The following is a 72,089-nucleotide window of genomic DNA, read 5'->3' on the forward strand; positions in this document are numbered from 1 at the left end:
AAGGGACTCATGAACAGTCTCAAAGTTTGGTGATAGGGCCAAAAGGACCCACCCATTCCTAAGAGCTGGTGATGGCTCTCGGTGTTCAATGACTACAGCAACTCTGCTAGTTTGGGTTTTATTTCTAACAGCATTGTATTTCTTGATCTAGAAATGCTGCCTGTCTATTTTTGGATCTATATTTGCAAGTTTGACAGTTGTCTAAATAAAGCACAAACCCACATAGAGAAGTACTTTTTTGAGAGAAGAAAAAAACAACTAATAATGGAAAAGACAGAACCAATTTAGACAATTCTCAGTGTTGGCTCCACTACGGTATTAAAGGCCACAATTCTTTTCATAATAATCATGGGTTGGGGTAGAAGAAATCCTGTTACCCTTTCTTAAACTTTTATGGTTGGTACCTTATAACAGAAAGGCTGTCACCAATTTTAACTCACAAAGTTAGTGGGTAATAAACTTTTTTCAAACAAACTAGAATTTTTGCTTATTGTCTTATATTCATGAGTGAAAGGATATATTTAAAGCAGAATTAAGAAGGTATTAAAATTGTGAATTTTCCATTTCTTATAAAATATATGCTGTGCATTGACAATCCTATCTAGGTTCTGTTAAGGAAATGGACTTTATGCTTCCATCTCTTCCAACAAGAGTAGATCTCTTCGCTCACAGGAGCCATCTCTGCCTTCTGGCTGGGCAAATCCAGGTTTCCAGTGCTGGCTCAGCCTGAGACATATCCCTGCTGATTTATGAAGCTCTGCAGGAGACCTACATTGTGTCAGACTGGTCAAACATTTCATGACATAATTTTCTTTGTCAGTTTCTCTGCTTTATCTGGTTACAATCATTTTACATAATAATCAGGCAGGAGATTTGATCATTCATCACTCGCTCCCTCTACAATAATTTTTATTCCAAGGTGTGTGAAACAGGCAATTCATCGCAAACAATCCTGCTCCATTTCATATGCAAGCTAAACATCCTGGGGATGGTTGGGTTGCTGCCTGATGAATTTTCCTGAAGAACATTCCTGGAAAAGAACAGGAAGTGAGACTGGACTGGGAGAGACACTTTAATGTAGATGACCCTCATCTTTTCTTCAGCAAATAAGCAGATTCTATGGTTTGATGAGGTCCCCCCCAAAGTTTACGTGTTAGAAACTTAACTCACCAATTCCTGAGTTGATGATATTGAGAGGAGGGGTTTTTGGTGGAGGGGTAGTTAGGACTAGATGAGGTTATAGGAGTCGAGCTCCATGATGACATGGATGGCTTTGTAAGAACAGGTGCCTCCTACTGTGGCCTTTAGCAGTCACCAGCACCAGTTTTGTGTGCTTCCCAACATCCAGAACCCTAGTCCAATAAATCTCTAGTCTTTAGAAAATTACCTGGTATCTGATATTTTGTTATAGCAACAGAAAACATACTAAGACAGCAGAGTTAAACATCCTCAGGTCAGTTACATCAGCTTTTCACACACTGGAGACAGAATCAGGAGCCTTCAGAAGAGACTCCAAGAAGTGAATCCACATTGAGTTTGGTTCTGGTGCTATGTCTTTTTTTCCCATTAAGTTTATTGGTATATTTTAGGTATAAAACACAGTTACGTTCATAATTGGAATGTTGTACCATTACATGAGTATCTTGGTGTTTATTTTTTTCCCCTTCCCTTGCCCTCTCTTCACCCCCTCCACCCTTCCCTATTTGCAAAGAATTTGTTTCCATTTTTTTCCTTTTCTCATATTTTTTCTTTTCCCCTTTTCCATTCCCCTACCCCTCCAACTTCCCCTGCTCCTTTAGACCTTTTCTTCCTGTTACACAATATCAATTATACATTTTTTAAATTACAATATCAAGATCTAGGAGACATTACCACAGATTTTACAGAATTTAAAAGGATATAGAAAGCATATTACAGAAATCTTTTTTAAAATACATTTGACAACTTCTAAGAAGTACCTTGGAAGACAAATTAATGAAACTAACACTGGAGGAAATATAAAATTTGAATAGCACTTATTAAATAAAGTATATTCCTAGCTTGAAAACCTACCTATATGACAACAGCAGGCTCATATACATTTTAACTGATAAATTATATCAAGCATTTAAAGCAGAAAAAAGAAGGAATACTTCTACCCTCATTTTAGGCAATCAACATTGTGCTGATACTAAAACTGGATAAAGATAATAGAAGAAAAAAGTATGAACATAGATAGAAATTTGTTTAACAAAATAAACTATTGGAAGTCAGATCCGGCAGTTTTAGAAAGTGGTTTTGTTATAGGGATGGCAGTGTTGGTTCGGCATTGGAAGATTCACCCCCAAAAGTCATCATTTTAACAGAGGAAAGGAAAGAGCGACATGATCCTGTCAGGAGTTGGAGAAAAAGTATTGGACTAAATTCTACAGCTGTTCGTGGTAAAAGCTATTAGAAGACTAGAAGTAGAACAGAGCCTTCTCAACAGATTAAAGACATGTACTCCATACTTCCAGTGAGAATGCCTTATATGAATGGAGAAGATACAATGCTTTCTCCTTAAGGTGGGGAACAAGGACAGATATGCCTACTCTTTACCTGTCTATTAAACTTTGAAACCTAGGCCCCACCAAAATAGTCTGGCAATAAATGACACAATCAGGATAGGATTGGATAGGTAGAATCAAAATCTTTATATGTAGATGAAATGATCATCTACAGAGAAAATACTAAGAAATCTCTAGGAACCCCTAGAACTTGTATTTGAATTTAGCAGGATTGGAAAACACAAGGTTTACATAAAAATTCAGGTCTGTGTATATTTGCTATAAATGAAGAATTGGATATTGAAATTTAAAAGTTATGTAGGAGTATAAAGGACCTAGAAAAGTTAAAAAACAAACAAACAAACACTGTTGGAAGACACTTAGTACCTAATTTTAAGACTTCTTCTAAAGCTACAGTAATCAAAGCAGTGGTGGTGTAAGGAAAGACATAGATCATTGGAATAAAACAGAGAATCTAGAAATAGAACCACACATATATGGTCCACTGAGTTTTGAAAGATTATTTAACAGCATTTTATAGAATATAAACTCAATTCAAGAGCCGAGGAAGAGGTAGTGTTTTCAGCAAATGGCACTAGAACACCTGATATCCATATATAAAAAATTAACCTCAACCCTTTATTTCCATAAATGAAAATAACTTGAAGGGATCTATGAACCTAAATATGAAAGCCTTAAAGTATAATACTTTAAGAAGAAATTATAAGGGAAAATGTTTATGAATTCAGGGTAGGCAAGAACTAACTAGGATACAAAAAAACATGATGTGTAAAAGAAAAAAATTGATAAATGAGATTCCATCAAAATTTAGAACTTTAAATGACATCATTAAAATGAAGATAGTCCTTAAACAGACCATATTTCCAATGCATATAACCTATGACCAGAATATATAAAGAATTCTTACAGTTCATTAAGAGACAACCCAATTAAAAAGTAGACATAAGAAGATTCTAAATAGCCAGTATAGCACAAGGAAAGGTGTGCAACTCTAGAATCAGAAAAATACTAATCAGTGCAATAACAAGATTGAATTATACACTCATTAGGGAGATGAAGTTCAAAGTTTTAAAAGCCTTGTCATGACTATTTCTTTTTGTTGGATTCTCCCCCTTTGCATTTAATTTGTCACGCCCAATGGATTCATTCTGCTGGGTTTTCTGGGGTTGTGATCCTCATTGTCTTTTCCAAGGGTATTGTCTAAAATTTTCCGGAGTGCTGGTTTGGTATTCATGAAGTTCCTGAGTTGTTCTTTATCATGAAAGTATATTATTTCTCCATCAATTTTGAAAGATAGTTTTGCAGGGTCCATCAGTCTGGGTTGGAGGCTGTTTTCCTTTAGGGCTTGAAATATATCACTCCAAGCTCTTGTTGCCTTGAGTGTCTGCACTGAGAAGTCTGCTGTGATTCTGACGGGCTTTCCTTTGTATGTGATTTGTTTCTTTTCTCTCACTGCTTGTAGAATTTTGTTCTTCTGTTGGATTTCTGGAATCCTAACTATTATATGCCTATGTGTAGATTATTTTTTGATCAAGGCTAGATGGAGTCCTAAATGGCTCACTTATCTGTATGTCAAGTTCTTTTCCCCTCCTTGGGAAGTTTTCTGCCATCACTTCTGTGAACAGTTTATTATGTCATCTGCATTCTCTCCTGTTTCTTCATTGACTCCAATGAGTCTTATGTTATTCTTCTTTGCATCGCCTAGTAGCTGCTGGATTGATTTCTCGTGTTCCCTTACAATTTTAAAGCAATTTTTCTTTTCCTGGTCACTAATTGCAATCTTACCTTCCATATGTGAAATTCTATCCTCACATTGGTTCATTCCACTGTGGAGACTTTGATGGAGTTTTTAATCTCCTGGAAATCTGTTTGCATCTGTTTTATGGATTCCATTTGTTTCCTGTGTTGGGATTCCATCATGTTCGTCAGATCCTCTGTTTTTTCTATCTGTCCTCTCTAGCTTTGTTAATCACATCTTGCACTATGAGCACAATCTTTGCTGTTATCTGAGTAATTATTTCTGATTTCATTTTCCTCTGATCCTCTTTTGTTGCCAGTTCAGGGAGTCCAGGTTGTTGAGTATCAGATTGTTCCATCTCGTTTCCCTTTGGGGTTGCTGTAGGTGATCCAGAAGTCTGTTTTTGAGACTTGTTTACATGTCTTCTCATTTCCAGGGTGGGGGGTGCTGCTGGCAACCCCGCGGCTCACTTTCTCTGTCCTAGGAGAGTGGGATGGCGGTGGGGAACTTCCTTCCAGGTGCTGGGACCGGCTCAGCTTCTCTGCCCTAGGAACATGGGATGGCAGTGGGGGAGCTTCCTTCTGGGTCTGGTGCTTTCTTATCTAACAATTCTTAACCATCAACGAATAATTTGCTGATAAGGCAGTGCACACCTTTGTCAGTTTCTCCTCTTTCTCAGCATCCCAATAATATCCATCAAAAGACAAGCAATAGGGCCAGGGATTTAGCTCAGTGGTTCTGCTGCCTGCCTTGCAAGTGTAAGGACCTGAGTTTGATCCCCAGTACCAAAAAAAAAAAAAAAAAAAAGGGTAACAATAGGTCCTTGCTTTCCTTGAGGATTCTTTAGCATGTGGTCAGAATCTTGGGATCACACTCCATATTAGTTATATTTTCATCACTGGGGTGAAATACCTGGCATAAATATCTTAAAAGAGAAAGAGTTTACTTTTGCTCACAGTTTCAGAGATTGCAGTCCATGGCTGGCTGGCTTCAAAGCAAAGACATCATGGTAGAAGGGTGTGGCAGAGGAAAGCTGCTCATCTCATGGCAGCCTTCTGCAAGTCTCACCTCTGAGCACATGAGAATGGGAGGAAATTTTGAATCTAAATCATAACACACTGGAAGCAAAGTCTCAGGGTTTTCTAGGAGAGGACATATACCAGACATGGGCACAAAGATACATAACTGTGGCTCTTGATTAAACAACAAAATAGCCCAGAAGAGTGTCAGATGCTCCCTTTCCTGACTTTATGAATCATACTTGGCTTCTATCACTACTGCAGAATTCATTGACATGCCATGGGGAAGGACACCCTTGAGCTGGGGTGAGCCTGTTGGGACAGCAAAGTGACCCACTGGGAAGGGGCTTCTTGTGTCTCCTCTCAGCTCCTGCCCATCCAGAGCTGTGCAGTCTGGTCTGTGTCAGAAAAAGAAGGAAAGCTGTGCTCTTGGGGTAAGGAGGCCATAGCTGGAGGCCTACTGAGCTCTAATCACTCTTCTCAGATTCTTCATCCCCTGGGGTCTCATATTAAAGCCAGGCATACAGAGGAGTGGGGCCCAAGGCACCACCAAAGATCCACAGCACAACCCCTCCTCAGAGTAGGTCACAAAATAGGAAGGAAGCAGAGAATAAGGCCTAGGAAGCAGGCCAAGCCTGTGATGGTTTTCTAGGGTGGCCTTAACAAAGTACCATAAATACAGTGACTAAAACTTACTGCCTCACTGTTCTAGAAGGTAGAAGTCAAAGATCAAGGTGTCAGCAGGGGTGTGCACTCCTGAAGGTGCTAGGAAATATTTGTTCCAGTAATTTCTTGTCTTATGGCAGCAAAACTCAGTCTTTATATAGTTTCCCCCCTGCATGCATGTCTATTTCTTCATGTGGCGTTCTTTCTATAAGGCTCCCAGTCATACTGAATCAGGGACCCATCTTCTCCAGTATGATATCATCTTGACCAATTCCATCTGCAACAACCCTCCTTCCAAACACAGTCCCATTCTGAGGTTGTAGTTAGGATTGCAACACAGTTCAGCCCATAACAAAGTCCATCTCCAGGGAGAACAATCTGTGAGTCAAAAAGTGGGAGCTGCAACAGCAAGTCAAAGGTCATCACGTGACACGGCTTGGGATATGTGGTCCAGGAATAAGAGGTATTGGCTAACCCGCTTCTCTGTGACCTGGCTGCAGGCATGGTGAGTCTTTGAGTGTGTGGTGCATGCTGGTGATCTTGAAGTGGTTCCTCCACCCAGTGTCACCCAGTAGGCACCTCCTGAGCCCCCGTTACATGCCAGGAGCTGGACACCTGGTGGTGAATAGGGACGTCCCACTGCTGCCTCGAGGAGCTGGTATTTTTATGATTAAATGACACCATTATTATAGAGATCAAAAGGAGTGCCATTATTATTTGTTAACCACACATTTGTCTTGAGCTAAACAGGACATTCAAAAGCTGAATGCTAAAATTACAGAAGGGAGCTTGTGAGGCATCAGCTTTTTGCTGGTTTGGAAACCAACAGTAATGGCTAGTGGGGGAAGTCAAGGTTTGGGGGCCTCAGAGACAGGCAGGCTGACCTTTGTCTCACTCAGTGAATCACTTTACAGTCAAAGAAATGTCTCTGTTGTTAGGCTTCCCCATGATGCCAGGTGGCAGCAAGGTTTATGTTGTGCTTGAGATTCATGGCACGGCTTCTCTGTGCAAGGCCACCCAGTTTACAATCACTTGTATCATATTTGCTCTTAATAATACAGTTAGATTCAATACTGGGCAGTGTGTTGTCAAGAGCTTGGGACTTCTAGCCAGACACATCCATCTCCTATCTACTGTCACTCTGTGACTGGTGGCCTTGTTCAGGAGGTCACACTTCCTGTATCTTGTGGGAAAAATGGGAATACTTATAATAAAAAATTTTTTAGAATTAGGAGGACTAAACAAGGAAACAGACTGGAGAACCTAGCCCAGTCCTGGAACACAGCAGTGTTTTTTTAATTGTTCCTTGGACTTGTACAAAGAAATCCATCTGTCCTAGGCGGGAGGGCTGAGGGACCAAATTGATTGGACAAAGAAGGAGACAGGCTGGGACACTAGGGGTGCCAGAACTTTCAAGTGAGCAGCTCAGCATCAGGAACATCAGATTCACAGTGAGTCGCGATGGCCAGGTGCACCTAATTCCCAGATACTGATTGCACCCATTTCTCTCAGTCTCACTCTTGCTGAGAGATGGACACATGGGCTCCTTCAAGAGCCACTTAGCCCGTCTCCCTGTTTCCTACCCTTCCAACCATCTGCTCTTCATTCTGCAGTAAGAAAGATCCAATTGCATCCACTTGGGCTCAAGGCCCTTCACAGGGCCTTGTTAGCTGCCACTTGTGTAAAGTCACATGTCCACGGTTCACAAAACCAACAGATTCGAGTCCTTTTTTCCTTTCTAGAGGACCACCTTGATGCAACCTGCTGAATAAACTGGGTTCCTCCACTGTCCCCTGGTCCCTGTGACCTCTGGCCCTTTGCATGGTCTATTCCCTATGCCTAGAACACTCATAGGTTTTGCCTTCCTGTCTGGTGTCTTTATTCATTTTCCAGGATTCTTGATTACTTATGTTTCTTCTTCCAGGAAGCCTTCCTTGACTATCTGCCCAGTCCAAGACCAAGTTTATAATCCCTCTAGTCTCTGAGTTGCTGAAGGTACCTCTCATAGCAGGTGGCTCATTGTGGCATTCAGTAAATGTTTGCAGAGTAAATAAGAGAGGGAGCTGCAGGCTATTAACTGGCAGATGATCATTTACTTGGGCAGCTCTTGTCACTTTTCCACCTGTATCAGTCAGTTCCATCAGGAAACAGATGACTCAACCAACAAGGGTAGTCTAGGAGGAGAGTGTAATGAAGGGAAGGTTTTTTCTTTTCTTTTTTGGTGGTACTAGGGATTGAACCCAGGGCCTTTCCACTGAGCTATATCTCTAGGCTTTTTTTTTTTTTTTTTAAATTTTGAGACAGAGTCTTGTTAAGTGACAAATTTTCCCAGACTAAGCTTAAACCTGTGATCTTCCTCCTGGCTCCACGTCCGGAATAGCTGGGATTCCAGGCCTGCACAACTGTGCCCAGCATCAAGAGATGTTTAACAAAGGTATAGATAGAGTCAAGGCAACCCAGCAAAGCGAGAGCAAAACATCCACCTGAGACTAAGGACAATAAGAAGCCACCAGTTTCCAGGCCCTGAGAGGACGAGAAGTAAGTTTCAGAGCACAGAGCAGTGCTTGTAGGGCAGGGAGCAGGGCTTAGGTAGAGGAAAGCAGCCCCTACCCTCAGGATCTTTCTCTCCCACCCACCCACCCTGAAGCCCTAGCACCTGCATCAGTCATGTTCAATGGTAGCAGAGGACAAGGAGCCCAGTAGAAGCAGTAGGAGCCCATGGGCTGGAGCAGAGGGAAGATGGGGGAGTGCAGATCCATAGGAACAAACAGACTGTACAGCACACCTGCCCTAAATGCCCATAGGTTCTGGATGCCACCTGCTGGTGTGAGCATCTCTGTCCCTTGGTGTTGAGCATGATGATCTACTAATTGAATAGAGACTAGATAGAAATGATTTTTTAAAAAAATATTTGCATGGAGTTAAAAAGAATTGAAACTATTTTTAACTTAGTTTTATTTGGATTCAGTGTTTCTTTTGTAATTTAATAAAAGTACCTGTTAAATAATAATTTATCCTTTAAAAGCTTTGAGATTTGTCCTGAACTTGGACAGAACTCAGATTTCAGTCTGCAGATGCATTTGTTCACCGCCAAGTAGGCCAAGGTCAGAGCAAAGCTGAATTCCGGGACCGACAGGTATCCTGACTGAGGCACAGGAACCAAGGTGGCAGGTTCCTCTGTCAGTCAGTCCTGGAAATGAGACATGGGGCCCAGAGGCTGCTTGCAACTTGAGGGTGACTCTGCTGCCATTTGCAAGGTGTCAACAGAGAGTCGGGACTGTTCATCCTGTAATAGACTTGTGCTTTTTAGCTTGAGAATCCAGAAATAGCCTCCTGTCTGCTGAACCATGTGCGCTGTGATGATTCAAAAGCCAGTCAGCGTGCAAAGGCCCCTTGTGTGTACCCAGTGCTTGCAACACATCTGCTGTTGTGTGCACTTAGGAGGTGAGTGTGTTAGCTCGAGGTGCTAACGAGTTAAGGTTGCATGGGCCTCACTGAATCAAAGGGAACCCTGACAGCGAAACCAAATCAAGCAGCCTTAACTGAAGACATCTGCATCTCCCACCTGCTTCATCCTCCACCCAAATTCAAGGTTCTCTCCTCCGGGGAACCTGGCTACATGTGTGTAACTAGAGGTCTACCTTTGTGCACAGCTGCTTTCAGATGCCTTAGCTGGGGAGCACAGGTAATGCTGGGTGCTGAGACTTCGTATACTGAAGTCCCAGTCTCCAGTGTGATGGTATCATGAGGTGCAGCCTTTGAGAGGTGATTAGTTCCCTTATAAGAAGAGATACATAAGAGATAATCTGTCTGTTTTGTGAGGACACAGCAAGAACTCAGCCATCTGCAAACTAAGAAGCAGGTCCTCAGCACTGCAGCCCCAGGCTTGCATCCACCAGATATGTGAAAAATAAATGTTTGTTGTTTAAGCCTCTGATTCTATGGCATGTTATTAGAGCCACGCAACTGGACTGAGAGTGGGTGAGGGGTTTATGTAGTGAGGATTAACAGATTCACACCATGTTAAAATGTATTTTCTAAGATTTCTCGAGTGAATCTGTTTCTGCCTCTAGTTTGTTCCCCTAGGACTCCAAGAAGCTTGGTTCTCCAGAGGAATTGGCCCAGACATATACAAACACTGGGTTTCCTCTCCCCATTTTGGCTTTTTATTCAAAATTCAGATTGTGGAACCGCAGCTACCCATAAGAAGTTTGGGGAGCAAAACTGAGGAAGAAAATAGAGAAAATGAGTTTTCTCTCAGAAGCTCTGAGATGGGAGATAAAGCATGGCTTAGATTGGCTGGGAAGAGCTGCAGGGGGCATCAGGATCTACGCACCACTGCCTCTCAGGACCCTGCCTGTAGAACTTCTCACAGATTCTTACCAGATGTGGACAACATAGAAAGACACAGACGCCAGAAGGAGCCTGCTATTGAGATGCTTCATGGTAGCCCACCCTGAGTCTCCCAGACCCAGGGTGTACTTTTAATTTGCTTTTCTCTTTTCCTCTTGTTTGGCCCAAGTTTGCTCTGCAGAGCCAGTTTTCCCCTCATTCCTACTTTTCAAATAAACTTTTGAGGGCCAGGGATTTAGCTCAGTGGTCAAGTTTGATGCCCAGTACAAAAAAAAAATTTTTTTGGCACCATTTTTGTCTTGTCTCATTCAATTCTTTGTTCAAGGCAAGAAGAACCCAGAATATGTTTAACTGGCAAGCTATTTCTAAAAGGAACAACACAATAACATAGCTAGCAGAAGTAATGGTTCCCCTCTCTCCTGTACTGAGGACTGAACTAGGTTGTGTGTTGAGTTTCAATTTCAGTCCTTTTTAAATCTCTTTAAATTTTGAGGCAGGGTCTCAGAAGGCTGGCCTTCAACTTGCAATCCTCCTGTCTCAGCCTCGAGAGGAGTTGGGATTACAGGCATCTGCCACTGCTCAAGGCTTCCTTTGAGTTGGTATGGAGTGAAGAATGGAGAGCCCTGAAGTGAAGGCCAAGGTTACCAGCCATCAACTCTGGAGCAGGATGAGGTGCCACAGCCTCAGAACAACCCAATGCATGTGCTCAGTTTTCCAGATTGATGAGGGGGCCACCAACCCAGGTGGCAGCAGTTACTGGCACTGCAGAGTCAGGGTTTGTCCTCAGAACCTGCAGGCATGCTGTGACCACAGAGAGAGGATCATCTGGCAGAATCTGGCTGTGAAAGCCAGGACCAGACAACTGGAAGGGGCAGGGGTGGAGGTGTTGGAGAAGTTGACTTTGGAGTCCCGTGGACTGGACTCCAACTGTAGGCCCATTGCTTAGCAGTGGTGACCAGGGCAAGTTCATCATCCTCCTGGAGTCTCCATGTCTTGTTCTGTGAAACAGGGGAGAATGACACTTCCTTGCAAGATTTTGATGAGGACTGAAGATAACAAACACATGCAAGTACTTGTGTACAGTAGGTTCTCAGCAAATGGAGGTGCTATGGTTTGAGTGTGTCCCCCCCACCCCAAATTTCACATGTTGGTACTTACTTCTTTATTTGGGAGGTAGAGCCTAATGGGAAGTGTTTGCATCATTAATCCTCATGAACGGATTTATCACATTTTTCTTGCAGGACTAGGTTAGCTACAGAGGGGGTTGGCCCCCTTTCCCCCTATGCAGGCACTATCTTGCTCCTCTCTTTTTCTGCCATGGATAGAACAGCATGAGGCCCTCATCAAAGCCAGATAGATGCAGCTGCTGGATCTTGGGCTTCCAGTCTCTGGACCTGTGAGCTAAGTAAACCTTTTTTATTTATAAATTACAAGGTCTTGGGTGTTCTGCTATAGCAATGAAAAGTGGATCAAGACAAGTAGCCCTGACATTGTTAATTGCTAGAGTCAGTGAGGTGGAGAGGCTAGATTTTCTAGAATGCATAAGTCTTTTTGAATAGAAAAGTGAAGGTGTAAATGTTCTCAGTCACACACTCCATGACACTTACCATGAACATCACTGTCTGGGGCTGTGAGTATCAACATGAGATGCTCAGGCTCTTCACTGAGTAGGTAACACATGATGCCTAGGAGAGATGGGAGGAGGAAGGTCATAAATAACTAAGCAAAGAAATAAACAAGCCACCCAATTAAGGATGGCGTTAATAACACAAGCCTACCTGCCCAGCAGATACCAAGATCTAAGTTAATGCAATTTCCTTCCCTAGGGTCAAAAGTGTTTGTGGATAATCCCCAAGCCCCTCCCACTCCCACCTAAAATATCTCAGACACCACAGGACTCCCATTTCCAACCTAAGACATTTGGAGCCGGTCTTCACAGGACTGTCATTCCAGCCTAAGACGTTTTGGGCCAGGCTTCTCCCTGTCTGACAAAGCTCTGATGTAAAGGCAGTAGGCTCTCTGAGAGCCTCCCGGAGACAACACTGTATTGAAGCTGGTCAGGCAGGGCCAGAGCATGCCTACCTGCCTACCACAGCAGCGAGGAGACTTAGGTTAGACTCTTGCAAGGATATAATGATTTTCCGGACATGAGAACCTCCCTGTCTAGCCCTCCAGAGAAAGAGTAAATTCATCCCAGGTTTCCGTGGAATAGGCCAATATAAAACTACTCTTAAGTCTGGGCAAGAGAGACCCTGCCATGGATGTGTACTTCAGAAACCCCTGCATGTCATAGACAGACAAAACAAAAATGAATAAACTCAGTCAGGTGTGGGCGAACACACCTGTAATGCCAGCACGCCTGGAGGCTGAAGCAGGAAGACTGTGACTTCAAGCTCACCCTGGGCAATTTAGTGACTTAGCAAAACCCTGTCTCAAAATAAGAAATTTGAAAATTGAAAAATGTGCAAGCCCTGGGTTCAATCTCCAGTACCTCTCTCCCCAAATAAACAAATGCAGTAAAGAACACACACGGCTCTGTCCCTCAGGATCCAGCACTCCCTTGATCCCTAAGCTTTTGCTTCCAAGACATTTGTCCACTCTCTTGACCCATACCTAGAGATAAAGCTGGGTGAGTGCCACTATTGTGAAGGTTGGCAGCATCAGAGGAAGCTGCTTTTACAGAGTACTGGCAGGATCTGACCTATGGACTCTCCTAGATAAAACATGAATTAATTAGTTCATCCAATTCTCCCTTTTGGCAGAAGTGCAGAGGGTTCTTGCACAGCAAATCTCTTCTCTCAGGGGAACTGACACTGCTCTTACTTTCTAGTCCCTTCTCTGGCACCCCGCTGACTGCCAGGTGCTCACTAGGAGGATGGGCAGCCTCTGTGCTGCTGGTCTTGCTCTGTACTCACAAATGTGTACATGTGTAGGCTGGAACTTAGCAGGTGCAATCAATCAAACACTTCCAAGCCTACCTTCAGCAATTGAGTGAATGTTGAATGCTGGAACTGTAACTGGTTTTGTTTCTATAAAACTATTTAATGAGATGTACTCACTCTTTCAAAAATGTAGATGAAATATGCAACTTTAAATAATTTTGACTTACTTTTGATATTCATGAATTGTAACCTATTTGCTTTTTAAATTTTTATAGATGATCTCATATATTTTAGGAGAAAAATATTTGAAAATACATTTATTTTAATGAGTGTATTTAATATTTCAGATGAAAATCTACTCAAAGGTTGTAAACTGAATACACTTTTATATGTGTTTTTCAGCCTTTGAATATTGAGTGAAGTTGATGTTGTGATAGGTACAGGATGAACAAATACAGAGCTCAAAAATGAGAAAAAAAGGAAAAAAAATCTTTTTTTTGTATTAAATTCTTTTATTGGTACATTGTAGGTATACAACACAATTACATTTCTCATTGGGAACTGTACCTTTACATGATGCATCTTGGTTCTTATTTTTTCCCCATTCCTAGCCCTCCCTTCACCCCCTCCACCCTTCCCTATTTACAAAGACTTCATTTCCATTTTTTCCATTTCTCATCATTTTTTCCTTTCCCTTCTTTCCTTTCCCCTGCCCTTCCCACTACCTCTGCCCCTTTGGACCTTTTCTTCCTATTTTGCATTATCGATTGTTCATTCTAATCATTGGTACATTTTAGGTATACAATATAATGACATTCATCATTGGAAATTTGCACCTTTACAACGTCTCTCTTGGTTCTTATTTTTCACCCTTGCCCAGCCCTCCCTTCAACCCCTCCAGTCCTCCCTGTTTACAAAGATTTTGTTCCTAGTTTTCCATTTTCTCATATGAATCCCATTCCCTTCTATCCTTTCCCTTAGCCCTCCCACTTCCTTCCCCTTTGCCCCTTTTCTTCCTATTTCACATTACCTATTATACATTTAGTCCTTATTTACACTTTCAGGTTCTCACACCAGAGAAACTATTTGGTATTTACACATGTGTGTCCTATTGATTTCACTTAAGAGTATTCCCTCAATGTGCATCCACTTAGCTATAAATGTCTCTAATTTCTCAGTTTTGATGGCTGAGTAGTACTCCATTTTATTAAAAAACCACATTTTCTTTATCCAGTCTCCAGTTGATGGGCATTTGGGCTGTTTCCAAGTTTTAGCTATTACAAACTGCACTGCTATGAACATGGATGCACATACATCACTGTGGTATGATTCTTTTAATTCTTTGAGGAAGATCATCAGCAGTGGATTAGTGGGGTCAAATGGGACTTCCAGTCCTAGTTCTTTGAGGTATCTCCATACTGATTTCCACAGTGCTTGCACCAGTCTACACTCCCACCAGCAGTGGAACAGGGTTCCTCTTTCCCCACAGCCCCACCAGCATTTGTTATTGGTTGATTTCATGATAGCAGCCATTCTTTCTGGAGTGAGGTGGAATCTCAGGGTTGTTTTCATTTGCATCTCTCGAATGACCAGTGATGTTGAACATTTTTTCATGTATTTATTTGCTATTTCTACTTCTTTGTCTGAGAAATGTCTGTTCATTTCAGATGTCCATTTTTGGATTGGGTCTTTAAATTTGGGAGGTCTGATCTTTTTAAGTTCTATATAGATTCGAGATAGCAGACCTTTGTCTGAGGAACAGCAGGTGAAGATTTTTTCCCACATTGTGGGTTATCTCTTCACACTGCTGGTGGTTTCTCTTGCTGTGCAGAAGCTTTTGAATAAGAAGAGATCCCATTTGTTGATTGTTTGTGCTAGTTCGTAGGCAACTGAGGTTTCGTTCATAAAATCTTTTCCTACACTGATGTCTTCAAGGGTTCTACCTAACCTCTGTTCCAACTGGTTCAGAGTTTCTATTTTAATAATTAGATCTTTAATCCATTCTGATTTTAGTTTAGTGCATGGTGAGAGACATAGGTCTAGTTTAAATCTTTGGCAAGTTGAAGCCCAATTTTTCCAGCACCATTTATTAAAGAGGCTATCTTTCCTCCAGTGAGGGTGTTTGGCTCCTTTGTCAAAGATGAGATGGCTGAGTGTGTCTGGCGTTGTTTCTGCATCTTCTAATCTGTTCCACTGGTCCTCAAGTCTGTTTCTTTGCCAGTACCATGCTGTTTTTATCACAGTAGCTTTGTAGTAGAGTTGCAGGTTGGGGATTGTGATACCCCCTGCCATGTCTCTGTTACCTAGAATTGCTTTTGCTATTCTGGGTCTCTTCTTGCTCCAAATGAATTTTTGGATTGTTTTCTCAAGGTCTACGAAGTATGCTGCCGGGATCTCAATTGGAATTGCATTAAATCTATATAGCAGTTTTGGAAGTATGGCCATTTTCACTCTATTAATCCTTCCATCCCAGGAGCAGGGGATGTCTGTCCATTTTCTGATATCATCTTCAATCTCTCTTTTCAGAGTGCCATAGTTTTCAGACAAGAGGTCTTTGATTTCTTTCATTAGGTTAATTCCTAGGTATTTCAGTTTTTTGAATGCTATTGTGAAAGGAATTATTTGCCCTATTTCTCTCTCAGTGAGTCTGTCGTTTGTGTAGAGGAAAGCTATTGATTTTTGTGTGTTGACCTTGTAACCAACTACTTGACTGAATTTGATTATTAAGTCTAGAAGACTTTTGGTGGAGTTCTTGAGGTCTTCTATATAGAGTATCATGTCACCTGCAAATAATGACAATTTGACTTCTTCATTTCCTATCTTTATTCCATTTATTTCTTTCTCTTGTCTAATTGCCATGGCTAATGTTTCCAGAACTATATTGAACAAGAGTGGTGACAGTGGACATCCTTGTCTTGTTCCTGATTTTAGTGTGAAGGATTTCAGTTTTTGACCATTTAGTATGATATTGGCTGTTGGTTTTTCATAGATGGCTTCTATCAGTTTGAGGTAGAGACCATCTATTCCAATTTTTTGTAGGGTTTTTATCATAAATGCATGTTGGATTTTGTCAAATGCTTTTTCTGCATCTATGGAGATAATCATATGGTTTTTGTCCTTGGCTCTATTGATATAGAGCATTACATTGATTGATTTTCGTATATTGAACCATCCCTGCATCCCTGGGATGAATCCCACTTGATCAGGGTGTATGATCTTCTTGATGATCTTCTGCATTCTGTTTGCCATTATCTTATTCAGGATTTTTGCATCCATGTTCATTAGTGAGATTGGCCTATAGTTCTCTTTTTCAGTTGGGTGTTTCTCTGCTTTGGGGATCAAGGTGATGCTTGCTTCTAGGAATGAATTAGGGAGTATTGCTTCCCTTTCAATTTCATTGAAGAGTTTAAACAGTAGTGGCAGCAGTTCCTCTCTAAATGTCTTGTAGAATTCAGCAGTGAAGCCATCAGGACCCGGGCTTTTCTTAGTTGATAAGTTTTTAATTACATTTTCAATTTCATTGGTTGATATTGGGTTGTTCAGAATTTTTAGGTCTTCTTCATTCAACTTTGGTAATTCATATGTATCTAGGAATCTGTCCATTTCTTCTGGGTTGTCCATGTTATTGGCATATAGGTTCTGAAAGTAGGTACTGGCTTTCTGCTGGATCTGTTGTAATTTCACCCTTTTCATTCCTAATTGCATGGATTTGGGCCTTTTCTTAACTTTTTCTGACAAGGTTGGCTAAAGGTTTGTCAATTTTGTTGATTCTTTTGAAGAACCAACTCTTGGCTTCATTGTCTTTTTGTATCCTTCTCTTAGTCTCCATTGCATTGATTTCTCCTCTGATCTTTATAATTTCCTCCCTTGTATGAGCTCTGGGGTTGTCCTGCTCTTCTTTTTCTAGAAGCTTGAGGTTCGGCATCAGGTTGTTTAATTGGGCTCATTCTGTTTTCCTAATATGCATATTCACTGCTATGAATTTCCCTCATAAGACTGCTTTCATTGTGTCCCATAGATTCTGATATGTTGTATTGTCATTGTCATTTAATTGAAGGAACTGTCTGATTTCTTCTTTAATTTCCTCTGTGACCCATTGGTTATTCAGAAGTGTGTTGTTCAATTTCCATGTGTTTATGAAATTTTTTGAGTTTCTTTTGCTATGGATCTCCCAATTTCATCACACTATGGTCTGATAATATACAGGGGATAACTTCAATTCCTTTGCACTTACTTAAATATGTTCTATGTGTGAGTATGTGGTCTATTTTGGAGAATGACCCATGTGCAGCTGAGAAGAATGTGTATTCTGATTTTGTGGGGTGGAAGACTCTGTAAACATCTGGTAAGTTCATTTGTTCAAGAGTTCAATTGAGTTCTAGTATTTCAGTACTTATTTTTAGTCTAGTTGATCTATCTATTTGTGACAGTGGGGTGTTGAGTTCCCCCACTACAATTGTATTAGTGCATATATGACTTTTCATGTCTGTTAGTATTCGTTTTATATAGTTGGGTGCACTAGTGTTTGATGCACAGATATTTATGTTTGTCATCTCTTCCTCTTGGATTCTTCCCTTTACAAGGATGTAGTGTCCTTCTTTGTCTCTCTTAATCAGTGTTGGTTTGAAATCTACTTGATCTGCCAAGAGGATAGCTACTCCTGCTTTTTTTCGGGTTCCTGTTGCATGGAGTATTGTTTTCCACCCTTTAACTTTCAGTCTATGAGTTTCCTTTTGAATTCAGTGTGTTTCTTGTATGCAGCATATTGTTGGATTTTGCTTCTTGACCCATTCTGCCAGTCTATTTCTCTTGATTGGTGAATTGAGACCATTAACAGTGATGGTTATAACTGAAACGTATTGACTTGTCATTGCCATGACTTTTTCTTTTTGTTGGGTTCTCCCCCTTTACATTTAATTTCTTGTCATTCCAGATGGGTTCATTCTGCTTTGCTTCCTGGGGTTGTGATCCTCATTGTCTGTTCCTAGGATATTTTGTAAAATTCTTTGGGGTGCTGGTTTGGTATTCTCGAAGTTCCTAAGGTGCTGTTTGCCATGAAAGTATCTTATTTCTCCATCAGTTTTGAAAGATAGTTTTGCAGGGTACATCAATCTGGGTTGCAGGCTGTTTTCTTTTAGGGCTTGGAATATGTCACTCTAAGCTCTCCTTGCCTTGATGGTTTGTGTTGAGAAGTCTGCTGTGATTCTGATGGGCTTTCCTTTGTATGTGATTTGTTTCTTTTCTCTGACTGCTTGGAGAACTTTGTTCTTCTGTTGTGTTTCTGGAATCTTAACAATTATATGCCTGTGTGTAGATTTTTTTTGATCAAGGCTATTTGGAGTCCTATATGCCTCACTTATCTGTATGTCAAGCTCTTTTCCCCTGCTTGGGAAGTTTTCTGCCGTTATTGCTGTGAAGAGATTTTTTTATGTCATCTCCACTCTCTCCTGTTTCTTTATTGAGCCCAATCAGTCTTATGTTATTCTTTTTTGCATCATCTAGCAGCTGCTGGATTGATTTCTCATGTTCCCTTATAATTTTGAAGCAATTTTTCTTTACCTGGTCACTAATTGTAATCTTATCTTCTATATCTGAAATTCTGTCCTCACATTGGCTCATTCTGCTGTGTAGACTTTCAATGGAGTTTTTCATGACCTCGAAATCTATTTGCATCTGTTTTATGGATTCCATGTGTTTCTTATGTTGGGATTCCATCATGTTCCTGAGCTCCTCTCTAGATTTATTAATCATGTCTTGCACTAGGGGCACCATTTCTCCTGTTATCTGAGAAATTATTTCTGATTTCATTTTTTCCAGATCCCCTTTTGTTGCCAGTTCAGTGGGTCCAGGTGGTTGAGTATCATAGTGTTCCATCTCATTTCCCTTTGGGGTTGCTGTAGGTGATCTGGAAGTCTGGTTTTGAGACTTATTTACATGTTTTCTCATTTTGACTGGGGCGAGGGGCTGTTAGCACCTGCATGGATTACCTCCTCTGAGCTGGGTGAGGTGGGACAGGGGCCGGGAGCAGCGGTAGGGATGGTGACCGGAAAGCCCTTTCCTGTGAGCTGGGAGCAGCTGGAGGGGTGGTGGCCGGGAAACCCCTTCCTCTGGACCAGGAGCAGTGGGCTTGTGGCTCAGAAGCAGCCCCTCCCCCTGGGCCGGGATCAGCGGGACAGAAGGTGGCCCAAAAGCCCTTTCCTCTGGACTGGGAGCAGCGGGAAGGATGGTGACCGGGAAGCCCCTTTCTCTGGACCAGGAGCAGTGGGACAACGGCTCAGAAGCCCCTACCTCTGGGCCGGGAACAGTGGGACTCAGTACCTTGGTCTGGTGGTCTGGTGTCCTCTGTGTCTTTGTAGTGTGGAATCAGGGGGCTGCCTGTCTGCAGCGGTGTGATTCAGTGTCTTCCTCGCGACTCAGGACCTCGGTAGGGCGTGCACAGACCTGCCTGTCTGCAGCGGGCTGATTCAGCATCTTCCGCGCAACTCAGAACCTCGGTAGGACGTCAAAAGAGAAAATCTTTAAGGAGGCAGTCTACTTAAGTTTTGAAAAAATTGAAATAATGGAATTTAACACATTTCTGGCAAGCCTGGCTCATTTAAAATTTACAGACAGGATATAACTAATTCTTTAATGAAAATTTAACTACTAATAAGCAAGACAACTATCATAATGAAATCAATAATTTAAACACGTCAAATAAGATCCCTAAAACCAAACAGTTTTCACTGCAGGAAGATTTAATTGCTAATCAAAACATGATTATGCCAGTAGGCTTTTATTCCCGCTCTCCTTAGGGTCCCGTAAATTCAGGGTTAGTCCGAGGCCCTCCAGATGCCTGTCAGAAAACCTGCTTTGTGGAAGACAAGTGAGCATAGACTCCCAAGGTGTGGACTCTGCCACCAGTCACCAGGGCCACAGCTCATTGGCTCAGATCCTCACTCTTGGAAAATTTCAATTAAAGACATAGAGACAGAGTCAGTGAGCTAATAGAGTAACCTTGCAAAGAATAGGGAACCATACACAATCTCAAAGCTCCCGTCACAGTGTCCCAAACAAAGCTGGCTTTAATATGCTTTTAAAATTGAATTGACAGTGGTCAACAAGTTTTCAGTCCTGTGGGTGAAGGAGTCCCTGCTATTTTAAAGTATATTGAGCGTCAGTGTGAACCCAGCACTGACAGGCACTGGAAATGAAGACAGGAACCCCCTGGAGTTTTAAGTCCAGTGAAGACATCAGATGTCACTCAGAGATGCATGTAGGAAACCTGCAAATAATGTCCCTGCTTGTCACAGGATTCATTTCACAGTGAGAGCTGCTGGAAGGAAAGATGAGGCTCCAAGTCCTCCTGCCACCCTGGCCACCTGTAACCCAGAGAGTCTTCTCCCTGCCTGCTCCTAAGGGCCATTTCCCTACCTACCTGCATTCCTCTCTTGCTCTCCCCTCCCATTCCTTGTAATGCCTGTAGTTTGCTGTGGGATAAAATGTGAGAGTCTTATTAGGAAGAAGCAATATTCAGATAAGTGGAAATTCAGAGAAGGGAGGCTGCATAACTGAAACTTAGTATTGTATTTGTAATCATGATCAATGGCCTCATCTTCAGAAAAACAAGATTGTGCTGGAGAAATGAGAAATGGCTGCTTGAGGGATCTGGGGGAGTAAATGTGGTTTACTGAAATTTTAGTTGATGTTGATAAAAAAAGAGGGCTATGAGAAGCCAAGAATTAGAGAAAAATGAAGATGGAGCTGCAGATGGGTGGAAGTTTCATTGATTCCTATAGAAATAGATCATTTAAAATTAACTTGGCATAAAAACTGATAAGGGATAAGGGGTTGATTTACTAACTATATTCCCCACTACTAGGCTCAATTTCTGTTTTGAGAAATCTATCATGTATTCAGGCTTCTTCAAAGCCTCAATTATAGCTCTCTGCCTCAGTAACTATGGCTATAGTGCCTTTTTGGTGATCACATAACCTTCAGGCCCAGCCACCAAACTTCACCTTCTCTGCCAGGGGGTGCTCTGACCTCTCAGCTCATGTGGTATATGCACCTGTCCAAGAAAACCTGTTAGTTTCCTCCTCCAGGTTTTCTTGTCACATTCTTATACAAGTCCAGAATCACTTGGGCCTTTTTATTTTATTGCTCCTTTTCCCCCTTGAGACTCACTGATAAAGCAACACAAGGAAATGCAGACCAAGGTCTTGATAATTAAGAAATAAGACTAGGGGAAAGGATAGAAGGGAATGGGATTAATATGAGAAAATGGAAAAATAGGAACAAAATCTTTGTAAATAGGGAGGTATGGAGGGGTTGAAGGGAGGGCCGGGCAAGGGTGAAAAATAAGAACCAAGAGAGACTATGTAAAGGTGCAAATTTCCAATGATGAATGTCATTATATTGTATACCTAAAATGTACCAATGATTAGAATGAATAATTGATAATGCAAAATAGGAAGAAAAGGTCCAAAGGGGTAGGGGTAGTGGGAGGGGTGGGGGAGAGGAAAGAAGGGAAAGAAAAATGATGAGAAATGGAAAAACTGGAAATAAAGTCTTTGTAGATAGGGAAGAGTGGAGGGCATGAAGGGAGGGCTAGGAATGGGGAAAAAATAAGAACCAAGATGCATCATGTAAAGGTACAATTCCCAATGAGAAATGTAATTGTGTTGTGTACCTACAATGTACCAATAAAAGAATTTAATAAAAAAAAAGAAAGAAATAAGTATTTAATACAGTTAAAAGTATGACCTAAACCAGAAGGTCTCCACCAAGAAGGCGGATGACTTTTAGATAATCATGATATCTTGTTTATACAGTGTATCACAGACATCAGTTTGCTTCAACACATCTGAGATGCAGGAAATGTTACATTTCTTCATTTTTCTCAGCCATTTCAAACTTGGCCCAGCCCCAGGACCACTGAGGAGGTGGCAAATTAATACTCCATCACTTTGAGAGTGACGCTCACTTTGGAAACAGGATACTTTAGAGGTCTCTCTGTTTTTTATTCTTTTTTAAATTTTATTTTATTAGTACACTTTAGGTATACAATATAATGACATTCATCATTGGAAATTTGCACCTTTACATAATCTCTCTTGGTTCTTATTTTTCCCTTCCCCTGCCCTTCCTTCAACCTCTCCATCTCTCCCTATTTACAAAGACTTTGTTTCCATTGTTTCATTTTCACATATTAATTCCATTCCCTTCTTTCCTTTCCCCTACCCCTCCAATTGCCCTTCCCCTTTGCCCCTTTTCTTCCTATTTCACATTACCTATTATACATTTTAGTCCTTATTACACTTTCAGTTTCTCACACCACAGAAACTATTCGGTATTTACACATGTGTGTCCTATTTATTTCACTTAAGAGTATGGCCTCAATGTGCATCCATTTAGCTATAAATGTCTCTAATTTCTCATTTTTAATGGCTGAGTAGTACTCCATTTTATAAAAAAAAAAAAAACATTTTCTTTATCCAGTCTCTAGTTGATGGGCATTTGTGTTGTTTCCAAGTTTTAGCTATTACAAATTGTGCTGCTATGCATATGGGTGCACATATATCACTGTGGTATGATTCTTTTAATTCTTTGGGGAAGATACCCAGCAGGGGAATAGCTGGGTCAAATGGGACTTCCAGTCCTAGTTCTATGAGGTATCTCCACACTGATTTCCAGAGTGGTTGCACCAGTCTACGCTCCCACCAGCAGTGGAGCAGTGTTCATCTTTCCGCACACCCCTGCCAGCATTTGTTATTGGTTGATTTCATGATAGCAGCCATTCTTTCTGGAGTGAGGTGGAATCTCAGTGTTGTCTTCATTTGCATCTCTACAATGACCACTGATGTTGAACATTTTTTCATGTGTTTATTTGTTATTTCTATTTCTTTTTTTGAGAAATGTCTGTGCACTTCAGATGCCCATGTTTTGATTGGGTCTTTAAATTTGAGAGGTCTGATTTTTTAAAGTTCTTTATAGATTCGAGATAGTAGACCTTTGTCTGAGGAACAACAGGTGAAAATTCTTTCCCAAATCGTGGGTTGTCTTTTCACACTGCTAGTGGTTTCTCTTGCTGTGCAGAAGCTTTTTAATAAGAAGAGATCCCACTTGTTGATTGTTTGTGCTAGTTCATGGGCAACTGAGGTTTTGTTCATAAAATCTTTTGCTGCACCAATATCTTCAAGAGTTCTACCTAACCTCTCTTCCAGCTGGTTCAGCATTTCTGTTTTAATATTTAGATCTTTGATCCATTTCCATTTTAATTGAGTGCATGGTGAGAGATATAGGTCTAGTTTTAATCTTTGGCAAGTTGCAACCCAGTTTTTCCAGCACCATTTGTTAAAGAGGCTATCCTTCCTCCACTGAGGGGTTTGGCTCCTTTGTTGAAGATGAGGTAGCTGAGTGTGTCTGGAGCTTTTTCTGCAGCTTCTAATCTGTTCCACTGGTCATCATGTCTGTTTTGTTGCCAGTACCATGCTGTTTTTATAACAGTAGCTTTGTAGTATCATTTCAAGTTGGGGATTGTGATACCCCCTGCCATGTCTCTGTTACCTAGAATTGCTTTTGTTATTCTGGGTCTCTTCTTATACCAAATGAATCTTTGGATTGTTTTCTCAAGGTCTGTGATGTATGCTGCTGGGATGTCAATTGGGATTGCATTGAATCTATATAGCAATTTTGGAAGTATGGCCATTTTCACTATATTGACCCTTCCTACCCAGGAGCAGGGGATGTCTTTCCATTTTCGGATATCATCTTCGATCTCTCTTTTCGGAGTGCTATAGTTTTCAGAGAAAAGATCTTTGATTTCTATTGTTAGGTTGATTCCTAGGTATTTCAGTTTTATGGATGCTATTGTGAAAGGAAGTGTTTGCCCTATTTCTGTCTCAGTCAGTCTGTTGTTTGTGTAGAGGAAAGCTATTGATTTCCTGGGGTCTTCTATATAGAGTATCATGTCATCTGCAAATAATGACAATTTGACTTCTTCATTTCCTATCTTTATTCCTTTTATTTCTTTCGCTTGTCTAATTGCCATGGCTAAAGTCTCCAAAACTATATTGAACAGGAGTGGTGATAGTGTACATCCTTGTCTTGTTCCTGATTTTAGTGTGAAGGATTTCATTTTTTCACCATTTGGTATGATATTGGCTGTTTGTTTTTCATAGATAACACTTATTAGATTGAGGTAGAGAGCATCTATTCCAATATTTTTAGGGTTTTTATCATAAATATGTGTTGGATTTTGTCAAATGCTTTTTCTGCATCTATTGAGATGATCATATGGTTTTTGTCCTTGGCTCTATTGATATAGTGTATTACATTGATTGATTTGCATATGTTAAACCATCCCTGCATCCCTGGGATGAATCCCATTTGGTCAGGCTATGTGATCTTTTTGATGATTGTCTGCATTCTATTTGCCAGTACCTTATTAAGGATTTTTGCATCTAGGTTCATTAGTGAGATTGGCCTATAATTCTCTTTTTCAGTTGGGTCTTTCTCTGCTTTGGGGATCAAGATGATGCTTGCTTCCAGGAATGAATTCAGGAGTATTGCTTCCCTTTCACTTTCATTAAAGAGTTTAAGCAGTAGTGGCAATAGTTCCTCTCTAAATGTCTTGTAGAATTCAGCATTGAAACCATCAGGACCTGGGCTTTTCTCAATTGGTAAGTTTTTAATTACATTTTGTATTTCATCAATTAATATTGAGTTGTTTAGAATTTTTAGGTCTTCTTCGTTCAACTTTGGTAATTCATACATATCTAGGAATCTGTCATTTTCTTCTGTGTTTTCCATCTTATTGTCGTATAGGTTCTGGAATTAGGTATTGATGATCCTCTGGATTTCTGCTGGGTCCATTATAATTTCATCCTTTCCATTCCTAATTGCATGGATTTGGTCTTTTTCTTTCCTTTATCTGATGAGTTTGGCTAAGGGTTTGTCAATTTTTATTCTTTCAAAGAACCAACTCTTGGCCTCATTGATTTTTTGTATCATTCTCTTAGTTTCCATTGCATTGATTTCTGCTCTGATCTTTATAATTTCCTCCCTTGTATGCGCTTTGGGTTTTTCTTGCTCTTCTTTTTCTAGAAGCTTGAGGTTCAGCATCAGGTTGTTTAATTGGGCTCACTCTGTTTTCCTAATATGAGTATGCATTGCTATGAATTTCCCTTGTAAGACTACTTTCACTGGGTCCCATAAATTCTGATATGTTGTATTGTCATTGTCATTTAATTGAAGGAAATGTCTGATTTCTTCTTTAATTTCCTCTGTGACCCATTGGTTATTCAGAAGTGTGTTGTTCAATTTCCATGTGTTTATGAAATTTTTGTGGTTTCTTTTGCTGTTGATCTCCAATATCATCACACTATGGTCTGTTAATATACAGGGAATAACTTCAATGCCTTTGCACTTACTTTAACATGTTCTATGAGCAAGTATGTGACCTATTTTGGTGAACAACCAGTGTGCAGCTGAAAAAAATTAGTATTCTGATTTTGTGTGTTGGAACACTCTGTAAACATCTGTTAAGTTCGTTTCTTCACAAGTTTGATTGAGTTCTAGTATTTCATTACTTATTTTTTGTCTAGTTGATCTATTTGTGACAGTGGGCTTTTGAGGTCTCCTACTACTATGATCTATGAGCTTCTTCTTGAATTAAGTGTGTTGTGTATGCAGTATATTGTTGGATCTTGCTTCTTGGCCCATTCTGCCAGTCTATTTCTTTTGATTAGTGAATTGACACTATTAACATTGGTGGTTTAACTCATACATATTGACTTATCATTGTCATGTCTTTTTCTTTTTGTTGGATTCTCCCCCTTTGCATTTCATTTCTTGTTGTACCCGATGGATTCATTCTGGTGGGCTTCCTGTGGTTGTGATCCTCATTGTCTTTTCCTATGATATTGTCTAAAATTTTTTGGAGTTCTGGTTTGGTATTCATGAAGTTTCTAAGGTGCTCTTTGTCATGAAAGTATCTTATTTCTCCATCAATTTTGAAAGATAGTTTTGCAGGGTACATCAATCTGCGTTGGAGGCTGTTTTCTTTTAATGCTTGGAATATGTCACTCCAAGCTCTTCTTGCCCTGAGGGTTTGCATTGGGAAGTCTGCTGTGATCCTGATGGGCTTTCCTTTGTATGTGATTTGTTTCTTTTCTCTAACTGCTTGTAGAACTTTGTTCTTCTGTTGGATTTCTGGAATCTTAAGAATTATATGCCTATGTGTGGACTTCTTTTGATCAAGGCTATTTGATGTCCTATATGCCTCACTTGTCTGTATGTCAAGTTCTTTTCCCCTGCTTGGGAAGTTTTCTGCCATCACTTCTGTGAACAGGTTTTTTAATGTCCTCTGCACACTCCTGCTTCTTCATTGACTCCAGTCAGTCTTACATTATTCTTCTTTGCATCATCTAGCAGCTGCTGGATTGATTTCTCATGGTCCCTTACAATTTTGTAGCAATTTTTCTTTTCCTAGTCACTAATTGCAATCTTATCTTCTATATCTGAAATTCTATCCTCACATTGACTCATTCTGCTGTGTAGACTTTCAGTGGAGTTTTTAATCCCCTGGAAATCTGTTTGTATCTGTTTTATGGATTCCATTTGTTTCCTATGTTGGGATTCCGTCATGTTCCTCAGCTCCTCTCTAGGTTTATTAATCATGTCTTGCACTATGAGCACAATCTCTGCTGTTATTTGAGAAATTATTTCTGATTTCATTTTTTCCTGATCCTCTTTTGGTACCAGTTCAGGGAGGTTGAGTATCAGAGTGTTCCGTCTCATTTCTTTTTGGGGTTGCTGTAGGTGACTTGGAAGTCTGATTTTGAGACTTGTTTACATGTCTTCTCATTTTGACTGGGGGCAAGGGGGAGGATGCTACTGGCACTGGTGCAGCTCACCTCCTCTCCTCTGGGAGTGGTTTTAAGGTGGCCTCTTCTCATGGCATCTAGTACACCATTCTCCACCTGGTACTGCCCGAGCTCCTGGTCACCCTCACATTGTACTAACAGGACCTGACCTAGGGGTCATGCTTCCTTCTCCCCAACACTACCCACAGCAGGTAGTAATTACTGCCCTCTTAACCAAGGGACTCCTGTTGTCCCACATTCTGCTTCACGCAGAACATAAGCAGGAATACAGGGAGCTTCCAAATTTGATCAGAGGCCTGAACTCAGCCCCTGCAGGAGGACTGCTGCCCACCACTTGCCATAAAAGTTGGTATCCTACTTAGTTGTACTCTTATATCATGCTGTCAAGTTGTCCTGAGCTACTAAGAACCCATCAATCCCCAATAAGGAGGCATTGCTTTTTTGCAGTACGCTGTGTATAGTACTTTTTAATTTGCTTTTGGTTTATTTTTATGCATTTCAATTTTTCTCCATTATAGTGAGGGCAGAAACTTTTCTTTCATACTTGCATCATTCACAAGCCTCAATATGTGCTTTTCCCCAGGATACACTTCAGACTTATATATGCAAAAACTCCTTTCCCAAACAGTTTCAAAAGGGTTTTAAAAGCCTCAGGGCTCAACCCAAAATTACATGCTGCAACTTTGAGTTGTTTATGCTGCTCCAAAAACAAATGGGCACAAGAGGGCTGACATGCCATAGAGTTGGGAGAGGGAGCTGTGAGCAGAGGTTCCCATGCCCCTCATCCTGATCTTTAGTATATCATGACCAGGCTGACCATAAAGCTCATATCCCAAGCCAGGATGTGCTGAGAGTGAATCAGGCATGAGAATAGTTAGCCAGGCCCTCAGACATTTACTTGAATGGTCAATAAGACCATGCCCCACTTTTAGCCTTTGGTATCCTCCATACACTTCATCAAGCAACCCTACTACTGCTGTCTACTAAAAATCAGGATACTGAAGCCAGAAGGGTCATACAAATTTCTAATTCCCTCTACAGATGAGGAAATCCAAGCTGAATTTGGCCAAAACTATTTTCTAAAACTCAAGACAGATTATTTTAAATGCTATTATCAAAATGCCTTTCCACCAAAAGATTCCTCTTCAGTTTATCTCACTGCTCTGATAAGCCATTTCTCCATTAGTTTGTTCACTTGTTCATCAGGCTTCAAAACATGAACTACCACAGGACAGTTCTCTGGGTGGCAGTCACCCAACCTAGTTTCCCTCTGTTTATGCTTGTATTTCTCAAGAATAACTACAATGTCCTGGTGTTGGGAATCTTGAGATAAGGGAGGGCTGGTTGTGAATGTCCAGGTTGTGCTCAGGTGTCTCCTAGAAGTAGGATGTTCTTCTGTAGGTTAGTCCGGTGTCCCCTGATGCCCCTAAGGTATATAACCCAGGGCAGGCTGTCTTTTGGATCCCTCAGCTGAAGTGCAAGTGAGGCATACTGGTTTAGTACATTTTATGTTGCTGTAATAAACTGCCCAAAGCTGAGCTATTTGTAAGGAAAGAGGTTTATTTGGCTCACAGTTTTGGAGGATAAATGTCCAAACTGCATGGCACCAGCTCTGATGAGAGTCCCCTTGGCTGTATCCCATCATGGCAGATGGGAGAACAGATCTAGAGTATTGGGAGGGATAAAATTTATTCTTTTCTAACAACCCACTCTCTTTTTTTTGGTACCAGGGATCAAACTCGGGACCTGTTGCTTATGAGTCAAGCGGCAGAGCCACTGAGCTAAATCCCCAGCTCAACAACCCCCTTTTACAGGAACTAACTAGGATCCTACAAGATCAACATCAATTCCTTCAAGGCAGAATCTCCCATGACCTAATTACTTCTCACTGGGCCCTACCTCTTAAAGTTCCACCACCTGCCAACATCACAACACTAAGGACCAATCTCCCAACACATGAACCCTAGAGAACACACTCAAACCATAGCACTCACATAGTCAAGGTTAGTTCTGTCCCAGGAAGCTTTCCTGTGCCCTCAAAGACCCACTGGCAATGACTCATAGGCTTCTGTTGTCCTTCGTTGTGTTTCTATAAGTGATAACTCCATTTCATGTAGCTTGATGTGTTTTCTTTATCATTAGACTGAAGACATGTTGGTTGCCAAGGCACAGTGAGCTTGCTTCACAGCTACAGTGTGCCTGTGCAAGCTCTGAGCAACATGCTGAATAAGAGGAGCAGTAGCTGCTGCCCAAGGGGTTACAGTGTGATGGGACAGAGACATATGGAAACTGATATATGGGAGAGGCATCAAGCAGATTCTGTCAGAAGGTAGACCATGGAGGCAGGAAGGGTTGGGCTGCTCTACCCAGGTTGAGAGAGGCAAACAGGGAACAGAGGGTCAAGAGTTTTCTGAGAAAAGCAGTGATAGTTGAACGGAATTTTTAAAAATGAGCAGGTGTTCAGTTTGCTTTAGTTGTAGCTTCTAGATTGGATCTCAGAGCCACTCATTCTAAAATCAAGAAAAAGTGTGGGGGAGAGCCAAAAGCCAGGATTTTTTAAAGTGAGGGATTATTATTACTCCAATTTAAAAAAGATAAAAAGAACATGCTTTAAAACTGTAATCAATTGATTGAATACCGAATTTTATTTTAAAATCTGTAAAAAATTAAAGAGCTAACTGGGAATAAATACACAGTCAGATGGATTCAGACATTTGTGAATCTTTTTGGTTCTATGTCCATGAACAATTTACTGAAGTTTTATTGTTTGTAGACTAGGGAAGAAATAAGTATCTCAAGGGATCAATGTGAAAAGTACTTCACATAGTGCCTAGCACAGGGTAAACAATCCACTAATGTGCTACTCTTAGTTATAACAGAGTTTTTATTTATAATAAAGTTTGGTGAGTAATTAGTGATATGGTTTAGATTTAGAATACCCCCCACCCCAACCAAAGCCTCATGTGTCCCCCCCCAAGCCTTTTGGAGAGTGATTGGATCATGTGGGCACTAACTCATTAGTGGATTAATTCACTTGTGAATGCAAAGCTGAATGTGCTGTTAAGAGGTGGGGTCTGGTCACTGCGGGTATGACCTGGTGGTACTAGCTCCCTCCCTGGTTCCTCCCTTCATTCTTAGGTTCCTGGCCACCATTACATAAGCAACTTTTCTCTACCAGGCTGGAGGAGACTGAGATTAAGGCCAATGGACTAATTTATCTGATGAAAGAAATTTCAAGGAAGCTCAATATTCAGGCTGTAGTATGAATACTACTTGCTGCTTTTTGCAAGATCTATAGTGAGAACTAGGAGCAAAATGTCAGAGTTAAATAATTTTTAAAGTTTGGGATTTTGTCAGAAAGGAAGCACCTGCAAATTTGGAGCAAAGAAGAACATGGTTGCTGAAAAGATTAGCATTTTGAAAGAAGCCAAGTATTTTCATCACAAAGGTATCTCAGAAATCTACAAGACTTCACCCATCCTAGGCTCGAGTGTATGTTAGGCTTACTTGAGAAGAGTCCCTGGTCTCCCTGCTTGAGAAGGGCCATCTAGGGAATTGGTTCCCTGTGATTTTGTTCACAGTGCTCAGCAATCCAGGCACTTAAAATCATCTACAACCATGATCCAAGGAAGCATGGCTACTGGTTGAGCTGCTGACCAAACTTTGCATCATCCATGGTTTTTCATGCATTCAGAATGCAAGAGTTGTGGGATCAGGGATGCTTCCACCCAGATTTTAAAGGAAGGTAGGCAACTTTTTCCTGAGAGGGCAGGACGTGAAGCTATGAGAGGGAAGGTGAAAGTACAGTGGAAACTCCAGGAATTTGGAGATGCTAGGAATGTGAAATGGCTGCTGTGGAAAGCCATGGGCAGTGAGTGGAGCTACCCCAAGCAAGGGGCCATGAGGCCTGCATTGGCAATGCTGTAAGGGCAGAGCAAACCAAGCTTTTTGGAGCTCACATCTTGCTACAATTTGCCCCAGATGCTGGACATAGAACTATAGGACTTAATGTTTACCCTGCTAGGTTTTGATCTTGCTTTGGCACAATTCCTTTCTATCCTCTATTTCTCTCTTTTAGAATGGAAATGTAGTGTCAGATATTGTGTCTCAGTGACAGGAAACTGACTAAGGCAATCAGGAACCAATCTGGTTCACTTAGAAAGTTATCCTAATTTAATCTACTTTTTAAAATGTTGGTGGTATTAAATCTATAGCCATTGTGTATCAGGATGTTAACAGATTTTTCACATAATCACCAGTATTTTTGTGCTTGTGGTGGGAATTCTGAGTAGTGATTAATTGTCTCAGGGGAGTAAGGGAATGGAACAAATCAGGAAAAGTACCCAGGGGACCTTGTCTATATCTACAATGTGTTATAAATTAAATAATTCTGAGAAAGTAGGGGAAAATTCTCCAATGGGGAATGCTTCGTTCTGACCAGAGGCTTCTTTTTCTTTCAACAATGCTTTTCCCTTGGAAATTCTTTAACAGCCTTCAGCCCAACAAAATTGCTCTTAGTTGAAACTGCTCCCTGAATGACCCTGAATCTTTGTGAAGGACCATTAAATTTTGAACAGTGTTTTAAAATTGGAAATGAGAGTGATTCAGAACATCACATCAGAGACCAGCGGTAGGACTGGGATTGGAGGCTGAAAGGGGCATGAAGCTTAACATTTTACAGCACATCCTCTTGATTCCTCTCAGGAAAATGCAGTTTCCAAGACTCACACCAAGATCCAAGTACACCATAATGTACCATACAGGTTAAATAAATCTAAATTACATGAAATACAACAGTGGCTGTCAAAACATTCAAGTATTTTTTTACTATGCAGTGAAAACATAAGTCAGAAATCTAGTTTATGTGTGTTTGACTAGATATTGCTGAGACAATACATTTTTTTTCAATAGTTTGGATCATGAATGTTCTCTGAGTGTCCGTATGTTAAAGGCTTGGTCTCCAGCATGGTGTTATTGAGAGTTGATGGAACCTTCAAGAGCTGGGGCCTAGTGGGAGGTCTTTCGGTCACTGGGGGTATGCCCTTGAACGGGATTGTGAGATCCTGATCCCCTCCTTTTTCTTTTGGTTCCCAGACATGGGGTAAGTGGTTTTGCTCCAGCATGTGTTCCCATCAGCATGTGCTGCCTCACCACAGCCCCAAAGCAAAAGGGTCAACCAATCATGGGAAGAAACTTCCAAAACTGTGAGCCAAACTAATAAATCGTTCCTTTTAAATCTCTGAGATATCGCAGGGATTTATTTGGTGTTGGGAAGCTGACTAATAAAAGGATGATATTAGAAGAAATGAGCTTTAAATAATGTCTGTAGAGTAGAGAAATGTTGGTGGTGGTATAGATAACTGTACTAGTTAGCTATTGCTGCATAACAAACCATGCCAAAACTCAGTGGCTTATTTTTGCTCCTGAATCTGCAAGTCAGTTGGACAGTTCTGCTAACATGAGCCAAGCTTTGCTGAATGTGGCTGGGTCCTCTCCTGTTCCTCTAGTTAGCTGGAAGCTGGGATGGGACAAGCCAGTTAGTCTGGGATGAGCTCATTCACATGACTGGGCCTGGCTCTTGGCTGGGGTATTGGGATATAACTGGGTTGTGAGTTTCAACCAGCAGGTTAGCCTTGGCTTGCTCTCTTCCTTACAGCTAGACAAGGGTCTAAGAGAAAGACAGGGTGTGAGCAGAGCCTCTTGAGGGGTGAAGCTTGCAATTAGTACACCCATTCTCCCTCTTTCCAGTGACCATAAGAGGTACACAAAGGGCATAGATATACGGAGGGTAACAATACAGAAGGGTCCATTTGTTTTGCAAACTATTGCGTCACAGGAGCAACGATTTGATGGAAGATGTTTTGACCTATTTTGTTTTATCTTGAGAAAGTCTTTTCTAAATGGCATTCTAATTTCTTTGTTGGTTATATATCACTTGATGAAAAGTGTTTGTTAGGGCCCCACGAGTGACAGGATGCTGACCTCCCTCACACATGGTCTTTGATAGAACTGAATTTATAAACAATAAATGTGACAAGAATCTGGCAATCTTGTGGTCTCCTTCAAGCAAACACAAATGTTCTATTGCTTAGCCTCTGACACTAAAACCATTTAGGGTTTGATTGCTTCTCAGAATCAGAGAGCATGAGGAACAGTAACCACTGAAGTACTTTCATTTATTAAAACTTCAGGCTGAATGAAATTAGTTAACACATTTTTCATGAAGATATTTAAAAACAGAAGTGGAGAAAACAAAGATATTTAGGCATGAATACATTTGACAGTTGGAGGAGGGAAATGGAGGACATATATATCTCAGAGGAGAAGGGATTAGAGTGTGTGCATGTGTACAGGTGTGTGTTAGAGATTGATGAGAAATAGGAGTCACCTCCAGACTCAAGAGAAATCCCACCCAAGATTGTGGGGTGCTGCTAAAGATGTGATTTGCTCTGCCTTTTTATTCATTATCTTGGTCCTATCTTCAGAGGTAAAAGTTTATAATTTGAAGTTACACAGGCAAGTGTTAAAAACTAGATTTGGGGCAAGATACTAAACTCTCTAAATATTAGTTTTCTCATCTCTAAAATTGGATCAGTAATGCCTATCTCACTGAGTGAGATTAAGTAACATAATGTGTCTAAATCTCACTACAGTCTAGGTCAAAAAGGATGTGTTCCGTGAGTGGAAGTGATCATTACATTTTTAATGGTTTTAGGATTTAAGTGCACCTGTAATCTAGATGAGGGAAAGTGTCAAAAGCAATAAAGAGCAATGTGAAAGCCTGAAAAATGCCTCCCTCCCACCACTCCTACCCTGACCAGTCCTTCCTCCTCATGTAGATACGATATCTTGGTGTGGTCATGAATGAGATGGGACCCACTTTCAGTTTAGGATATGATTCGAAAAGGGAAAGGAGAAGGTCTTGTTAAAGAGCTATTTGGAAGCTACCTCCTTCTCCTCCCATTATTGGACCCCAGACTGAACCTACAAGAAGTGTTAGAGAGAAAGAACTAGATGTCACTGCTTGAGGACATTCCAGCCTTAACTCCCTGGTACCACTGGGAGACTCATAAGAGCTACAGGTGGATTTATCCCTACTGTTGTGTACAAGCTCTGTCTAGTTGACCAAAGCAGGCACCTCTGCCTGGCACATAGGCATGTGGGACATTTGTCCTAAGGTAATGTTTCCCAGGAGCTAGCCCCCTTCTTATTGTCTTACAGGAAGTCCCCCATCCCTCTACATCAGAATGAGATTTCTGGTGACATGTGACCATCCCTGGTAGATGCTATATTTGAAGCAACAGACATCCATTAGCACAATCCATTAGCATAAATTGGCATAATGAAAAACTGAAGGCCTGCCCCCAAATCATCCTAGCTCAGAAGTTATTGGAAAAGCTCATCTCGGGAATTTGTGTGCAAAAACATATGATCCTGTCTGTCACCATTGCTGGAGCAGCTCCAGGAGGTAACTATCTCCGTGCTTACTTAGGTATCTGTCCAGAGTTTGGCCAGTGCTACACCCTGGCATTCCCACCAGTTTGTCCCTGAGAATTTTAGTTCCAACAGTGCACTTCTGAGTTGGTACTGGAGACAGCTCACATCATTTGGAAACTCATAGTACAGCTGGCCTAGCAGAGGGTCACATTCATGCCCTATATTGGGCATCATCAGGGTGGACCCTTGAGCCAGATGCCAGCATTGTTGTGAGAACTGTCTTCTTCATCCTTGATAACCTAAACATACACACACACACACTCACACACACAGCTCAGAACCTTCCATGTGGGTATATTGGGTGACACTAAGTTTGCCATTGAACTGGCACAATGAGATCTGTGAGCACATGGCAGATTGGGGGTTATTTTTAAACCCCCTTGCTAGGAGGCAGCAGTGACCTTAAAGTAGGTTGTCTCTCTTTTTCTGGCATTACAGTTTTATTATAAAAAGCATTTGTAGAAACAGAAAATTCTAAGCTGCAAAGCACACATGTTATGCAAATGACAGATGTTGGATGTTTTCCATCTCAGCAAAGGGAAGCAAGACCAGCTGTAACATACATTCAGGGTACAGGGGAGCAAGTGACCACCCATCTTGAGGGCTGTCTCATGAAACATGCCCCCCTTGATCCCAGAGTAGGAACCCCAGGAGATTCCTTAATGTGGGAAGAGTCCTTCCCAGTATCTGCCAGGCAGAGACAGTGAGTTCTGTGGATTGGTACCATCCACTATCCCCCAGGGTTTCCCTGGTTACTGTAGTTGTCAGAGAAAGTTAGGGTATTCCCCTCTTCCCTGGCTGAAATAAATGTGTTTTGCTCTGTCCCATCATAGAGAGAAGAAATAACTATCAAAAGAGTCAACTTCTACCCAGAGAGCCAAGAAGCATGATGAATGCCTGAAGGTTTATAAAGGTTCTCAGGAGTTGGAACCCTGAAAAATCATAATGATCATAATATATTAGTGTGTATTATAGTAATATACTAATTATATAACTTGTTCACTGAAATAGACATAATAATGGTGTGCTAAAAAAATATACTGTTTGTCTTAGGTACTTTTCTCATTGCTGAGTCAAAATACCCAACACCCACAAGTTAAAGGAGGAAAGGTTTATTTCAGCTCACTGTTGTAGAGGTTTCAGTCCACAGTCAGCTGACTCCAAGGCAGGGCTGCACAGCAGAGTGGCATGGCAGAGGAGAAACAGTCGATGGCAGGGCAGGCAGGGCAGGCAGGAAGCAGCAATCAATGAAGTTTGCCTTCCATCTTTCCCTTTATATTCCATCCAGGCTACAGGCCCATTGATTGGTTCCATTCACATTCAGAGTGGGGCTTCCTTTATCTACATACAAGAACTATGTTAAACCAATTTAGTTATTACACACCCTTAATCTCAGTATCAAACACCCTAGATCCAGCCACCTCTGAAAAGTCCCATCTGTGAGTGCATGAGGCTTTGGGAAAACATCTAGATATAAGCCATAATACTAGTATTAAGATCATTTCAATGAGCAGTTCCACAAAAATATGTTAAATGACTTCTGTATATAAATACAGTGTTAAACACTAGGGGTTTAAAGACTTCCTACAGTTTAGAAGGAGAGAAAGATGCAAAAACAATCACTCAAGAGCAGAGCAGTGATGGAGTTGGTGGGACAGAAGAGGGCTGCTTGGCCCAGATGGGGATGGTGGCATGGGGCAGAACTCAGTTTCATATCTCCAGCATTGGTAGGAAGTCCCAAGCTATTGAAATAATGGAGATCATATAAAGAAAATTCCTATCACATGGTCAATCTTTTGAAATAATAGCCCCCAAGACAGGCTTGATGCTGTGTACTCTGGCATGGAAAACCCAGTGTGAAGGCCTTCCCTTGAAGATCTAGCTGGATTCTCAAGATTTGTGGCACATTGCAGTTTAGTTAACCATTTATTCATCTTCATTTCCCCCACCAGACTCAAAACAGTATCCTGGTCACCTCTGTGCCCCCAGTGCAGAGTGCCTATCACATAGCTGATGATCAAGATATATTTCTCAAATAAATGATTGAATGACTCAGTGAAAGACATTAGAGAAGGCTGGACCACCTTTAACTCCATTTACTAAGGAACTTGATGTTCTTTTAGGTTAAATAGGATGAGCACCCAGATCACTGCCCCCTGTGTTTCAGATCGATAGCCAAGCTGTTATATGCTTCCAGGGGACAAAATAAGGAACATGGGGAGTTGGGTAACTTATAATATGGTGCAACATGACAGGAACAGTTCTCTCCTAAATGCCAATGCTCAGCAGTAAGACTAAGAACAGATTAAACCCATCCATCCCTGATCTTCATTTCTGCAGCTTTGCTTTTCTTCAGCTTCACTAAAAAAGGGATGACTCTATCATGATGGTGTTTATAATTCATGAAATCAGAGCCCCATCCTAATCCTTCACCATTTGAGCTGGAGTAAAAAATCTACATAGGTGACTTGCTATCTGTCAGTTTCATGTTATTATAGCAGAATATCATACACTGGGTAATTTATAAATAGAAGGTTTTTTGCCCCATGGCTCTGGACACTGGGTAATCTAAGAACAAGAGATTATATCTGGTGAGGGCCTTCTGCCATGCCATCGTGTGGACAAGAGAGCGTACAAGAGACCAGCAGGGGGCTGAACTCAAGCTTTTATTAGAAATTCCCTCTACCATGATAAATAACTCAGTCTCACAATAATGGTATTAATCAACTCATGAATGCCCTCATGACCTAATTGTCCCTTAAAAGTCCCATCTCTCAACATTATAGCCTTGAGGATTATGGTCACAGCACACAAACTTTGGGGGACGCATTCAAATCTTACCACTCACCAGGGAAAACTGGTGCTAATGATACTGGATGGTGAAATCCCTCAGCAAGCCTCCTTCCTGCCTCTTTCCTATGATCACCTTTGGTTCAGATTCTGATATCCTAGACTGGGATATCAGAAGCCACAAATAATAAAGAAGTAATCAAAACTGAAATGAAAAGCTGACATTTACAAATAAAAAGGCAGCATCTCCCTTTTATTTGGCTGGAATCGTAATGAGCCAGGTACCTGTGCTCAGATTGCCAATCTCTAAATCAAACATGAGCCAAAAGGTCCTGGAAAGGATCTTTTTATTCCCTTACAGAGATTTGTTACGTGAGATATGCTTCTAATAATTTCATTCATTCAACTCTAATTGCTTGAAGATTTCCTGAGCATTGCACTAGGCACAGCAAAGCCAGAACATGAATATAGACACCAGAGATGAAATGTCATATCATTTCTTCTCCATAAAGAAAATAGCAAATAAGCCTGTTAATGAATTATTCATATGTCTGTGTGTATGGCAGCATGATTCTTTTGAAGAGTAGAATTGAGTGATTCTCTGGAGATGTCAGTTAAACTTGTGAAGCCCATGATGAGCCTGTTTATACTTCTGGTAGGGCGTGGGGTACAGAGAAAGCCCCTTACAACATCTATTTCCTCTTGCCAGTTTGCTTCTCATGATGAAGGGCAAAGAAGGGTGTAAACACTAATTATCATAATTTTGCACTTAATTATCTAGGATTTGCTATGATGTAAAAAAACTGTCCACAAATATTTTACCTCTGCTTTTCTAATATTTGTCCTGTACCTGGTAATTCTATTTCATGTTATATAATGCTTTGCACTGCTAAAATTGAGTCCTGGAAGTGTTTTCAATAGAACATGGTAGACATAGCATTTGTTTGTTTGTTTGTTTGTTTGTTTGCAGGACTAGGGATTGAACTCAGGGTCGTCATCCTGAGCTACATCCAAGCCTTTTAAATTTTTTTTCTTTTGAGATGTCTTGCTAAACCACTAAGTTGTCCATACTGGGATAAAACTTGTGATCCTCCTGCCTAAGTCTCCCAAAGTGCTGGGATTATAAACCCACACCACCATGTCCAGCTCTAGCATGGTATTTTCAGTTCCAGAAGCTGGGTTCAAGTCCCAGCTCCGAGTCTTCCTAAGTCATGTAACCACCGAAAGCTTGTTTCCTTCTTGCAAAGGCAAAGAGGGAGCCATCACTATTACCTCCCGGTGCTCTTTAACAACTCCAAGGCTTCTCCTCCAAGAATGATGTTACTATTGTGGATATACTGTGAGATGAATCATTCTTCCTCCTTCTTGCCTCCAGATTTTAAACTAATTGAGAACAAGACACTATCCCAGATGATTAGCATACAGTAGTCACTTAATTGGTGTTACATCCTATTGAAGAATGCAGTTTGCATCTGCTGCTAAAATGGATTTTCTTTCTACCTGTCCTTCCCCTTGCTGTCTAGACCTGGGGTCTCACATGTTGAAGGATGGAGTTGGCAGGTATCCACTCAGCCATGAAAGACTTCAGCCTCCCTCCCATTTCAAGCAACCCAAATAATTAATATTAGAATGCCAAGACCAGGGGCCAAGAAAGAGAAGTTATATTCAACCCATTGCAACCAAATGACTAGAGAATCAGAGTCCAAAGAATGTCAAATTCTCACAATTCTCTCAGTGGGGAGAGAGAATGGAGGAAGGGAAAGGAAACAAACACAAAAATGCTTTTCCCACAATTCTTCCCCCCAGACTAGGAGTGTTGGGTACATTCTCATGTTATATAGTAGGGCATGGATATGAGGGGAAGAAAATGGTCCTCTACTGGCTATTGGCTTCAAGTATCCTCTATTAATTTTATGATGTGGTTTCAAAAGCAATGAATTCATAAAATTCAATTCAAAATATCTGTATTGAGCACTTACTAGGTGTAAGCACCACAGCAGAGTTCATTGTATTGAATATTTATTGTATATAAAACATTGAGGCAAAGCTTCATTTAAATTTGGAGAAGAGGGGCTGGGGATATAGCTCAGTGGTAGCTGCAGCACTGCATAGATGGGTACTTAGGTGGTACATAGATAGATTTGCAAAAGGTGATATTATGTCAAGATGATCATCACAAGACTTCTCAGAGCCATCAAAATTCTAAAATGCTGAAATGGGGTTCCCATTTCACTAATGTGACCTAAGTCAAGTACAGCCCATCCTGCTTTCTGATTATAATCAAAAAACATAGAGGAAAAAATATGAAAATGTAATACTAGAGGACTCTGACTTTAAAAAGTAAATTAAAGCAAGTGAATCATGGAGGGAAGTCAAAACTTGGAGAAGTGACCATCTAAGATGGATTTCTCCCTTTCTCACTTCTATCTATCTCATAGTTTTGCCCTGAGAGTGTCCTCTAGTCACTGAATAGTTGAGGAGGGAAAATACAGGAAGCACTAGTATAGATAGATAAAACTCCAATAGAAATCATATCATTCTGATCAGAAGGAATCAGGGAAAGATATTTCCTGAGGGCAGAAGGGGGAGTGGAGGTCACAGTATAGAGACCCAGAAATCCCTAATTCTGTGCATAAACCTTCACAAGTCTCCTCATGACCTCTAATGATACTTATAGAGAGTTAGACAGAACTTGTGGTCCAAATCTGAGTTGACTGCCTACTAAACCAAAAGCATCAACATCTATAGTATTATAATAGGACTCAGAGACTACACAACATAACACATTCACAATGTTGTGGCCACATCAAATTACTCAATGTACATAAGAAAATGTGACCAATTCTCAAGGGCTAGGACAATCAGCAGATGCGAACTCTAAGATGTACTAGATGTTGAAATTACAAGACAAAGACTTTAAAGCAGCTATTAATACTATGCACCAGAAAATATACTAAGCAAAGGAAAATATACCTGAATGGAAATACAGGAGTTCTCATCAAATAAATAGGCAGAGAAACAAGGGCAAATTTTAGAATTGAAAAATGCTTATATAAAATAAAGTGCTGAATGTGCTCAATGGATGATTAGAGATGATGGAGGAGGTCAAGAAAAGACTAAAAGTAAGTGAACAGAGACCCAGAGTTCTGTTGGATAATACCAAAGTACTGACAAACACTTCATTGAAGGCCAAGAGAGGAAAGAATGGTTGGAATAGAAAAATATTTGAAGAAATTATGGGCAACAATTCCCCAAATTTTGTAAAGATATAGATTTTAAGAAATTTGGTGAGACCTAAACAGATAAATTATTCAAAAACGGATACTTGATAACAGAATGCTAAAACCAAGGATGAAAGAAAAATTTTGAAAACAGAGAAAAATGACAAATTTTATATGAGGATCAATAATTCAAACAATTGCTGATGCTCAAAGACTGTAAGGCCAGTAAAGTAATATATTTAACTTGGTTAAAGCAAAGAACTTTAACTCAGAATTCTAAATCCAGCAAAAATTCCCTTCAGGAGTGAAGAAATACAAAGATATTCTCAGATTAAGAAAAACTAAGAATATTGATCATCAACTCTCCCACTATTGAAGAAATGCTAAAGGAAGTTCTTTCAGGCCAAAGAGAAATAATGCCAGAGGGAAATGTAGGTCTTCAGGAATGAAAGAAGAGCAACAAAATGGTAAACATTTAAGCAAATTTAAAAGACTGTGTTTCTCTCTTGACTTAAAATCTGCTTGATTGTTGAAAGCAAAAATTATAATGCTATCTTTATAGTTTTGAATATATGCAGATGTAATATATTTAAGAACATAATATAGCATAAAGGTCAGCATGGGAAAATTAAGTCATGAAGCATGTCAATCATCTCCTGTCAATGTAATAAAATATCTGAGAAAAATCAATTTAAGGAGAAAATGCTTATTTTGGCTCATGGTTTCAGTCCATAGTCACTTGGCCAGGAAGTAGAAGGTAAGAAGAAGGTCTGTGGTCCCACTCTCCCCTTCATGGACATGCCCCCCAAAGACCTAACTTCCTCCCATTAGGCCCCTCCCTCCTAAAGTTTCCAGCACTTCTCCATAGCACCACACGATGGCAACTAAGCCTTTAGCATATGGGCCTTTGGGGGACATTTAAGATCTAAACCACAGCACAAATTTCTAAGTTAAATATTAACGCTAAGTAGATTTTGACAGATTAGACATATGCATATATATTTTTTCAATTATGATGGTAGTAAAATACACATAATAAATTTGTCATCTTAAACATTTTTAAATGTACAGTTTAGTAGTATTAAATACATTCATATTGTTGTGCATCCATCTTTAGAATTCTTTTTCTTTTGAAATACTGAAGCTCTACTTTCACTGGATAGTATCTCCTCATTCCTTCCTTCAGTTTCTCTCCACCTAACACCATTCTACTCTCTGCCTCTGGATTTTTACTAGTTTAGGTACTTCATATAAGTGGAACCATATAGCACTTACCTTTTTGTGACTGGTTTACTTAGCATCATGTCCTTTGTCTCTTATAACCTTTTAAAATGTTACTAATTAAAGTTCTTTTTTTCCTCATACAGTATTAGATAATCTCTCTTCTCTCTTTTAGTTACTATTTGCATGGGATATTTTTTCTATTCTTTCACTTTCAACCTATTTGTATTTTCAGATGTAAGGTGAGTCTCTTCTAAGTATCATTTAGTTGGATCATGTTTTTATATTCATTGTGTCAATATCTGTCTTCAGTTGTAGAATTTAATCCATTTACATTTAAAGAAATTACCAATGAGGAAAAACTGACTTTTGCCATTTTGCGCTTTTTTTCCTATATGCCTCCTCTTTTTTCCTGTATGTCTTATGGTTTGTCCCTCATCTTTTGCATTACTGCCTTCTTTTTTTTATTAATTTATATATATATATATATTTATTGGTACATTTTAGGTATAAAATACATTTACATTTGTCACTGGATGTTTGTACCAGAACATAATGTATCTTAGTTCTTATTTTTTCTCCCATTACCTGTGCACCCTTCACCCCCTCCACCCTTCCCTATTTACACAGAGTTTGATTCCATTTTTTTTTTCTCATAATTTTTCCTTTCCCTTCTTCCCTTTCCCCTCCCCCTCCCACCATTCCCAAACCCTTGGACCTTTTCTTATTTCAAATTATCAATTATTCATTTTAATCATTTTCATCCTTATTTACACTTTCAATTTCTCACACTAGAGAAACTATTCAGTATTTACACATGTGTGTCCTATTTATTTCACCTAGGAGTATGGCCTCAATATGCATCCATTTAGCTATAAATGTCTCTAGTTCCTGGTTCTTTGTGGCTGAGTAGTACTTCATTTTATAAAAAAAACACATCTTTATCCAGTTTCCAGTTGATGGGCACTTGAACTGTTTCCAAGCTTTAGCTATTACAAACTGTGCTGCTATAAACATAGGTGCACATATGTCACTGTGGTATGATTCTTTTAATTCCACAAGGGTTTTAAACACAAGCAACAAAGATACCTACATCAGGCAATTTTGAAATATCATCCCAGGAATTAAATCAAGGACAGTACCAAAAAACAAAAATGAGAAGACACTTAAACAAGGCACAAATGCAGGCTTCCATACCACAAAAGGAAATTCTGGGGGAAATGAGGTGGAAAAGTCTGATAAGCAACCACTTGGACACCCTGAACTGATAGCACAGGAAGTAATAAAGCAGATGCATGAGGCTCTAGAAAATTTCAAAACAGAAATAATCTCCCAGATAAAAACAGACATGGTGAGCAGAGTGAAAGACATAATTAGAAGCTCAGAAACAGATAAGAAAATAGATGAGATCAGAAACATGCTGGAAGCCATGAATGCCCAGCATAAGAAAGAAATGGAAAACATGGTCACCCAACATAAGAAAGAAATGGAATCCATGAAACAGATTCAAACAGATGTTCAGGAGATTAAAAACCGCATTGAAAGCATGCAGAGCAGACTAAGAGAATCTGAAGACAGAATGTCAGATATAGAAGACAGGATTGTGGTTAAGGACCATGAAAACAGAGATTTCTTAAAGATAGTAAGGGACCATGAGAAATCAATCCAACAACTGCTAGATGATGCAAAGAAGAAAAACATAAGACTCATAGAGGTCCACGAATAAACAGGAGAACGTACAACTGACATAAAAAAATTGTTCACAGAAGTAATAGTAGAAAACTTACTGTCTTCTTTTAAACTGATTTTTTGTAGTGAAATATTTAAATTCCTTTCTTGTTTTCTTTTGTGTATTTTCTATAGCTATTTCTATCCAGAACTTCTCAAAGTCATTTTTAATTTTCTATCTCTCTATTGATATTTCCATTTTGCTCAAATTTTTTTTTTTTTTTTTGGTACTGGGGATCGAACTTGGATCCTTGCGTTTGGAGAGCAGGTGGCAAAACCACTGAGCTAAATCCCCAGCCCTACTTTGCTCAATTTTAAAAACCTTTTCTATACCTTTTTTTGATTCTTTGCATGTTTTAGACTGCTGTTGTATAGTCTTTGTCTAGTAGATTAAGCATCAGGTCTTTCCTAGCGACCATTTCGGTTGGTTTACTTTTTTCTTTTTTTTTTTCTTTTTTTTTCTTTTTTTTTCTTTTTTATTTATTTATTTTTTTGGTTTACTTTTTTCTTTTCTTTCTTTCTTTCTTTTTTTTTTACTGTGCCATACTTTCCTGTTTTATTGTATGCCTCTTGCTTTTTTGGTGAATAAAACTGGACATCTGTATCTAATAATTTAAAGGCCCTAGAAATAAAAATATTTTCTCTATTCTCTTTTGTTAGTTTTTTGTCATTTTAAAAAATTGATTCAGGCTGTCTGTGCTGAGGATCCTGAGATGCAAACTGAAAGCCTGAATCTTCCCAGAGCGCAGTCCACCACTTTCTAACTGTCCCTATCTATATGGTTGGTTTTGAATATTCTTATCTTTAATGTCTGGATTCTAAAAAGGAGGAAAGAGACAAAGTGAGGAGTGGGGCATTAGTCTTTTCAATACCCTGTAAGTCACTTCAACAAGAGAGGGAGGAGTTTAAAACAATGAAGGGAGGAGCACCCTCTCTGCACCTCTGTGAGCAAAAGCAGCAATAAAGGATCAGAGAACAGATCTGTGACATTTGGAAGATAAGGTGCTTTTAGTCCACTTGGTTCTTGAAAACTATTTGCCAGCTGCTCCTGAAGCCTGGGCACAACTGTCTACTATGGGACTGGGGTGGGGAATTTAGAGGCTCCTGTGCTAAGAGCTGACATTCACTGAAGTTTATCCTTTGAGCCTTCGCCTCAAAGCTGCAGGCCTCATAGGCTCTTGAGTTCCAAAACAGTCACAGGAGACAGTTTGCTAGTGCAATCCTTGTCTATGTGAGGATTCAGATTTTTGGAGTTTTCTACCTTTCTATCTTTCCCTCAAAATCAAACAGAGAAATTAAAATAGAACACTAAAAAGTACTCAATCAGGAAAAGGCAGGAAAGAATGAGGAGAGAAACAAAAATTGGAGGCACCAAAAAACAGAAACACTAAAGAATTTATTTCAATCATACTAATAGTTATAGCAAATGTTAAATGATCTAAACATGCTAATTTAGAAAAACAGGTTAGCAAAGCAGATTAGAAAGCAAGACTACTCTATGCCACATAGAAGTGACATACTTTAAATATAAAGGCACAGATAGTAAAATATACACTGTGCAAATAGTAGGTAGAGGGGCTATTTTAGTATCAAGTAAAATAGACTTCAAAACAAAGAGTATTACCATAATAAATATGGGCAGTTCATAACAAGATAAGGGAAAGTTCATCAAGAATGAATACAATCAGGCACAAATTTTTTATTTCTCTATGGGGCTGGGAAAGTTGTTCAGTGGTAGAACACCTTCCTAGCATACATGAGCCCCTGGGTTTGAAAAGATCCAGCACTAACAAAAAATTCCTATATAAAATTGAAAAAACAAGGGCCAGGGATGTAGCTCAGTGGCACAGCAACCTGCCTGGCAAGCAAGAGGTCCTGAGTTTGATCCCTGGTACCAAAATAAAATAAAATAAAATAAAATAAAATAGAAAAAACAATCAAACAAAAAAAGAATGAATACAATCATTTATACATGCAATTAATAAGAGAACTTCAAAACACATAAAACAAAAATAGACAAAATTAAAGGGAAAACAGACAATACCAAAACTAAGCAATTGACAGAACAATTGGACCCCCCAAAACCAATAATGACATAGAATATCTGAAAACACTATTAATCCCCCTGATCTTAATGTTCTTAGTATACTCCACTGAACTACAGAATGAACATTCTTTTCAAATACATAAAGTATATTCACCATAAAACAAGTTGCTGCAATAGATTTAAGAGGATTGAAGTCATACAAAGTTTTTCTCTGATCATAATAAGATTAAATTAGGAATTAGTGATAATATGACATCTAGGGAAATTCCTAATATCTCAAACTTAATACACTTCTAGATAATTCAGGGGTAGAAGTGTCATAAAGATAGTAACATGTATGCAGTATTTGCTAAATTTAATCAGGCACCAAAGTCTTTTTAGTGGGACATTCCATAAGGCTACTGCTTTGTGGAGCACATTCTGGGAAAGTCACCTAGAATATGCCCCTGAAAGTCTGGTGTTTTTTTTCTTTGAAGCAAAGAGTGATATTTTAATTTGTATACATAGGGGATATCCATCTGCCATAACTATTTAGCAAAATCCTATTGATGGAGAGACTTCTTCCAGCATGTCAGTCTTATCAATCTAATGTCATACAATTGCTTGCTTTTTTTTCTTGTTTGGGATTCTTCTACTGGAACATGGCTGGCTGGTGTCCCAGAAATAGCAATTCACCAAGTAATTGCCAAGAAGATAGGCTTTTGTTAGAACAGTGGGCGTGGGTGAAACATGTTCTTTCTTATGGCTGGCCACCACCAACTTCATAACAAAGCAGTGTTGGAATATACAGAGGATGCATTCTGTGGTTCTCTTTAAAGGGAACCTGTTTCTGAATTTTAAAGGATACATTGTTTTCTCTTTCTTTTTAAAAGTTTTATTTGAGCTGCCAACCCTAGGGAGAATAACTTGTTCTTATTTAAGGTAAAAGTAAATAATATCCACCAGGACTTGCTAAGAAAACAAAATTAAAATTGGAAATCATTTACAGAAGAAAAGCTGTGAAAGTGGACAGGATATAGGTTTGAAACTCCAAAGCAAAGGATATTGAAAGGGGTCTGGGCTTGGAGGGGGATGGAGGGGCCCCAGCATTCTTTGGCTGGAGCTGTAATAGTACCTAACTCCCAACACACAAACCCATCCTATCTTCCTGTCTTGGATTTCCTCCAGTTCATTTTCTCTTGACTCAGCACCCTGATCCCAAAGAGACACAGGCCCAGGGCACAAGGGCTGCTTTGTGTCTGCAGATGCACTGTCCTCTGAAATTCATCTGTACAGACAGTGTCCACTTAGGAGATTTCTGCAAACAAAACAGTTACAGATCAAGCACTCTGGCTTATTATTCAAGTTATAATTTTTGTTCACTAGGATTTTTGGGTCCACAAAAGACCTTTAGGCCTCACAGCTCAGTTGTCGCAGAATACTTCAGTGTTCCAGTTTATGCAAAAGCATAAATACAGTTTTCCTCTCTTTGTTATCATCTCAATTCTGCATCTGGGGTGGGCACTGCAGCCATACTACATTGGAATCAGGTGGGGTCCTTTTCAAAACCAGATCCCGGGGCCTGCTCATGGAGAGTCTTGTTGGGCACATGTGAAATGGGCCTGGGAATCTTTGGCCACCTCTTCTTTGGAGAGCTGTCTGCCGCCAGGTCAGAAGCCCTGCTCTTCATCTTCTTAACAGGAGTATCTCACCCTAAAACTCCTTTGGGAATCTTCAGAACCCCTCCTAATCCCCCTTCCCCAGTCATCATATTGTATTTCCTACAACCTGGAATGTGTCTGTGTCTGTCTCCTTTACAGGCCATGACTGCTTGGCCCCAGCACGTCTTCTTGGCCTATGCTGTGATCTCTGCAGGCCCAGCACAGTGCAAGGGGTCCTGAGGTCCTCTGGTTATTACCTGTTGAGGGTGACGCCAGCAGGCCATGAAACTCCACAAGCCCCGCTGTGAGCAAAGGTCTTTCTCTCACAGCAGAACGCCTGGCTCCATACAAACCTGCTGGCCTGGCACAGCCTGGTTTTGTTTTTTTATATAAAATAACTTTATTATCAAACATACACACATACAGAAATTAAAACTACACAAAGAAGAACAATGCAAGGGGAAAAAACTAAAATAATATTCAAATACAGTAGAACTCAACCAAAACAAAACTGAAAAGCACTTAAACATTTTTCCATATAACTTAAAAAGCATCTCAAGTACCAGCAAGACACCAGAGGCTGTGATTTCTTTCAGAAAGATCCCCAAAACCAACAATGAAAAAATAGTGGTCTGGAAAAACAACTCCAGTTAGCTAGCAAACGACACATAAGCCAAACTTCTCACTAATTTAAATTTCGATACAGTCATATGACACGTGATGGAAACACAATCCGAGAAATATGTTATTAGGCCATTTCATCCATGTGTATCCTTAATTACACTTTCAGTTTCTCACACTAGAGAAACTATTTGGTATTTACACATGTGTGTCCTATTTATTTCACTCAAGAGGATGGTCTCAATATGCATCCATTTAGCTATAAATGTCTCTAGTTTCTGGTTCTTTGTGGCTGAGTAGTACTCCATTTTACAAAAAAAACCCCACATCTTCTTTATCCAGTCTCCAGTTGATAGGTACTTGGGCTGTTTCCAAGCTTTAGCTATTACAAACTGTGCCGCTATAAACATGGGTTCACATATATCACTGTGGGATGATTCTTTAAATTCTCTTGGAAAGATACCCAGCAGGGGGATAGCTGGGTCGAATGGGACCTCTAAGCCTAGTTCTTTGAGGTATCTCCGTACTGATTTCCACAGTGGTTGCACCAGTCTGCACTCCCACCAACAATGGAGAAGGGTTCCTTTCTCCCCACACTCCCTCCAGCATTTGTTATTGGATGTTTTCTTTGTAATAGCCATTCTTTCTGGGGTGGGGTGGAATCTCAGTGTTGTTTCCATCTGCATCTCTCGAATGACCAGTGATGTTGAAGATTTTTTCATATATTTATCTGGTGTTTTTGTTTCTTTTTCTGAGAAATGTCTGTTCATTTCAGATGCCCATTTTTGAATTGGGTCTTTGAATTTGGGGGGGTCTGATTTTTTTCAGTTCTTTATATATTCTAGATAGTAGACCTTTGTCTAAGGTACAGTTGCTGAAAATTTTTTCCCACATTGTAGGCTGTCTCTTAGCTCTGTTGGTGGTTTCACTTGCAGTGCAGAAGCTTTTTAATAAGATGAGATCCCAGTTGTTGATTCTTTGTGCAAATTCCTGTGCCACTGAGGTCTTGTTCATAAAGTCTTTTCCTATGCCAATGTCTTCAAGAGTTCTACCTAACTTATCTTCCAGAAAATTTAGTGTTTCTGTCTTGATATTTAAATCTTTAATCCACTTTGATCTTAGTTTAGTGTATGGTGATAGGTATGGGTCTAGTTTTAATCTTTGGCAGGCTGAAATCCAGTTTTTCCAACACCATTTATTAAAGAGGCTATCTTTCCTCCAATGAAGGTGGAGATGAGGTGGCTGAGTATGTCTGGAGTTGTTTCTGCATCTTCTAATCTATTCCATTGATCCTCAGGTCTATTTCTTTGCCAGTACCATGCAGTTTTATCACAGTAGCTTTGTAGTATAGTTTCAAGTTGGGGATTGTAATACTCCCAGACATATCTCTGTTGCCTAAAATTTCTTTTGCTATTCTAGGTGTCTTCTGGTTCCAAATGAATTTTTGGATTATTTCCTCTAGTTCTGTGAAATATATTGTTGGAATTTCAATTGCCATTGCATTAAACATATATAATAGCTTTGCAAGTATGGTCATTTTCACTATGTTGGTTCTTCCTATCCAGGAACAAGGGATGTCTTTCCATTTTGTTATAGCCTGCTCAATCTCCTTTTTCAGAGTTCTGTAGTTTTCAGTGTAGAGGTCTTTTGCCTCCTTTGTTAGATTGACTCCTAGACATTTCATTTTTTTGGATGCTATTGTAAAAGGAATTGTTTTCCTAATTTTTCTCTCAGTGAGTCTATTATTTGTATATAAAAAGGCTATTGTTTTTCGAGGTTTGACCTTATATCCAGCTACTCTACTGAATCTGTCAATAAAGTCTAGAAGTCTTTTGGCAGAGTATTTTGGGTCTTCTATGTAAAGTATCATATCATCTGCAAATAATGACAGTTTAACTTCTTCCTTTCCTATCTTTATTCCTTTTATTTCTTTCTCTTTTCTAATTGCTGTAGCTAATGTTTCCAGAACAATATTAAACAGGGGTGGTGTTAGTGAGCATCCTTGTCTTGTTCCTGATTTTAGTGTGAAAGTTTTCAGTTTTTGACCATTTAGTATGATGTTGGCTGTTGGTTTTTCATAGATAGCCTTAATCAAGTTGAGATAAAGACCTTCCATTCCAATTTTCTGTAGGGGTTTTATCATGAATGGGTGTTAGATTTTGTCAAATGCCTTTTCTGCATCTATTGAGATTATCATATGGTTTTCATCCTTGGTTCTGTTAATATAGTGTATTACATTTATTAATTTTCGAAGGTTGAACCATCCTTGCATCCGTGGGATAAATCCAACTTGGTAAGGGTGTATGATCTTCTTGATGACCTTCTGTATTCTGTTTGCCAGTATCTTGTTGAAGATTTTTCCATCTATGTTCATTAGGGAGATTGGCCTGTAGTTCTCTTTTTGCGTTGGGTCTTTCCCTGGTTTTGGAATCAAAGTCACACTTGCTTCCAGGAATGAATTTGGAAGTATTGCTTCCCTTTCAATTTCCTTGATGAGTTTAAAGAGTAATGGTGATAGTTCTTCTTTAAATGTCTTGTAGAATTCAGCAGTGAAGCCATCAGGACCTGGGCTTTTCTTTGTTGGTAAATATTTTATTACATTTTCAATTTCACTCATTGTAATTAGGGTGTTTAGAATTTCTATATCTTCTTCATTTAATTTTGGCAATTCGTATGTATCTAGGAATCTGTCCATTTCTTCTGTGTTTTCCATTTTATTAGAGTACAGGTTCTCAAAGTAGGTATTGATGATGCTTTGGATTTCTGCTGGATCTGTTGTGACTTCTACTTTTTCATTCTCGATTGCATGAATCTGAGCCTTTTCTTTCCTTTTTTTGATAAGGTTGGCTAAGGGTTTATTGATTTTATTTATTCTTTCAAAAAACCATCTCTTTGATTCATTAATTCTTTGCATCATTCTCTTAGTCTCCATTGCATTGATTTCTGCTCTGATCTTCATGATTTCCTCTCTTGTATGAGCTTTGGGTTTGTTATGCTCTTCTTTTTCTAGGTTCTGCATTGGGTTATTTATTGGAGTTCTCTGTTTTCCTAATATGGGCATTGACTGCTATGAATTTCCCACATAGAACTGCTTTCATTGTGTCCCATAGATTCCTGTATGTTGTACTGGCATTATCATTTACTTGTAGAAACTGTCTAATTTCTTCTTTAATTTCCTCTTTGACCCATTGGTTGTTCAGGAGGGTGTTATTACTGGAGTTTTTAATCTCCTGAATATCTGTTTGAATCTGTTTCATGGATTCTATTTCTTTCTTATGTTGGGCATTCATGGCTTCCAGAATGTTTCTGAGCTCATGTATTTTTTATCTGTTTCTGTTCTAGAGCCTCTAATTATGTCTTTCACTCTGCTCACCATCTCTGTAGTTATGTAGGAGATTATTTCTGCTTTGAATTTTTCCAGAGCCTCATTCATCTGTTTTGTTACTTCCTGAGGCACAGCCTGGTTAGATTGCATTCTCAGGGATCTAAGACTATCTTTTATTCTTTGTACTCTAATTCTACCTTAAAATGCATACTAATTTTGCATTCTTCAGAAAAATCTTCACCAAAACATGTCATCTTTCTCTGTGCAATCTTCACAGAAGAGCTGCTTCAATATGCAGGATTGGTCTTGTGTTTTTTACTGTCCTAGTGTACAGCATCATGGTTCTGGGTATGTGGGCTACAGTTTGAGATGCACACACCTAAGAGAAAAGTTTGAAGTCTCAAAGATGCTCTATACTGAAGAATCTGGAAGGACTGAGCATAGGCTTCTCCTAGAACTGAGATCTACTCCAGCCCTAGGATGTGGCCAGGCCCCCAGAGGAGGACGAAGCCCAGGCTCAGGGGTTCAGGGGTGGTGGGGAGCACAGAGGCTGAAAAGCCAGGGGCTCCCAGAAGCCCACCTGAGACTTCCTCTGAGTGAACTAGTAGGTTCTTTCTGGTAATCTGTAGTACCAGCACATTTCCCATTGTGGCAGGGAAAACCTCAGATTTTTAAGACACTTCAGGTTGAAATCCAATTTTTCCCCCTTGTTCTGAGCAGCTCTGTTCTTTTTCAGCAAAACAATGTCATCTGGCCTTCAACAGAATCCAATCGTAGGCAGCCTGCTTTCCCCTTTAAGCAAGTTGTTCTCCATTCCCTCCAGATGGATAATTTATTACAGTGTCTTGGGTAGCCCTGCTTTTAATTGCCAACTTCTTCCTCCTTAAACATCTTGAGCTTTATGATCCGATTCTCTGTCAGAGCTGGGTTGTAGATTACAGGGAATGACTGGAGCTGAAAGTTTCTTCCCCTGATTATGACACCACCCATAAAGCAGAGAAAACTAAAATAAACTGGTCCCTGTTGCCTTTTTGTCATTTATCTTTATTACTCAGAAAATTTATGGTGAAAAGCTCCTGGGTTCAGTTGTCATAGGGTTTCTGCAGCTGAATCTGGCTGTGTTTAGCAATTACAAACAGAGAGAAGATCATTTATCCTCACCTTTTAGATGCAGAAGTGAACTGAGCTGATATATGAAGAATTATACCCGAGTGATATAATCTGTTAAGATGATTTTCTGTCTTCTATTTTAGGCAGGCTGTCCCCAACTCTGTGAATGATGTCTATAATTCAGTAATTTGTTCAATTGCTCATAATACATGGTCCTAAAATAGAGTTAGTCTTTTTGCCGTGACTATGATATGTTTTCACCAGGAGGAACCAGGAAAATTATTAATAGAAAGAAAGAAGTGTTGACAAGCTCTGTGTGGAGAAGCAGCAGATAGAGATTTCTGGAATCTTTAGGAAAGAAAGATTAAAATCTCCTTTTAGTCATGGGACAAAGCCAGCCAATTAGTGAAGTTTGAATCCACAGGGAGGAACAGATAAAAATAATTATAAAAAACACGCTGCAGACAGGCAGGTCTGCCCATGCTCTACCGAGGTCCTGGGTCTCACAGAACACACCCAATCAGCCCCCTGCAGACAGACAGGTCTGCCCATGCCCTACCAAGGTCCCCAGTCATAGAGAATATGCCGAATCAGCCCCCTGCACACAGGAAGATCTGTGCACACCCTACCGAGGTCCTGAGTCACGTGGAAGACACCGAATCACCCCGCTGCAGACAAGCAGCCAGCTGGTTCCACACTACAAAGACGCAGAGAACACCAGACCACCAGACCAAGTTACTGAGTCCCACCATTCCCAGCCCAGAGGAAAGGGCTTTTGAGCCACCTTCTGTCCCACTGCTCCTGGCCCAGAGGAAGGGGCTTCCAGGCCACCATCCTTCCCACCACTCCCGGCCCAGAGGGAGGGGCTTCTGAGCCACCATCCCACTGCTTCTGGTCCAGAGGAAGGGGCTTCCAGGCCACCATCCCTCCTGCTGCTCCCAGTTCACAGGAAAGGGCTTTTGGGTCACCATCTCTACCGCTGCTCACGGCCCCTGTCCCACCTCACCCAGCTCAGAGGAGGTAATCTGTGCAGGCACCAACAGCTCCCTGGCCTAGTCAAAATGAGAAAACACATAAATAAGTCTCAAAACCAGACTTCCAGATCACCTACAGCAACCCCAAAGGGAAATGAGATGGAACACTCTGATACTCAACCACCTGGACCCACTGAACTGGCAACAAAAGGGGATCTGGAAAAAATGAAATCAGAAATAATTTCTCAGATAACAGGAGAAATGGTGCCCCTAGTGCAAGACATGATTAATAAATCTAGAGAGGAGCTCAGGAACATGATGGAATCCCAACATAAGAAACAAATGGAATCCATGAAACAGATGCAAATAGATTTCCAGGACATGAAAAACTCCACTGAAAGTCTACACAGCAGAATGAGCCAGTGTGAGGACAGAATTTCAGATATAGAAGATAAGATTGCAATTAGTGACCAGGAAAAGAAAACTTGCTTCAAAATTATAAGGGAACATGAGAAATCAATCCAGCAGCTGCTAGATGATGCAAAGAAGAATAACATAAGACTGATTGGGCTCAATGAAGAAACAGGAGAGAGTGGAGATGACATAAAAAAAATCTCTTCACAGCAATAATGGCAGCAAACTTCCCAAGCAGGAGAAAAGAGCTTGACATACAGATAAGTGAGGCATATAGGACTCCAAATAGCCTTGATCAAAGAAAATCTGCACATAGGCATATAATTGTTAAGATTCCAGAAACACAACAGAAGAACAAAGTTCTCCAAGCAGTCAGAGAAAAGAAACAAATCACATACAAAGGAAAGCCCATCAGAATCAAAGCAGACTTCTCAAAACAAACCATCAAGGCAAGAAGAGCTTAGAGTGACATATTCCAAGCCCTAAAAGAAAACAGCCTCCAACCCAGATAGATGTACCCTGCAAAACTATCTTTCAAAATTGATGGAGAAATAAGATACTTTCATGACAAAGAGCACCTTAGGAATTTCGTGAATACCAAACCAGCACCCCAAAGAATTTTACACAATAGCCAAGGAACAGACATTGAGGATCACAACCCCAGGAAGCAAAGCAGAATGAACCCATCTGGCATGACAAGAAATTAAATGTAAAGGGGGAGAACCCAACAAAGAGAAAAAGTCATGGCAATGACAAGTCAATACGTTTCACTTATAACCATCAATGTTAATGGTCTCAATTCACCAATCAAAAGAAATAGACTGGCAGAATGGGTCAAGAAGCAAAATCCAACAATATGCTGCATACAAGAAACACACTGAATTCAAAAGGAAACTCATAGACTGAAAGTTAAAGGGTGGAAAACAATACTCCATGCAACAGGAACCTGAAAAAAAGCAGGTGTAGCTATCTTCTTTGCAGATCAAGTAGATTTCAAACCAACACTGATTAAGAGAGATGAAGAGGGACACTACACCCTTGTAAAGGGAAGAATCCAAGAGGAAGACATGACAATCATAAATATCTATGCACCAACCACTAGTGCACCCAACTGTATAAAATAAATACTAAAGGACGTGAAAAGTCATATATACACTAATACAGTTGTAGTGGGGGAACTCAACACCCCACTATCACAAATAGATAGATCAACTAGACTAAAAATAAGTAATGAAATATGAGAACTCAATCGAAGTCTTGAACAAATGAACTTAACAGATGTTTACAGAGTCTTCCACCCCACAAAATCAGAATACACATTCTTCTCAGCTGCACATGGGTCATTCTCCAAAATAGACCACATACTCACACATAGAACATGTTTAAGTAAGTGCAAAGGAATTGAAGTTATCCCCTGTATATTATCAGACCATAGTGTGATGAAATTGGAGATCCATAGCAAAAGAAACTCAAAAAAATTTCATAAACAGGTGGAAATTGAACAACACACTTCTGAATAACCAATGGGTCACAGAGGAAATTAAAGAAGAAATCAGACAGTTCCTTCAATTAAATGACAATGACAATACAACATATCAGAATCTATGGGACACAATGAAAGCAGTCCTGCGAGGGAAATTCATAGCAGTGAATATGCATATTAGGAAAACAGAACCAGCCCAATTAAACAACCTGATGCTGAACCTCAAGCTTCTAGAAAAAGAAGAGCAGGACAACCCCAAAGCTCATACAAGGGAGGAAATTATAAAGATCAGAGGAGAAATCGATGCAATGGAGACTAAGAAAATGATACAAAAAAATCAATGAAGCCAAGAGTTGGTTCTTCAAAAGAATCGACAAAATTGACAAACCTTTAGCCAATCTTGTCAGAAAAAGGAAAGAAAAGGCCCAAATCCATGCAATTAGGAAAAGGGTGAAATGACAACAGACCCAGCAGAAAGCCAGAGGATCATCAATATCTACTTCCAGAATGTCTACGCCAATAAGATGGACAACACAGAAGAAATGGACAGATTCCTAGATACATATGAACTACCAAAGTTGAATGAAGAAGACCTAAAAACTCTGAACAACCCAATATCAACTAATGAAATTCAAAATGTAATTAAAAACTTATCAACTAAGAAAAGCCCAGGGCCTGATGGCTTCACTGCTGAATTCTACAAGACATTTAGAGAGGAACTGCTGCCACTACTGTTTAAACTCTTCAATGAAATTGAAAGGGAAGCAATACTCCCTAATTCATTCCTAGAAGCAAGCATCACCTTGATCCCCAAAGCAGAGAAACACCCAACTGAAAAAGAGAACTATAGGCCAATCTCACTAATGAACATAGATGCAAAAATCCTTAATAAGATAATGGCAAACAGAATGCAGAAGATCATCAAGAAGATCATACACCCTGATCAAGTGGGATTCATCCCAGGGATGCAGGGATGGTTCAATATACAAGAATCAATCAATGTAATACACTATATCAATAGAGCCAAGGACAAAAACCATATGATTATCTCCATAGATGCAGAAAAAGTATTTGACAAAATCCAACATGCATTTATGATAAAAAACCCTACAAAAAATTGGAATAGATGGTCTCTACCTCAAACTGATAGAAGCCATCTATGAAAAACCAACAGCCAATATCATACTAAATGGTCAAAAACTGAAATCCTTCACACTCAAATCAGGAACAACACAAGGATGTCCACTATCACCACTCTTGTTCAATATAGTTCTGGAAACATTAGCCATGGCAATTAGACAAGAGAAAGAAATAAAAGGAATAAAGATAGGTAATGAAGAACTCAAATTGTCATTATTTGCAGATGACATGATACTCTATATAGAAGACCCCAAGAACTCCACCAAAAGTCTTCTAGACTTAATAACCAAATTCAGTCAAGTAGCTGGTTACAAGGTCAACACACAAAAATCAATAGCTTTCCTCTACACCAACGACAGACTCACTGAGGGAGAAATAAGGCAAGTAATTCCTTTCACAATAGCATCCAAAAAACTGAAATTCCTAGGAATCATCCTAACAAAAGAAATCAAAGACCTCTCTCTGAAAACTATGGCACTCTGAAAAGAGAGATTGAAGATGCTATCAGAAAATGGACAGACATCCCCTGCTCCTGGGTAGGAAGGATTAATATAGTGAAAATGGCCATACTTCCAAAACTGCTATATAGATTTAATGCAATTCCAGTTGAGATCCCAGCAGCATCCTTCATAGAACTCGAGAAAACAATCGAAAAATTCATTTGGAGCAAGAAAAGACCCAGAATAACAAAAGCAATTCTAGGTAATGGAGACATGGCAGGGGGTATCAGAATCCCCAACCTGCAACTCTACTACAAAGCTACTGTGATAAAAACAGCATGGTACTGGCAAAGAAACAGCCATTATGACCAGTGGAACAAATTAGAAGGTGCAGAAACAACGCCAGACACACTCAGCCATCTCATCTTTGACAAAGGAGCCAAACACCCTCACTGGAGGAAAGATAGCCTCTTTAATAAATGGTGCTGGAAAAATTGGGCTTCAACTTGCCAAAGATTAAAACTAGACCTATATCTCTCACCATGTACTCAACTAAAATCAAAATGGATTAAAGATCTAAATATTAAAATAGAAACTCTGAACCAGTTGGAACAGAGGTTAGGTAGAACCCTTGAAAACATCAGTGTAGGAAAAGATTTTATGAACAAAACCTCAGTTGCCCATGAACTAGCACAAACAATCAACAAATGGGATCTCTTCTTATTAAAAGGCTTCTGCACAAGCAAGAGAAACCACCAGAAGTGTGAAGAGACAAATCACAAGGTGGGAAAAAATCTTCACCTGCTCTTCCTCAGACAAAGGTCTACTATCTTGAATCTATAAAGAACTTAAAAAGACCAGACCTCCCAAATTTAAAGACCCAATCCAAAAATGGGCATCTGAAATGAACAGACATTTCTCAGACAAAGAAGTAGAAATAGCAAATAAATACATGAAAAAATGTTCAACATCACTGGTCATTCGAGAGATGCAAATGAAAACAATGCTGAGATTTCACCTCATGCCAGAAAGAATGGCTGCTATCATGAAATCAACCAAACACAAATGCTGGTGGGGCTGTGGGGAAAGAGGAACCCTGCTCCACTGCTGGTGTGAGTGTAGACTGGAGCAACCACTGTGGAAATCAGTATGGAGATACCTCAAAGAACTAGGACTAGAGGTCCCATTTGACCCAGGTATTTCCCTGCTGGGTATCTTCCCCAAAGAATTAAAAGAATCATACCACAGTGATATATGTGCACCCATGTTCATAGCAGCACAGTTTGTAATAGCTAGAACTTGCAAACGATCCAAATGCCCATCAACTGGAGACTGGATAAAGAAAATGTGATTTTTTAATAAAATGGAGTACTACTCAGCCATCAAAAATGAGAAATTACAGACATTTATAGCTAAATGGATGCACATTGAGGCAATACTCTTAAGGGAAATCAATAGGACACACATGTGTAAATACCAAATAGTTTCTCTGGTGTGAGAACCTGAAAGTGTAAATAAGGACTAAATGTATAATAGGTAATGTGAAAAAGGAAGAAAAGGGGCAAAGGGGAAGGAAGTGGGAGGGCTAAGGGAAAGGATAGAAGGGAATGGGATTAATATGAGAAAATGGAAAACTAGGAACAAAATCTTTGTAAATAGGGAGGACTGGAGGGGTTGAAGGGAGGGCTGGGCAAGGGTGAAAAACAAGAACCAAGAGAGACTATGTAAAGGTGCAAATTTCCAATGATGAATGTCATTATATTGTACACCTAAAATGTACCAATGATTAGAATGAATAATTGATAATGTAAAATAGGAAGAAAAGATCCAAAGGAAAAAATGGAAATAAAGTCTTTGTAAATAGGAAAGGGTGGAGTGCGTGAAGGGAAGGCTAGGAATGGGGAAACAATAAGAACCAAGGTGCATTATGTAAAGGTACAATTCCCAGTGAGAAATGTAATTGTGTTGTATACCTACAATGTACCAATAAAAGAATTTAATACAAAAAAGAAGAAAACCACATTGGATGTTGTTATGGAAGAAGGATCTCATGGAGTAAATCCATACATTTATTAATCCGTAAGAAATACATAAAATGTATACTTCATTTATTTGTCAAGAAGGAAACAGAATTCCATGTTCCTCAAAGGGTTACTGTGCAAAGCAGTCTGTTTGGACAAGATGAGCAACAGGGATTTTTTTTCTGAGTGCCAGGACTAAAAGATGCCCTCAGGAGGTGAAATCTTGGATTTTCTCTGTGAGAGGCTTGGTCCTCAGTCTTCATCCAGCCTAGATGATTCCAAACTGGTCTTCAAGATATACTGAAAGTTATGTTAAGACCCTGAGAAGAGGCAGTTTGGAGACTGGGGGCTGGTCTCGCTGCCAATCAGTCTAGGATTCTTTTGGATGATTGAGACAGAAATCGTGAATCAGTAAAGTGCAGCTCTGCTAGCGGTCCTGATGTGACTAGATGACACCAGACAATGCTGGATCCCAACAGTTGGCACAGCTAGCTGCTGGTCACTGCCACTGCTGGCCATCAGCATCCAATGCCAGCCTATGCTAGACACTGCAGGCCAACTATACCATGTGGTGGTCTCTGCTATTGGTCTTTATTGGCTGCTGGCCTCTGGAACTCTTCAGTGTTAACAGTTCTGAGGGTTTATTGCTATTTCTTTGAAAATGACTGCTCTATCCACACTATTCAGGATTTTTTTTTTAAATCCCAAATAGATTTACAAGACTTTTGGAGCCACACTACCTGAGAAATGAATCATGAGCAGGTTTACAGGAATAATTAAATGAGTATTTTAACAGGGCCTATGTTGCAGCACACAGGAGGGAGCCCTCCTAGACTAAACCCAGAAGTGGCTGGGAAGTGCTGCTTATAAAGCAGCTACAGGCTGGTTTCAGTGAGGGGCAGGGCTGAAAGCTTTCTGTACATGTTGGATATGCAAATAAGGAGCCTAAATCCCTCCCTTCCTTATCTTAGCCATTCCAGGATACCCCTTCCCTTCTTCAAAAAGGCAGCAGTATCATCTGAAGTGGTGGAAGAGAGGAAGTAATGCAGTGCTGGCTTTCTGGCTGCACTCATGGTGAAGTAAAGAATGGCAGTTTGATACTCAGGGAGGACACTTAAGCAAACTGACTCAGGCTATTGGGGTGCAAGGGGAAGCAAAGGGAAGCATGTGGAGGGGCAGGTAGCCACTGGCCATACCACACATCCCCTCCAGCTAATGGGGAAAATGAGAGAAGTGTCCATCTGTCTCAGTCTGATTTGGCTGCACCCTTGTATGAACTTGGACAAATCACTGGACATCTCTCAGGCTTCAACACTCCCATCTGAAGTAGGTAGAATCTTCTCTCAGGGTGGTGGAGAGGATTGTATGGGTAACATATAACACAACTTGAACCCTGTGGCCACATCATGCTTTGACCTCCCATTTACTCTTCCCAATTTGGGACATTTTTCTCTGAAGACTCAGTTTTCCACATGACATTCTGGCTCCCTTATCTTTATGTGGTAATTTCAAAAGATTGCACTTATGATTTTTCTTTCCTAAAAGGAAGTAAAAACTGGGAGGAAAGGAGAAAGAAGTCAGAAATGAAAGACATGGAGAATCGGTTTATATTCTGGGGTCACCACTTTGGTTGAGTGATTTGGGGCAAGATAACTAACAATTTGGGGTCTTGTTTCTTTTTCTATAAAATGGTGATTTTTTTATTGAATAACTGGGGATTGAACCCTGAGCCTTTGCACTGAACTACATCCCCAGCACTTTCTCTCCATTCTCATTTTGAGAAAGGGTTGTGTTAAGTTGCAAAGTTGTCCAGGCTTGGTTGGAGGCTGTAATCCTCTTGCCCCAGCCTACTAGAGTGCTAGTACCACAGGTGTGTACCACAACACCCAGCTAAAATGGTGATTTTGATGGTAACCACATCATGGGATTTAGCATAGGACTTAACTTATAGGAAGCGGACCAGGAATGAGCTCTGTTTGTTAATACTATGTATACTTATGGCTTCAATAAAGATTTTTTGAGAGTCTCCCCACACCAGAGCCGAGAAGGTGAGGCTCTCGGGCCGCTGAACCACTACCCCAGAGCACCAAGGAACAGAGCCCCCCCCATTGCAGAGGAGGTGAGCCACGTGGGTGTCAAAACACCCCCTACCCCCGTGCCTGTGCTACATCATAAAGGACATTGTTCTAAGCTTTAAAAGTTAGAGCAGAGGTCAACAACAGAAAGAGGGCCTCTTTGAGGCTCCTTGATGAAAATTGAAGCCCACCAGAAAAAGTGAAGAAAATCTCAGCAATAAAGGCACACCAGACCACCCTAGTTGGGGGAGTAGCAGTGTGGACCAAAGCAGCATGGCTGCAAGCAGATCCCAGCCAGGGCTCCACCCTGACCCCAGAGTCTGGGGCACACCAGCCCAAGCAAAGGGCCCACCTGGGAAAGAGCTGCACAGGCACACAAGGAATAGTCAGAGGTTCACCCCAATGCCATCAGTAAGTGATGAGACCCTAGCCAAGAGATGGCTCACACAACAGGAACTGGGGTGAACAGCCCCCAGCCAAAGGCCCTCCCAGACAACAGCTACATAGGGACCCTAGCCAGAAGCACACCTAGATACCATCCAAGTATGCACAGGCCCCAGCCAGAACCCCACTCACACAACAGGTCATCTCAGGGATCCAGAAGGCCATATTTCTCAACCCAGGAATTAGTGTACTGGTGAGCATCAGAGAAAAGGCTGCTCGGTGGCTTGCTGAGAATTGAAGACCACTGGGTGAACAAAAAGTTGCCTCAACAAAGGAATGGCAGGCTGCGTCTGTTGAAATGAGAAGACACATAAACAAGTCTCAAAATCAGACTTCCAGATCACCTAAGGCAACCCCAAAGGGAAATGAGATAGAACAATCTGATACTCAACCACCTAGACTCCTAGAACTGGCAAAAAAAAAAAAAGAGGATCTGGAAAAAATGAAATCATAAATAATTTCTCAGATAACAGCAGAGATTGTGCCCGTAGTGCAAGACATGCTTAATAAATCTAGAGCTGATGTGGATAAAAAAAATAGAGGAGCTGAAGAACATGATGGTATCCCAAACAAATGGAATCCATAAAACAGATGATAACAGATTTCCAGGAGATTAAAAACTCCATTGAGAGCCTGTGCAGCAGAATGAACCAGTGTGGGGACAGAATTTCAGATATAGAAGATAAGTTTGCAATTAGGGACCAGGAAAAGAAAAATTTCTTTAAAATAGTAAGAAACCATAAGACATCAATCCAGCAGCTGCTAGATGATGCAAAGAAGAATAACATAAGACTGATTAGAGTCAATGAAGAAACAGGAGAGCGTGCAGATGACATAAAAAAAAACCTGTGAACAGAAGCAATGGCAGAAAACTTCCCAAGTAGGGGGAAAGAACTTGACATACAGATAAGGGAGGCATATAGGACTCCAACTAGCAATGCTCAAAAAAAACCTACACATAGGCATATAACAGTTAAGATTCCAGAAACCCAACAGAAGAACAAAATTCTTCAAGCAGTTAGAGAAAAGAAACAAATAACAACAAAAGAAAGCATATCAAAATGACAGCAGACATCTCAACACAAATCCTCAAGGCAAGAAGACCTTGGAACTTCATGAATACCAAATCAGCACTCCAAAAAACTTTAGACAATATCAAGGAAAAGACAATGAGGATCACAACCCCAGTAAACCCAGCAGAATGAAGCCATTGGGCCTGACAAAAAATTAAATGCAAAGGGGGAAAATCCAACAAAAGGAAAAGGTTATAACAATGATAAGCCAATATGTATGAGTTATAACCATCAATGTTAATGGTCTCAATTCACCAATCAAAATAAATAGACTGGCAGAATGGGTCAAGAAGCAAGATCCAACAACATGCTGCATACAAGAAAAGCACTTAATTCAAAAAGAAACTCATAGACTGAAAGTTAAAGGGTGGAGAACGATAATCCATGACACAGGAACCTGCTAAAAAGCAGGAGTAGCTATCCTATTTGAAGATCAAGTGGATCTCAACCCAAAATCTGAAACACTTCTGGTCCCAAGAATTTCAGATAAGGGATAATCAACTTGAATGTACAAATCTATTGTGAACATGTGTTTTCATTCCTCTTAAGTAAAAACATAAGAACAGAACTGTTGGTTCTTTACAGTAATACAAGAAATTTCTATATTGTTTTCCAAAATGGTTTTATCATTTTACATTCACATTAGCAGTATTAGAAAGTTCTAACTGGTTCACACCTAAGTTGTTCTTTTAAAAATTTACTTAATCTCCCTAAAGAGTGTATAATACAATCTTGTTATTGTACTGATAAGTATTTTTCTGATTCTAGTGTTGCACACATTTCTTTCTGCTGTACTGGCTATTTATCTTTTTCTTGTGCTGACTTTTTAATTGGGTTGTCTATTAATGAGCTGTAAGAGTCCTTAATATATTCTAGTCATAGGTTATATGTATTACAAATATGTTTTGTTTAAGGACTACTTTTCATTTTCTTACTGATGTCTTTTAAAGTTCTAAATTTTGATGGAATCTCATTTATCAATTTTATTGTATTATACATCATGGTTTTTGCATCCTAGGAAATTCTTTCCTACACTAAATTAATAAACATTTTCTGTTATAGTTTCTTCTTTAAGTTTTATAGTTTTAGTCTTTCATATTTAGGTTCATAGATCCTTTCAAATTATTTTTATGTATGGAAATAAATGGTTGGGGTTAATTTTTTACATACGGAGACAAGGTGTTCTAGTACCATTTGTTGAAAACATTATCTTGTGCTTGCTTCGGCAGCACATATACTAAAATTGAAAACATTATCTTTTCCACTGCTCTTGAAATGAGTTTATGTCCTATACAACGTTAATGTTAAATAATCTTTCAAAAATCAGTGGATCATATATGTGTGGTTCTATTTACAGATTTTCTGTTTTATTCCATTGATCTATATGTCTTTCCTTATGCCAACATTGCCTTGATTACTGTTGCTTTAGAGGAAGACTTAAAATTAGGTAATAAATGTCTTCCAACACTGTTATTTTTTTTTCTTTTTACTTTTCTAGGTCCTTTGTACTCCTACATAACTTTTAAATTTCAATATCCAATTCTTCATTTGTAGCAAGTATACATAGACCTGAATTTTTATATATAGCTTGTGTTTTCTAATTCTGCTAAATTCAAATACAAGTTATAGGGACTTCTAGAGATTTCTTAGTATTTTCTCTGTAGATGATAATTTCATTTACATATAAAGATTTTACTTCTACCTTGCCAATCCTTTGCTATTTGTTTCTTTTTATTGCCAGACTATTTTGGTTTGGGCCTATGTTTCAAAGTTTAATGGACAGATAAAGAGTAGGCATATCTGCTCTTGCTCCCCATCTTAGGGAGAAAGCATTGTATCTTCTCCATTCATATAAGGCATTTTTGCTGGCAGTATGGAGTACACGTCTTTGATCTGCTGAGAAGGTTCTGTTCTACTTCTAGTCTCCTGATAGCTTTTACCATGAACAGCTGTAGACTTTAGTTCAATACTTTTTCTCCAACTAGTGACAGGATCATATGGCTTTTTGATTTCCTCTGTTAAAATGATGACATATTAGGGTAAATCTCCCAATGCTGGACCAATACTGCCATCTCTATAATAAAACCACTTTCTACATACTGCCAGATCTGACTTCTAATAGTTTGTTTTGTAAATAAATTTTTATTCATGTTCATACTTTTCTTTTCTATTATCTTTATCCAATTTTAGTATTAGCACAATGTTAATCTCCTAAAATGAGGGGAGAAATGTTCCTTCTTTTTTATGCTTTAAATATTTGATATAAGTCATCAGTTAAAATGTATATGAGCCTGTTGTCCTATAGGTAGGATTTCAAGCTAGGAATATACTTTCTTTATATTTTTAAATTTTATTTTATTGTTACAATTTAGGTATATAATATAATGACATTCATCATTGGAAATTTGCACCTTTACATAATCTCTCTTGGTTCTTATTTTTCTCTTCCCCTGCCCTCCCTTCAACACCTCCATCCCTCCCTACTTACAAAGACTTGGTTTCCATTTTTTTCATTTTCTCATAATAATTCCATTTCCTTCTTTCCCTTCCCCCACCCCTCCAACTTCCCCTTCCTCTTTCCCCTTTCCTTCCTATTTCACATTATCTATTATACCTTTTAGACCTTATTTACACTTTCAGTTTCTCACACTAGAGAAACTATTTGGTATTTATACATGTGTGTCTTATTTATTACACTTAGAGTATTGCTTCAATGTGCATCCTTTAGCTATACATCTCTAATTTCTAATTTTTATGGCTGAGTAGTGCTCCATTTTATAAAAAAACACAACACATTTTCTTTATCCAGTCTCTAGTTGATGGGCAATTGGGCTGCTTCCAAGTTTTAGATATTATAAATTTTGCTCCTATGGACATGGGTGAACATATATCACTGTGGTATGGTTCTTTTAGTTCTTTGGGGAAGATACTCAGTAGGAGAAGAGTTGGGTCAAATGGGACCTCTAATCCTAGTATTTTAAGGTATCTGCATACTGATTTCCACAGTGTTTGCACCAGTCTACACTCCCACCAGCAGTGGAGAAACATTCATTTTTCCCCACAACTCCACCAGCATTTGTTGTTGGTTGATTTCTTGATAGGAGCCATTCTTTCTGAAGTGAGGTGGAATCTCAGCATTGTTTTCATGTGCATATCTCCAATGACCAGTGATGTTGAACACTTTTTCATGTGATTATTTGCTGTTTCTACGTCTTTGAGAAATGTCTGTTCATTTCAGATGCCCATTTGTGGATTGGGTCTTTGAATTTGGGAAGTCTGATCTTTTTAAGTTCATTATAGATTCTAGATAGTAGACCTTTGTCTGAGGAGTAGCAGGTGAAGATTTTTTCCCACATTGTGGGTTGTCTCTTCACACTGCTAGTGGTTTCTCTTGTTGTGCAGAAGCTTTTTAATAAAAAGAGATCCCACTTGTTGATTGATTGTGCTAGTTCAAGGGCAACTGAGGCTTTTTTCATATTTTCCTACACCAATGTCTTCAAGAGTTCTACCTAACCTGTTCCAGCCAGTTCAGCATTTCTACTCTAATATTTATATCTTTAGTCAACTTCAATTTTAGTTGAGTGCATGGTGAAAGATATGGGTCTAGTTTTAATTTCTGACAAGTTGAAACACAGTTTTTCCAGCACTGTTTATTAAAGAGGCTATCTTTCCTCCACTGAGAGGTTTGGCTCCTTTGTCAAAGAAGAGGTGGCTGAGTGTGTCTGGAGTTGTTTCTGCATCTTCTAATTTGTTCCACTGATCATAATGGCTGTTTCTTTGCCAGTACCATGCTGTTTTTATCACAGTAGCTTTGTACTATAGTTTCAAGTTGTGGATTGTGATACCCTCTGCCATGTTTGTGTTTCCTAGAATTGCTTTTGTTATTCTGGGTCTCTCTTATTTCAAATGAATTTTTGGATTGTTTTCTCAAGATCTGTGAAGTATGCTGCTGGAATTTCAACTGGGATTGCATTGAATCTATATAGCAGTTTTGGAAGTAAGGATTTTTCACTATGTTGATCCTTCCTACCCAGGAGCAGGGGATGTCTTTCCATTTTTTGATATCATCTTCAATCTCTCTTTTCAGAGTGGTATAGTTTTCAGGAAAGAGGTCTTTGATTTCTTTTCTTAGGTTTATTCCTAGGTATTTCAATATTTTGGATGCTATTGTGAAAGGAATTATTTGCTCTATTTCTCTCTCAGTAAGTCTGTTGTTCATGTAGAGGAAAGCTATTGATTTTTGTGTGTTGACTTTGTATCCAGCTACTTTACTGAATTTGGTTATTAAGTCTAGAAGACTTTTGGTGACATTCTTGGGGTCTTCTATGTAGAGTATCATGTCATCTGCAAATAATGACCATTTGACTTCTTCATTTCCTATCTTTATTCCTTTTATTTCTCTCTTGTCTAATTGTTGTGGTTAATGTTTCCAAAACTATATTGAACAGGAGTGGTGAGAGTGGACATGCTTGTCTTCTTCCTGATTTTAGTGTGAAGTATTTCAATTTTTGACCATTTAGTATGCTACTGGCTGTTGGTTCTTCATAGATAGCTTTTATCAGATTGAGGTAGAGAGCATCTATTCCGATTTTTTGTAGGGTTTTTATCATAAACGCATATTGGATTTTGTCAAATGCTTTTTCTGAATCTATTGAGATGATCATATGGTTTTTGTCCTTGGCTCTATTGATATAGTGTATTACATTGATTGATTTGCATATGTTAAACCATCCCTGCATCTCTGGGATGAATCCCACTTGGTCAGGCTGCATGATCTTCTTGATGATCTTCTGCATTGTATTTGCCAGTATCTTAGTAAGGATTTTTGAATCTATATTCATTACTGAGATTGGCCTTCAGTTGTCTTTTTTTGTTGGGTCTTTCTCTGCTTTGGGGATCAAGATAATGCTTGCTTCCAGGAATGAATTCAGGAGTATTGCTTCCCTTTTCAATTTCATTGAAGAGTTTAAGAAGTAGTGGCAATAGTTCATCTCTAAATGTCTTGTAGAATTCAGCATTGAATCCATCAGGACCTGGGCTTTTCTCAGTTGGTAAGTTTTTAATTACATTTTGAATTTCATTGATTAATATTGAGTTGTTTAGAAGTTTTAGGTCTTCTTCGTTCAACTTTGGTAATTCATACATATCTAGGAATCTGTCTGTTTCTTCCGTGTTTTCCATCTTATTGGCATATAGGTTCTGGAATTAGGTATTAAAGATCCTCTGGGTTTCTGCTGGGTCCATTGTAATTTCACCCTTTTCATTCCTAATTGCATGGATTTGGTCTTTTTCTTTCCTTTATCTGATAAGTTTGGCTAAGGGTTTGTCAATTTTGTTGATTCTTTCAAAGAACAAACTCTTGGCTTCATTAATTTTTTTTATCATTTTCTTAGTTTCCATTGCATTGATTTCTGCTGTGGTCTTTATAATTTCCTCCCTTGTATGAGCTTTGGGTTTGTCCTGCTCTTCTTTTTCTAGATGCTTGAGGTTCAGCATCAGGTTGTTTAATTGAACTTGCTCTGTTTTCCTAATATGAGTATTCATTGCTATGAATTTCCCTTGTAAGACTGCTTTCATTGGTCCCATAGATTCCAATATGTTGTATTGTCATTGTAACTTAATTGAAGGAACTGTCTGATTTCTTCTTTCATTTCCTCTGTGCTCCTTTTGTTATTCAGAAGTGCGCTGTTCATTTTCCATGTGTTTATGAAAATTTGTGGTTTCTTTTCCTATGGATCTCCAATTTCATGGCACTATGGTCTAATATACAGGGGATAACTTCAGTTCCTTTGAACTTACCTAAATATGTTCTATGAGTGAGTATGTGGTCTATTTTGGAGAATGACCCATGTGCAGCTGAAAAGAATGCGTATTCTGATTTTATGGGGTGAAACACTCTGTAAACATCTGTTACGTTCATTTGTTCCAGAGTTTTATTGAATTCAAGTATTTCATTGCTTGTTTTTTGTCTAGTTGATCAATCTATTTGTGACAGTCAGGTATTGAGGTCCCCCACTACTATTGCATTAGTGCACATATGACTTTTCACATCTGTTGTTTTATATAGTTGGGTGCACAAGTGTTTGGTGCATATATATTTATGATTGTCATCTCTTCCTGTTGGATTGTTCCCTTTACAAGGATGCAATGTCCTTCTTTGTCTCTCTTAATCAGTGTTGGTTTGAAATCCACCTGATCTGGAAAGAAGATAGCTACTTCTGTTTTTTTTCAGGTTCCCTTTGCAAGGAGTATTATTTTCCACCCTTTAACTTTCCGTCTATGACTTTCTTTTTGAATTAATTGTGTTTCTTGTAGGTAGCATATTGTTGGATCTTGCTTCTTGACCCATTCTGCCAGTCTATTTCTTTTGATTGGTGAATCGACACCATTAACATTGATGGTTATAAGTGAAACGTATTGACTTGTCATTGCCATGACTTTTTCTTTTTGTTGGATTCTCCCCCTTTGCATTTAATTTCTTGTCTCACCTGATGGATTTATTCTGCTGTGTTTTCTGGGGTTGTGATCTTCACTGTCTTTTCCTAGGATATTGTCTAAAATTTTTTGGAGTGCTGGTTTGGTATTCATGAAGTTCCTAAGGTGCTCTTTGTCATGAAAGTATCTTATTTCTCCATCAATTTTGAAAGATAGTTTTGCAGGGTACATCAATCTGGGTTGGAGGCTGTTTTCTTTTAATGCTTGGAATATGTCACTCCAAGTTCTTCTTGCCTTGAGGGTTTGTGTTGAGAAGTCTGCTGTGATTCTGATGGGCTTTCCTTTGTAGATGATTTGTCTCTTTTCTCTAACTGCTTGTAGAACTTTGTTCTTCTGTTGGATTTCTTGAACCTTAGTAATTATATGCCTATGTGTAGATTTTTTTGATCAAGGCTATTTGGAGTCTTATATGCCTCACTTATCTGTATGTCAAGCTCTTTTCTCCTGCTTGGGAAGTTTGCTGCCATTACTTCTGTGAAGAGATTTTTTATGTCATCTCCGCTCTCTCCTGTTTCTTCATTGAGCCCAATCAGTCTTATGTTGTTCTTCTTTGCATCATCTAGCAGCTGCTGGATTGGTTTCTCATGTTCCCTTATAATTTTGAAGCAAGTTTTCTTTTCCTGGTCACTAATTGCAATCTTATCTTCTATATCTGAAATTCTGTGCTCACATTGACTCATTCTGCTGTGCAGACTTTCAGTAGAGTTTTTCATCTCCTGGAAATCTATTTGCATCTGTTTCATGGATTCCATTTGTTTCTTATGTTGGGATTCCATCATGTTCCTGAGCTCCTCTCTAGATTTATTAATCATGTCTTGCACTAGGGGCACAATTTCTCCTGTTATCTGAGAAATTATTTCTGATTTCATTTTTTCCAGATCCCCTTTTGTTGCCAGTTCAGGGAGTCCTGGTGGTTGAGTATCAGAGTGTTCCATTTCCTTTCTTTTGGGGGTTGCTGTAGGTGATCTGGAAGTCTGGTTTTGAGACTTGTTTATGTGTCTTCTCATTTTGATTGGGGTGTGTTTGGCGGGGGGGGGGTTCTGCTGGCACCCACATAGCTCACCTCCTTGACATTGGGACCAGTGGTACAGAGTCTGGGGACCCTCCTCTGTGCTGGGAGCAGTGCTAAGGTGGTCCAGAAGCCTCCTCTGCACTGGGAGTGGTGCTACATCAGCCCAGAAATATATTTTCTTTAATAGGTGTTATTCAAATTTTATATTTCTTCCTGAGTCAGTTTCATTAATTTGTCTTCCAAGGTACTTCATAGAAGTTGTCATATATATCTCAAAAAAGATTTTTGTAATATGCTTTGTATACCCTTTTACATTCTGTAAAATCTGTGGTAATGTCCTCTAAGTCTTAATATTTAATTTTTTAAAAAATATAATTGATATTGTGTAATAGGAAGAAAAGGTCTAAAGGAGTAGGGGAAGTGGGAGGAGTAGGGGAAGTGGGAGGAGTAGTGGAAAGGAAAGAAGGGAAAAGAAAAAATATGAGAAAAGGAAAAAAATGGAAACTAAGTCTTTGTAAATAGGGAAGGGTGGAGGGGATGTAGGGAGGACAGGGAATGGGGAAAAAAATAAGATCCAAGGCACCTCATGTAAAGGTACAAGATCCCAATGATGAATGTAACTGTATTTTATACCTAAAATGTACAAGTAAACTTAATGGAAAAAAATTTGTTGAAAAGTAGATTGCTTAAGTAGTCATATGTAGCCTAACAATGTGACCATCTTTAGCAAGCTCCATAATTAGGTGATTTTTGTCATTGTCAAATACCATAGAATGTGTTTACAAAACTAAAGATTGTCATGATGTCAGCAGGCAATATAACTGTATGGGATCACAATGATATATGCTATCTATTGTTGACCAAAACACCTCCAAAATGGAGGATATTAAAAAATGAATCCTTCCCAAAAAGCTTGTAATGCCAAAAAGACAGATTTGCAGGACAGTCCACAGCATGTGTGTTAGTCAGCTTTCTGTCATGATAACAATGCCTGGATAATCAGCTTATAAAGATAAAAGGTTTATTCTGGCTCACAGCTTTAGAGATTCCAGTCTATAGTTGGTTCACCCAAGAATGGGTCAGGGTCCCACAATCCCCTTTGAGGTCATGACCCCAAGAGCCTGAAGGCCTCCACTTGGCCCACCTCTCAAAGGCTCCACTACTTCTCAAAGCAGTACTCTGGGATTGAACCTTTAACACAGGGCCTTTGGGAAATATTCAAGATTCAAACTCTAGCAGTATGACTTGATCTGATCCAATCTCAAACATCCTCTCTAGGTCCTACCACTTCAATGTCTGACCACCCATCCTGTTCCAACCTTGCCTGACATATAGGCTGCCTCACAAGTATTCTGTGGCTCTCTGTGAGCTGCAATTCTAGCCCATAACACTGTCTACCTTCATTCATTGACTGAAATCCTATTAAAATTCTGACAAATCAGCGAAGATTTCCTGGATCATCCTAAGTCTTAATGTAATCATTTTAAAAATATAGCCCAGAGGAATGTTGTCTGTTTTCTAGGCTTTGACACTTATTGCTGACTCCTGTTCTTCACTGGTCCCATGAGAGGAAGCCCTAGGGGGCCAGGAAAATGATACAAGCACAATTTCTCCAGCATAAGAAGGCACTTACACCTTCTCTCAGGTGACCTTGATCATGTAGGGATGCCAACTGCTGGTGGAGGCCTTGGGTTTCTGTTTTCTTATGTGTAGAGAGAGGAGGTTGGATTATCTGTTCTCAGCTTCCTCTAGCTTTAAATACTTGTTGTTTCTCAGACTAGATGACTTCACACACTAGTGGTGGATAGTTGTCACATTTCCAGCCTATAATCTCTAGCTCTCAAAGGTACTTCTCACAACTAAAAAATTCCTTCTTCCTCCCTAACACACACACAAAATGGACAACTCATCCCCCAAGTAGATTCTTGATTGCTCCCCAGGACTTTCAAGCTGGGAACCCCCACATATCGGGCTTATAAAAGGCTTTGGTACCTTTTGGTAGGGCTCTCAGTGTCCCAGGTTCAATATGGTCTTTTATGTGATTGTGGGACCCGAAACAAAACCATTCAGAGGGGCTGTGAAAGACACTGGGCAGATGTCAGGCACAGGTTAACCTCTGGTCTCTGTTACTTGTAGGGTTGTATATAGATGCAGTGAGTACAGGAGTCACCTTTGATTTAAGAAAAAATGTATTTCACTCCCTGGAAACATCCTCTGCCTTCATTGTTCATCAACAATGTACAGGG

General features: G+C 39.6%; 1 long non-coding RNA gene across 1 annotated transcript; it reads right to left on the bottom strand.

Annotated features, from left to right (window-relative positions):
• Window positions 1-11,928: 11,928 nt before the first annotated feature.
• On the bottom strand, window positions 11,929-35,975 carry LOC147821741 (uncharacterized). The gene is made up of 3 exons (XR_015446615.1): window positions 35,696-35,975; window positions 19,523-19,694; window positions 11,929-12,007 (listed from the first exon to the last, which is right to left on the bottom strand). It is a non-coding gene; the product is annotated as an uncharacterized LOC147821741 (long non-coding RNA).
• Between the last annotated feature and the right edge of the window lie 36,114 nt (window positions 35,976-72,089).

Source organism: Heterocephalus glaber, unplaced genomic scaffold (assembly GCF_053883595.1).
Source record: "Heterocephalus glaber isolate CG9 unplaced genomic scaffold, H.glaber_assembly_v1.0 deba00001719, whole genome shotgun sequence".
NCBI classification, from domain to species: domain Eukaryota; kingdom Metazoa; phylum Chordata; class Mammalia; order Rodentia; family Bathyergidae; genus Heterocephalus; species Heterocephalus glaber.